This window comes from Cannabis sativa, chromosome 4 (assembly GCF_029168945.1).
Source record: "Cannabis sativa cultivar Pink pepper isolate KNU-18-1 chromosome 4, ASM2916894v1, whole genome shotgun sequence".
Lineage (NCBI taxonomy): Eukaryota > Viridiplantae > Streptophyta > Magnoliopsida > Rosales > Cannabaceae > Cannabis > Cannabis sativa.
The window spans coordinates 17613748-17685836 of record NC_083604.1 but is presented as its reverse complement, the minus strand read 5'-3'; the positions used below and the strand labels follow the sequence as shown (position 1 = coordinate 17685836).

General features: G+C 37.0%; 2 protein-coding genes across 2 annotated transcripts; one reads left to right on the top strand and one right to left on the bottom strand.

Annotated features, from left to right (window-relative positions):
- The first annotated feature begins 16087 nt into the window (after positions 1-16087).
- Positions 16088-24722, top strand: LOC115714155 (beta-amyrin synthase). The gene is made up of 15 exons (XM_030642724.2): positions 16088-16265; positions 17055-17309; positions 20309-20494; positions 20801-20890; positions 21006-21203; positions 21302-21386; positions 21480-21646; positions 21750-21941; positions 22053-22166; positions 22290-22532; positions 23197-23295; positions 23560-23616; positions 23704-23894; positions 23996-24173; positions 24311-24722. The coding sequence occupies exons 2-15, from the start codon at positions 17109-17111 to the stop codon at positions 24587-24589; spliced, it is 2280 nt and encodes a 759-aa protein (XP_030498584.1). The 5' UTR covers positions 16088-16265; positions 17055-17108; the 3' UTR covers positions 24590-24722.
- Positions 24723-25412: 690 nt separating this feature from the next.
- Positions 25413-31730, bottom strand: LOC115714154 (protein SLOW WALKER 2). The gene is made up of 16 exons (XM_061113380.1): positions 30953-31730; positions 30776-30851; positions 30381-30500; positions 30208-30283; positions 29965-30033; positions 29772-29852; positions 28932-29003; positions 28538-28630; positions 28166-28321; positions 27986-28069; positions 27751-27898; positions 27555-27640; positions 27242-27324; positions 26784-27167; positions 26471-26696; positions 25413-26367 (listed from the first exon to the last, which is right to left on the bottom strand). The coding sequence occupies exons 1-16, from the start codon at positions 31623-31625 to the stop codon at positions 25681-25683; spliced, it is 3114 nt and encodes a 1037-aa protein (XP_060969363.1). The 5' UTR covers positions 31626-31730; the 3' UTR covers positions 25413-25680.
- Between the last annotated feature and the right edge of the window lie 40359 nt (positions 31731-72089).

The window sequence follows — 72089 nt, the reverse complement described above, 5'->3', positions numbered from 1 at the left end:
AATTGGTTCTTTCTCCACTTTGTCTATTCAAATTAGTACGACATTCATATTTATAATGTCCGTACCTATGACATCTGTAGCATTCCACATTAGACTTGTCTGCTGACTTCAATTTATTTGGTTGGTGGCCTCCTCGTCCTCCTCCTCGTCCTCTTCCATGAGAGTCATGTGAATAATTATTTTGGTTTTGATATTGTTGTTGGGTTCCACGGTCATTTCCACCTTTGCCTCTGCCTCGACCTCTGCTTCCACCTCGTCCTCTATCTCCTCTTGGCTTTGAATTATTGTCTGCTGAGGCTTTTAAGGCTTGCTCCTCCTTGTCCTTCTCCTGCTGGTTGAGTTTGTGCTCATGAACTAATAAAGAACCATGCAATTCATCAACTGAAAGTTCATCAATATTATGAGCTTCTTCTATACAACAAACAACATAATTAAATTTTGGCGTCCTCGTTCGTAGTATTTTTTCAACTACGTTCACGTCCTCCATCTTGTCACCGTGGATCTGCATCTTGTTCACGATTGCCATTGTCCGAGTGAGATAATCTGACACTGATTCTCCCGTCTTCATTCGAAGTGTTTCGAACTCCGTATGAAGTGATTGAAGCTGCTGCCTCTTTGCTTTTGTAGAGCCTTGATATTTTCCCTTCATAGAATCCCAAATATGCTTGGAAGTGTCCTTGCAAAGAATAGTCTCCAAGATTGTGCGATCAATAGCTTGGAAAAGATAATTCTTTGCCTTGAGATCTTTCAACCGCTGTGCTTCTAGCTTCGCTCTTTGTCCATCTGTCACTACTGTGTCGGCTGCTGGTTCAGCAACTCCTTCAGAGACAACTTGCCAATACTCCTTTGATCTTAAAAAATTCTCCATCAACATGCTCCAATGATCATAGTGACCATCAAAGCGAGGAATCCCCGGTTGAACAAAGTTGTCAGCCATATTGCTGCTGCAAAACAAAAGTGAAAGTGAAATAGAAAATATAATTTTTACGTGTATATATATATATGTATTTTATCTCACACTCACACTCCCACTTTATTTTCTTTTTTTTTTTAAACTTCACTCTTTTTTTTTTCACTCACCAAACTCTTGATACCGCTGTTAATTCTGTATATATATATATATGCTTATATATATATATGATTGAAGCAGAAATAAAAATAAACTTGAAATAACTTTATTGCTCTACTCCACACAGATTCGTACAACTAGAACTCTTTATATAGAGCTTGACATACACCACTAACACTATAAAATAGGACCATAATTACATAATCATAACAAACCACTAATTAAAAGAAGTGTCCAACGTGTAACAACTCATTATCTTCCATGAAACTAATACCCCACTATAAACCTAAAGACTCGGCCCATATAACTGATAAACCCATTTTTTTTTATTCAACAAATTTTAAATTTGAACAAAACTAGTATATCAACTAATTTTGTGGGTTAATATAATAATTATTATAATATTTCATAATTAAAAATTTTCTAGAATCTAAATTTATTTTAAATAAGTAATCAATACATTTTATACAGCAAAGAAAAAATAAGTTTACAATAAATAAATAGGTATTTAGGTTGATGTTTAAAAAAAAGCTGAGTTTTTTTTTAATTAACTATATATGATAAAAGTTAATCAAAGAAAGAAAGAATGATGTAAGAAAATAGAAAGCAGATTCTGCACTAACGCTTGACGAAAAAGAATGTCGATTGCCGAGTATATGTAAACAATTTTGTTATTTAAATGAAGTCTGATTAGGATTTTTGCTCCTTGAACTTTGATATGTATCAAATATTGCCCCTGAACTTTTAAGGTCGTTAAAAATTTCTCCTGAACTATTGAGATTGTTGGATTTAAGGACTTTTGTCTAATTTCATTCAATTTTACTATTTCAGTGATTGTTTATGTACTAAATCATGCTCCCCAGACTTTGATATCTACCAAATCATGCCTATCGAACTTTGACATGTATTAAATTATGCCCCCTGAATTTTCATCCATGTTAGACTTTTTTACTAAAATTAGAAAAAAGTCCTTAAATCCAACAATCTCTACAGTTCAGGGGGCATTTTTAACGACCTTAAAAGTTCAGGGGGCATGATTTGGTACACGTCAAAGTTCAGGGGGCAAAAATCCTAATTAGTCTTAAATTAACAAAGGTATCCGTGTAAATAAAATATATTTTACATGTTTTAATATAATTTTTTCTATACTAAAATGAGTTTGTATTGGATATATTAATTAAAAAATAATGTTTTTTATTATTATTATTAGAGTAATTTGCGGCATAAATATATAAGTTTAACTCTCAGTTGTAAATAAATAATCAAGGTAATATACCAATAAGAAAATGACGCGTGGATAGTATCCTGACATTTAATAGTCAGGTACCTACGGAAGTTCTAAGAAATATAACTTAGGTATTATTACCGTAAAAAATTAAAATTAAGTATTTATCTGCAACCGATATTTAAACTTAAGTATTTACGTCGCAAGTTACTATTATTATTATTAGTTTGTTGAAGTTGTTTTTGATTACTATTCATAATATCGTACCACAACGACTGTTATACCCATATTTTGACCGAGTAATATGGTTACGACACGTGTAAGGAAGCTGAAAAATAAACCAACTTGAACTATAAAAAAATAATATCACCAAGATCTGAACCCGATTCAATTGGTATCAGAGCAATTGATGCGCACCTGCTGCTGCAATCACAAATAACCAGCCACAAATACCAGCAGAATGACAGTAATAAAACAGTAACAATGGAAGTTAGAAGAAATTGTGGGAGCTGTTATTGAATAAACTGAAAATGGAGATAATTCCACAAAAGGTAGAGAGCCAAGGAAGCTCTGTCCTGATGCCGAAGAGAATTATCTCTTTACAAAATGCATACCCAATCCAAACACTCACTCTCGATACAAAAGGCAGCTCACCACTACTAACAATTACCAAAATACCCCTTTCTATGCCAACTCATTGTTGGTTTTTACATTGCTTACCCCTTCTAGTATAAGTGAACCTAATTGGAGGTTTAGGATGTGCATCATTACCCCTCCCCCCCCCTCCCAAAATCACGAACCTTGTCCCCAAGGTTGAAGTCTGGAAACTGAGTAGAGATGGTGTCAAACTTCTCCCAAGTAGCTTCAAAAAGAGGCAAATCCTTCCATCGAATCAACACTTCAATATGAGCTCCCGTAGGCGTAGAGCGTTGTCGAACATTCAAAAGTTCAGCAGGCTCGACCAACAACTCCAAATCAGCAGTCAATGTAGGAGGGATGGTAGGGGATGAGTGAGTCGTACCAACCGCAGTGCGGAGTTGGGAAACATGGAAGACGGGGTGTACCGCGGAGGACGTAGGAAGATCCAATCGATAGGCTACTGCTCCAATCCGGTTAAGAACTGTAAAGGGGCCGTAGAAATGAGCAGCTAGCTTCTCATTCTTCCGGAGGGCTAAGGACTTCTGTCTGTAAGGGCGGAGCTTAAGGAAGACACGATCCCCGACCGCAAATTCCACATGATGCCGAGACGAATCAGCTGTTGTCTTAATCTTGTGTTGGGCACGTAACAAGTGCATTTTTAGGTCATCCAAAAACCCACCCCTCTCTTCCAAATACTGTTCAAGAGCAGGGACAGAAGTAGACCCTTCCGAGTAGCGAATTAAGGCTGGCGGATCGCGGCCATAGAGCACCTTGAAAGGGGTACATCCCAAAGAGGAGTGATAAGTAGTGTTGTACCAGTATTCTGCCCAAGATAACCATTTTTCGCATGCCTTGGGCCGATCAGAGGTCAAGCAACGGAGGTAAGTTTCAAGGCAGCGGTTGACCACCTCTGATTGGCCATCAGTTTGAGGGTGGTAAGCGGTGCTATGACGGAGTTCAGTACCCTGGAGGCGGAACAACTCGGCCCAAAAATGACTGAGAAACACCCGGTCTCGGTCAGAAACTATGGTACGGGGAACCCCATGCAACTTGACCACCTGCTTGAGGAAGGCTTCAGCAACTGTGCGGGCTGTAAAAGGGTGTTTGAGGGCAATAAAGTGACTATATTTGCTCAACCGATCCACTACAACTAAGATGGTGTCAACCCCTTCTGATCTCGGCAACCCCTCAATGAAATCCATTGTCAAATCCTCCCAAACTTGGGCAGGAAGGTCCAAAGGCTGCAATAGTCCCCCCGGAGACATGGCAAGATGCTTGTTCTGTTGGCACACCTCACAAGCTCGCACAAAGTTCCCCACTTGAGCTTTCATACCCACCCAGTAAACATCACCCCGAAGGCGAAGGTAAGTCTGATACTCTCCGGAATGACCTCCAATGGAAGAGCTATGGTATTCCCTTAAGAAATGCGGAATCAATGATGAAGTGGTAGCCAAGACAAGCCTTTTTCGATATAACAAACGTTGCTTCTCCAAAGTAAAACCCAAGACTTCCTTCCCTTGTTCCAAATCAGCCACCACTCAAGAAAGGAAGGGATCTTGCTTGATTTCTTGCTCAACCACCGCCCAATCCAACCATGTAGAAGTGGTAAGGACGGAGCACTCTAGTGGCTGCACTCGAGACAAGGCATCCGCAGCCTGGTTGCCCACCCCCGGGCGATAGTGGATATCAAAATCATACCCCAAAAGTTTGACCAACCATTTTTGATGTTCCGGAGTCACCAACCTCTGCTCCAGAAGGAATTTCAAGCTTTGTTGATCGGTGCGGACGATAAAACGGTGGCCTAGCAAGTACGGCCGCCACTTAAGGACAGCCAACACAATGGCCATTAACTCCTTCTCATAGATGGATTTAAGTTGAGCTCGAGGTTTCGAAACCTGGCTGTAATAAGCAATAGGACGCCCTTCTTGCATCAAAACCGCCCCTAGACCATATCCGGAGGCATCCGCTTCAACCACAAATGGCTTAGTAAAATCTAGAAGAGCTAACACGGGCACCGTAGTCATGGCTGTTTTTAAGGAAGTGAAGGCATCCGTGGCTGCCGGAGACCACGCAAAGCTGTCTTTTTTCAATTGATCGGTCAGAGGTCGAGCAATGGAACCATAATTCTTGACAAACTTACGGTAGTAACCCGTAAGGCCAAGGAACCCCCGTAACGCTTTAATCGAGGTGGGTAAAGGCCAATCTAGCATGGCTTTGATCTTCGTATCATCCACCACAACCCCTTGGCCACTCACAACATGTCCCAAGTATTCTATCCGCCGCTGCCCAAAAGAACACTTCTTCCTATTAGCAAAAAACTGATGCTTGAGGAGAGTTGGAAGCACGAGTTCAAGGTGCTGTAAGTGTGTAACTTCGTCGGGGCTATAAACTAGGATGTCATCAAAGAATACCAAGACACACTCTCACAGCCAAGGCTTGAAAAGCATGTTCATTTGAGATTGGAACGTGGCGGGAGCATTGGTAAGACCAAACGGCATGACCAAAAACTCGTAATGGCCCTCATGAGTGCGAAATGTTGTCTTATGGACATCTTCCGGTTGCACTCTGATTTGGTGATAGCCTGAGCGCAGATCAATTTTAGAGAACACTTGAGCACCATGTAATTCGTCCAATAGTTCATCAATGACTGGTATGGGAAACTTATCTGGAATAGTGGCTCGGTTAAGGGCGCGGTAGTCCACACAGAACCGCCAACTACCGTCCTTCTTTTTGACTAACAACACCGGACTCGAGAAGGGGTTGTTGCTATCTTTTATAATCTTTGCACCTTTCATTTGTTCAATCAACCGCTCAATCTCATTCTTAGTTATCTGGGGATAACGATACGGCCGAACACTAACTGGGGCTGCATCCAGTCGTAAGGTAATAGCATGATCATGCTGCCGAGGTGGTGGTAGAGACCGTGGTTCCTCAAACACTGCAGTATAACGCTGCAACAGAGCGGAGATAGCTTCGGATGGTTCCTCCTCTGCTGCCATGACAGCCGAATGTCCCAACTCCACCCAAACTCCAATTTTTTCAGATTGCAAGGTCGCCATCAAGGTCTTCAATGAAACCGGTGTTTTGTAAATAGTAGGATCTCCTTGTAGAACCACCTTTTTGTTACCGAGGTGAAACTCCATGGTGTGCTCTTGCCAATGGTGGGTGGTCTTCTGTAAAGTATTTAACCATTGTACTCCCAAAATCACATCCGTATTGCCCAAAGGAAGTGGAAGGAAATCATCCACAATATTAATGCTTTGCAATGTTAATGCAAGTCCACGACAAACCCCCGTACCTTTTATTGCTTGCCCACTGCCAAGCTGCACCCCGTAAGCCTCCGTACTAGTGATTGGAAGTGCCAATTTGGTGGCCAGATCCAAAGTAACAAAATTGTGAGTCGCCCCGCTATCAACTAGCACCACCACTTCGTGTACATGGATTGACCCCAACATCTTCATCGTCTTTGGAGGAGTTAAACCCACAACCGAATGTAAAGAGACTTCAACAGTTTGGGCCTCTGTCGCTGTACCCACCGGAGGAAGTTCGACCATTTCAGTGATGAAATCGTCCGGAGGTTCTTCTTGGGCCTCATCTTGGACAACAACCACCACTAGTTCGGCCTCCTTGCATTCATGTCCCCGAAACCAGCGACCATCGCACTTGAAACATACACCCCTTTCTTTTTTTCTCTCAGTTCAGCCTCTGTGAATCGTTTGAAACTCGTCGGGGAAGAAGATGATGAAGCTGAAGTCGACTTGCTGTTAACCGAAGTGGTTGAATACGTAGGAGAAGGAGTCACGTGTGGAACCCGTGACTCAGGAATGATTAAGGAGCTGGGCCGAGTTGTATTTGTGAAGGATCTATTGGGCCCGGTTCTATAATTCCTTACAAGGGCTTGGTTTGCTTCAATAGACTCAGATAATTCCATAGCCCTAATTAACCCATTGGGATGTAAAAGGCGTAGTGGGCCTTGTATCTCCATTTTAAGCCCATTAACAAATGCAGCCTGTAATCCTTGATCACCCATCGTCCCCATAGCAGTTGCAAGTGATTCGAACTTCCGACGATACTCTTGCACGGATTCAGTTTGACGGAGAGAGAAAAATCGATCGTAGATTGATCCCTCATGAGCTGATCGGAACTGGCGAATAATCATCACCTTCAATTCCTCCCACGACCCGATGGTGTGCCTAGAATTTTCCCAACGGAACCAGTTGAGAGCTGCTCCTTCCAAACACATCACAACAGCTTCTAATTGCTCCGCTGCCGTTAAATGCTGTAAACCGAAATACCGTTAAGCTCTATACGTCCATTCATCGAGGTCGTCACTGGAATACACCGGTAATTCAATTTTCCTTGCTCGGAACTCCGAACGCCTTCCCCATTCTGTTTATCTGCCGTTCGAACCCGCCACCGCAGGTGACGCTGGTCGCTCGTTCACCGATCGACGTCCTGAGCTCTGTGTTGGTCCTTGGCTCTCTCAGAGAGTACACAATTCATCAGCCATTCTCGCTTGTCCATTCAAGCACAATCGGATTTGCTCTGCCAAACCCGCAACTGTACGTTCTTGGGTTTCCTTGAACTCTCCAAGTATGGACTTAATGGTATGTATATCACTCTTCACGCTGTCCAATCCCTCTTCAATTACTTCAGCCTTTTTCTCCATTCTTGTCGACGACATCCACCAAGATCGACGACTCTGATACCAATTGATGCGCACCTGCTGCTGCAATCACAAATAACCAGCCACAAATACCAGCAGAATGACAGCAATAAAACAGTAACAATGGAAGTTAGAAGAAATTGTGGGAGCTGTTATTGAATAAACTGAAAATGGAGATAATTCCACAAAAGGTAGAGAGCCAAGGAAGCTCTCTTCTGATGCAGAAGAGAATTATCTCTTTACAAAATGCATACCCAATCCAAACACTCACTCTCGATACAAAAGGCAGGTCATCACTACTAACAATTACCAAAATACCCCTTTCTATGCCAACTCATTGTTGGCTTTTACATTGCTTACCCCTTCTAGTATAAGTGAACCTAATTGGAGGTTTAGGATGTGCATCAGAATTCTTCACAGTCTTATACACTATGATTGAGTACCAACTTGCTATGTGTGGTCATGTACTCTATCACTATAAGGTTCGAAATTGAAGAGAGGAAGAGAGAGAAGGATTCGAATATGAGAGAGAAGAGTGAAGGCTCAAATTTTGAGTGAAAGGCTTGAGTGCATCATCTTTCAATTTGAGACCATCACTATCTATTTATAGGAATCTATCTAGGTTTAGATTTGAATTATTTAGCATTAAAAATTAATAAATAAATAGTAAAATCATGCTTCAGTGGTCGACCATAGGATGTGGGCCCATCACTTCCAATTTTGATATTTTTCAACTATTTATCTTATTTTTCTCAAAAATCCATATTTTCCAATTCAATCACTTAAATGCCAAAACTATTTATTTAATAATTAAAATTAATTATCAAATAAAATTTCCATTTAACATATTTATTAATTAGACTTAATAAAGTCACTTAATTAATAAATAAACTCTAGAATCTCTTTTCTTCACAATTAAGCCCTACCTTAGTGAAAATTCATAAACTAGACATAGTCTAATTTTAGAATTATAATTGATTAATTAAAATCAATTAACTGAGTCTTACAAGCAGTATTGTCTCAACTAGTGTGGGGACCATCGGCCTATATAACCGAGGTTCCAATAAGCAGATCTAGAATTTACCAAGTAAATTCTCTAACTTATTAATTTCTCATTGCACCACTATAGAACATAGAATTGCACTCTCAGTCATATAGAATGCTCTATATGTTCCACGATATAGATACACTATAAATTTAACCATCGTTCTAATCCCAATAATCAAAGATCCTCTACAGATGATTTACACCGAGTAGGGACAAAATTACCGTTTTATACCTCAATGTATTTTATCCTTAAAACACTTAGCTTCCTATAAATGATATTTCAGTACACTAATATAATCACTGAAATAAGAGCTCTTCCATTTATCTCTATTAAGCCAAGCTCGAAGGAAATCATCATTTCACTTCTATGTCCAGATAGAAGTTATAGATTCTATATCTATGTTTAGCGCTCTCACTCAATTGTACTATCATGTTTCCAAAATGTACGTTCGACCCGGACCAAATGGTAGACTTTAACTAACAAATCAAAGAACACAAATAACACTCTTGAGATCGAACCTAACCATGTTAGGATTAAGATCTTTTGATCTAAGATCAACTAGTGATATTGACTTAGAAAGATACAACGGTAAGATTATAATATCTTTACCAAGATCAATATCGGTCCCAGTCCAATGTATACTCCATACATCCGAAACTAGCATACTTTGTCAATGTTTAGGAAAGAACATAACACTTACCTAGGGTGTAAGTATATTTTATTGCTGACTATCACATCAGTGTAAATCCAGTGCACTGATGAATCAAGGGACATTAACTTTTGAAGCATATAATCACAATTACCTTCTACTGTGTTGACATCACTGAAATTGTGAATAACTATATGTTCTGGATTTAACAGATTTTGTACACATTAAACCATATACATGAAAACTACATGTAAACATAAATGACTTATAATCTTCTATTGATAACAAATCAGATTATATTGAAGTAGGTTTTATTTAGGGCATAAAATTCCAACAATGTTCGAGGTTCGAGGTTTGGGGTTCGGGTCTGGGTCTAGGGTCCGGGTCCAAGTTTGGGTCTGAGTTTGAGGTCCGGGACCTGGTCTGAGTCTAGAGTTCGAGTTTGGGTCCAGGGTCTAGGGTCTGGGTCCGGTGTCTAGGTCTGGGTTTGGGTCCAGAATCTGGGTCCGGGTCCGGTCGGGGTCTAGGATCCGGCTCTGGGTCCGGGGTCTAGGGTTAGGCATCCAAGTTCTGGACCGGGCCCGGGTTCAAGGTCTGGGGTTCGAGTCAGGGTGCGGGTCGAGGTCGGGGTTAGGGTCCGGGGTTTAGGGTCCGGGGTCTTGGGTTTGGGGTCCTAGTTCGAGTTCGGTGTCTTGGTCTAGGGTCGAGATTTGGGTCGAGGTTCGAGTCCAAGTCCGAGTCTGAGTCTGGGGTCCGGGTTCGGGTCTAGTTTGAAGTCTAGGTTCTGAGTATGTGAGCATAAATATAAAATATAATATGTTAGACAAAAAAAAAAATATTTTTTTAAAATTGAAAACAACATTTTAATATTTTTTGTTTTCTAATTTTTTAAAACTGAGTTTTTAAAAAACTATTTTTAAAAAATTTGGCTAATAACGACCTCTATTAGTTTTTAAAAGCTGTGTTTTGTTTTTTAAAACTGAAAACAATTTTTAAGTTATGAAGCTTAATATTTCTTAAAACTCTATACGAAGTTTGGAAGGGCAAATCCTTTTAAAAATGAAAAGAAAAAAAATGTAAAATGAACTTTGAATCATGTTAAAATTATAATAAGTTGAACAAATGGAAGTGTTGGCAATGGAATTGTAACAGCAAAATTTGGTTCTAAAACAACTGAACAAATCAATGAATATTTAAGACGACACATATAATGTGAATGTAGGAGTTGGGTTGTTGAAATCTAGCAACTAATATAGTCAAGTTACTTGAAAATTTTGATTTAGGATTTCTAATTTCGTTAAAGTTCCATTTCTTCATTTCTTTTATTGAAGTGTGGAATTGGACCATGTTTACTAGCAATATTACTGATCGTAGGTGAATGTCATTTTCATCATTTCAGTTAAGTTTTCACCAAATTATGACTCATAGTCTTGTCTTCGTCAATTTTAATTTGTAATTTTTCCAAAGATGTTATGTGCTAGGTTCTTCTTTTTCTTAAATAAGAAAATCAAATCTCATGATTCTTATTATGCTTATCTCTTATTTATTTATTAATTATGATTTTTGGCCCTTGAACTTTGACATGTACCAATTCATGCCCCCTAAACTTTTAAAGTCGTTAAAAATACCCCATGAACTATTAAGATCGTTGGATTTAAGGATTTTTGTCTAATTTCATTCAATTTTACTATTTCAGTGATTGTTTATGTATTAAACTATGCTCCTTAGACTTTGATATCTATCAAATCGTGACCCCTGAACTTCAACATGTACTAAATTATGCCTTCTAAATTTTCATCCATGTTAGATTTTTTTACTAAAATTGAAAAAAGTCCTTAAATCCAACAATCTCAATAGTTCAGAGGACATTTTTAACGACCTTAAAAGTTCAGGGAGCATGATTTAGTACATGTCAAAATTCAAGGGGCAAAAATTCTAATTAGCCTTTATTTATTTATTTATGCATTTTCGCTTATCTTTTATTTATCTTTTTATCTGCTATTTCTTTAGCTACAAACTTTTAAGATAGTGAAAGAGACTAGGACATGCCATTATTATTTATATTTTTGTTTGTCTAATTTTTTATTTTATAAATAATTGTAACAAAAATTTATATAATTTCACTATAAGAAATATCACTTTTGAAAGTTAGTATTGCGCTGGTAAAATAGAATTTACTTGTTATGCGTTGACAAAATGGAGTTGGCAAATCAATGTTGGTATTAGAACTTTTGCCAACATAAAATGAAAAGCGTTGGTAAATATGGCTTTTCCCAGCACGTAAATGCGCTGGTAAAAGTTAGATTTTAGCCACTGCAAATGTACGCTGGTAAAACTTTGACCTCTTCGCCAGTGCAGTTTGCAAAATGCGCTGGTAAAAGTTACTTTTACTAGTGCAGTAGCGAACTGTACTGGTAAAATTGACATTTCTTGTAGCGTTTAATTCTCATCTTAATTAATTAAGTTAGAGAAAATCAAGTGAATTAGTTTTAGTTTTTTTAATTTTTATCAATAAAATTTTATAATGTTGTGGGCGTAAAAGTGGCATACCATTATTGCACTATTGCATCATCTTTAATAAATGGTGTAAAATTTATGTTAAATTTAATTTAAAAAAAATAATTGACTTTATAATTGATTTAATTTTTTTTTTTTTTTGATGAATAATTGATTTAAATTTTACTATTGTGTTCTAATGCATTAGGAGTAAAATTAATTAAAAAAATTAAAAAAAAAAGTGTAAGAAAATGAACAAAAGAATTAATTTTTTATTGAAATTATATAAAAAAATCTATTGAATGTATAAATAAAATATAAAAATTAATTGATTATAGTAATGAGTGACAAAATAGTAAATAAAAAAATAATACTTGGTGTATGCAGATTTAACTGCAAAATCACTTAAAATAATTAGTGTAATTATTATTATTATACTTATATATATATATATATATATATATGTGTTTAATTTATTACAAAAAATACTCATTAATCGTTAATGAAAATCTTCGTTAACAAGTGGGATAGCTAGAAGAGCAGAGTTCGGAAGGTAGAACGGAGAAGGAAGTGCGCAAGGGAATAAGAGGATAGAGCCATGTGGATCAATATGAAGATAAAATAGAGAATGTGCGACATCGATTCTCGCTTTAAATAGAGGACCTCTACATTCAAACGGGAGATGGATTCTTGACCATATCAACCCTGTGAAAATTTTGCCAAATTTCTCCTTCAAGAATACACTTATCTTGAATATGAGATTGTCGCCCGAAGAGAGAACCATCGTTGATTTAGGAAAAATTGAGCAATAAAGTATAGTTGTAATTTTTTATTGGGATAATCTTAATGTAAAGAATTCAAGTGCAATTATAATTTATTGTCGAGCTAATTTTAAGCATCAACAATATATAATAGATAAAAGATGTATATGTATTGATTTATTTGAGTAACTATGTTAGATAAGTTTAAATATCTATATATATCAATTAAAATAGTAATCATTTGATTGAAAAATTTAACTTGTAAAACTATAATTAACAACAAAATGAATTAGACATTTTTATCTAAATAGTGAATAACCTAAAGAAAAGAAAGAATTCTTTAAAAAAAAAAATAAGTAGAACAGTAAGAGAAAAGAATAATAATAATATATATATCTATTCTATATAAAATGTGTCTATATAACAGAATTTTTGGTTTATGAAAAATTATTGAGTGACTTAAAATTAAATATATAATTAATATTAAATAGTTTACTATTTGTAAGCTAATATATAAAGATAAATAATAATAAATATATATTAACCCCTTCTTGAACCATCAATTATCATTGATTGTCGAATGCACCAAGTCTCTCTCTCTCTCTCTCTCTCTCTCTCTCTCTCTCTCTCTCTCTCTCTCTCTCTCTCTCTCTCTCTCTCTCTCTCTCTCTCTCTCTCTCTCTCTCTCTCTCTCTCTCTCTCTCTCTTTGAAAACCCATCCCCGTAAGCCATCCTCGCCACCTTCGATCCGTACATGATGAGAAACCAAAACCCCGTAGCCACTGATGGCCCCTCAGTCTCCAAGTATAACTTATCATTTGGGCTGCCAGAGTAATTTGGCCATATGGATGAGTCGATTGAAGATGGAAGATCTGCGATCGGTAGTAGAATCGATTTGGGCATTGGAAGCTTTGTAAAAAAATTTCATGTACAATCTCTTCTCCATATATGATTGAGAAGTATGGTTAGTGAGAAATCTTCGTTGATGTTTTTTAATCGAATTGGGTTTTTCTCTGCTCTTTATTTATATGACTATATTCAATACCCCTAATGCATCACTAATTTTCAAGAACAAAATGTTACTCAATTCATTAGATTTGGAGTTTGCACTGCTCACTTTGAAATTTTATGTATATTCACTCATTGGAAAACAGGTACTGTACTTAGGGTTTTAAATTTTTAATCTACTAATGAGATTGGAAAACAGGAAACTCTTCTTTTTGTTTGGATAGAAATAATTGATCCAGAAGTCATTGATACCTTGTTTTGTTTTGACATATAGGACCAAGACTAGAAATCCACATCATCACTCTTCCTTTGTCTCTTATTATGTCTCCTTATTAGTATTACTTTCCTGAGGCTTTTGTGACCAAACTTTTCTTCTGTTCAATCAATTTTTGTCTTTTCAATAGAAACCCTCAAATATCAAAAGAATACTATATTATTAGTCAAACTCATACGGTTGGTTAGTAGCACTGTTAATCTGCATCTTCCCAGTTGTTTAATTTTCCTTTTAAACAAAAGTAATTAACTCCTTATTATTGGTTTCATTAATAATTATACAAGTCATTAACTTTTCACACTATAAAAAAAAAAAAAAAAAAGCACACTCATCATCAAGTTTCTACTTCCTCTATTTCTCTACCACATCCTGTTAGAGATTTTATTACAATGAAAGAAAATCAAGATATATTACAACTCTATTGTAAAATAATATAAGGACTAAAATAAAAGATTGATTAAATATATTACAATACACATATATACACTATATATATTGCATATATATAAAATGTAGAAGAAGAAGATTCAACACATGTAATATAATATATGTATATATATAACAAGATAATAATATATATATATATATATGTATACACTCACTCACAATCTTGAGTGTAGATTAGTGGGGATCACCATTACTTGAACAAGGTATTACACCTTTGTCCAAAAGCTTATTTCCCCTATCTCTAAGCACTAAGGAAACTCTCTAAGAAATAGCTTTGGGAATTATCAAGCCTTAGGATTTTCTAGCAATGTGCTTTCTTGATAGAAAACTTCATCTCTATATGAGCATCTTAGACCTCTTTATATAGTGTTTAGGATATCACTATTTGAAATTCAAACTCATACCTCCATAGATTTTATGGACTCAAATGTAACTCCTACATACACCATAACTCCTATGGCATTAAGAATTTCAAATTAAGATGTGTAACATCTTTTTACACTCTTAATGTTGGTGATAATGGTGAAGGTTACTCATAGTAACAACTCCCCAAATGTTACAAAAAGATGACAACTAATATAGTCATATGTTACATATTATTAGTTTATTACACATATTTAATCTATATATTGTGTTATTAATAAATAATATAACACATCCTTGTTTTAAAATAGTGGCTTTCCATTTAAACAAACTCAGTTTTTTATAAGATTTAAGTTTTGCAATGATTAAATAAGTCTAGGCCAAATATTAGATTACCCCAACAAGTTTTTCACTTATATATAGTTTTATCAAGAGCAAAAACAACATTTATTGTTAGAGTTTTGATTTGACCAGTCACTATTGCACAACAAGATAAGAACTCCACAAAGAATACAGTGTACACTAATATATTACATCCGGTATATACTTTTATAAGTTGTCAAAAATTATAAATTATAGTATTTAGATACATATAATAATAATTTCACCTAATAACTAATTATATTTTTTCTTTAATTTTTAATTGTATCACTTTTAAATAACGTAGAAAAAACCTAACATAGAATTTAGCATACGTGCCTCCCATCGCAATTTTTTGCTAGTATATATATAATGAAAATGTAAAAGACAAAAACAAAAGAAAAAACATTTATTTAATAGTTTAATTCTCTGCAATTTTAAAAAAAAAAATGAAAAAGTAAGCAAAAAAAAAAAAAAGCATTTAAAGTATTGTTCAAAAAATATGTAAAGTAAAAAAAGAAAATTGTAAAACTATATTTATAATAATAACAATTATTGCTTTCTTTTCACTAAAAGGACAAAATAAATTAACCAAAATTTAGATACACAAGTGCTTGTTCTATACGAGAAATGTTGGTGCCAAGCAGCACATGTCTATTAGTGCATTTTAATACACATTTTAATTTAATATGCTAACTAATTGGCAATTATAGAATGTCGGGCAATGCTCCTTTTATATATGTCATAGATATATAATGAGCAATTATAAAAGAAGTGTTACGTTTGCATATATCAATATCTTTTTCGTATTTCAAAAAGATATTAGCTTATTTCGATACCAAAAAAATAAAAATGAAAATAATTAAAATAATATTAAACATGTTTAAAAAGATTAAAGTACAAATACAACTAATTATTTTAAATCATGATGATGCAAGTGCCAAGTGGTGTCGCTGCTAATATAATTTTCTTTGTGCCCCTCAATTATATAAAAATGAAATCATGTTCAGACTACAAGTTCGTAACTAGGAATATGATAATAATAAATTGACTGCTGACTGAATATGGGAAAAACGTGAACACGAGGCTCTTTCTTTTCTAGTCTTTCTCTCTATTCCACCCACCGTGTTTTTTCATCATATATATAAAGGACATCAATCAAACACTTCTATAAATATATTCAATCACAGTCCTCATCTATATTATATAACTTCCAAGACCTGCCATTTCAAAAAAATAAACTTCCAAGAGCTGATAAAGGTATATATACTCATAACTCGATCACAAATTGCATGATCTTCTCATTAATTTATATCTGTAATAGTTTTTTATTTTTCTTTCTTTTCTTTTAACATTTTCATCTTCTTAACACAAAGATTTGAGAATATATAGAGAGTGTACTTGGAATGCATTGTAGTAATAAATTAAATACAACATCATACTTTTACTTTCTTTATAGAAAAATAATTTAGATAAAACTAAAAATTTAAATAATTGTATTATAGTGTTTGGTATGTTATTTTTAGTAATTTTATGATTTATTTATAGTTGATTTTTTATTATTTTTAATTTTTTCACTTCTTAATGATCAACAAATATATTTTTGTAATTAAAAATTTAAGATGCTACAAATATAAATATAAAAAAAAAAAGAATATTTTAAAAAATTATCCTTCATTAAATGCTTTCACAGAAATAGTTTTATTTTTGCTTGTCTCTATGTTTCAAGCAAATTATAACACTCCACTACTCACTTAAAGCCGAGTCCGTACGCTTTCAAAAAAAGAAAAAAACAGAGAGTTCGTATAAACTCATATATAAAGTCTGTAAAGTGAGTAGGTGTCATTTTAATCGAGGTTACTTTCAGACAGTGACACAGCTATTAAGTAAATAAGTGGGATCTATCGAAAATTACTTTCGGACCATAAATTTCAGTGAGCGAAAAACGTGAACACGCGCCATTTCTTTTAAGCAACCATATCTTTGCATGTCTACATATTTAATATAAATATATATATAACTGAAATTAGATTATTATATAATTAATAGGGTTTGTTGAAGAGAAGAAGATCGATATAGAACATATATATATAATATAAGAATATGTGGAAGCTGAAGATAGCTGATGGGGGAAAAGACCCATATATATTCAGCACAAACAATTTTGTGGGAAGGCAGACATGGGAATTTGACCCCAACGCCGGCACAGCGGAGGACCGAGCCGCCGTGGAAGACGCCCGCCGTAACTTCTTCAACAATCGCCATAAGGTCAAGCCTAGCAGTGATCTTCTATGGCGTGCCCAGGTATATATACCAATATCAATTATATTTTAGTAATAATTATAGTGTTAATTATAACCTTTTAATATTATTTTTTAGTTAATCTTTAACCACGAAATCACACATGTTAGAATATTATATAAATATATAAATATATTTATATATATATATATATTAAATCTTATTCATCTTTCTATTTTAGAATATAATTCGTTAGAGCAACTTTATTTTAATCTTTTCTATAATTTATTTACTATTATTTTTCTGATCATTTCACAATATTTGTTTTTCTTCCATAATTATTATTAGCTAGTATATAAATAATACGGATTTTTCACAAAATTATGGCTATTTAATTTTTTCTATCTGTTTTCAACTACTCATTATCAAAATATATATAATATGGAAAAAAAAAATAATAATTACATTAAATATATAAACAAAATGATTATATTGATTTTTAGTTGTTAAATTATTATTAAATAGTAATTAATTAATTTAAAAATTAAATAAAAATAATTTATAAATTACTTATAATATTATTTATAGTGTTGTAAATTAGTTTTTCAGTCAAATTTTATAATACGTAATTAAATTGAATTAAAATAAAATCAAATCTAATGCAATAAACTAATTTAAAATTAAAAAATTCAATAAAATAAGATGAAAAATATACAAATTCAATAAAAACAAATGAGTATAAAACCCATTATATACTATTGACGTTACTATCTAATAAGTTCTATCTATTATTAAATTTGAACTAATAACTTTGGTCGTATGAAAGCATAAAAAATGATGATACGAGTACTTAGCCAGTAACCACTTCATGTCATATTAATATCACATGTGTAATTAATTTGAAAAAATAATTTAAATTTTTTTAATTTAGTTTTATATAATTTTCTTAATTATTAATTGATTTTTAGTTTAATAATTATTTAAAAATATCTAATTTTTATTATTTTTAATATTAAATTATACATGTAGTATTAATGTGGTAAGTAACTAAACACTCATGCCATTTTTATTTATAAATGTAGTTTGAAAAATACAATAAATATATGTCATAGTTCTAAAAAAAAATCTTAAATAGACAATTTAAAGTTTCATTGACTGAAAAAGCTGCGATGACTTATAATAGTGCTTTTCGTTTGAACAAAAATAATGTTGGTTAATTTCCAAATTATACTAGAATTAAATTTTGAAATAAAATGTTTCTTTGAATTTATATATATTGGGATATGATTTTGTCCCGTTATTGTATTTTAACGGATTGTAATCCGTAATGTACGGCAACTGTCAGATGATAGAGTTATTTGATCTGACGGCTGAGATTGATCTAGGGGTAATTAGAGTTAGAAAGTAAAAACGTACTCTGACACTCATTTAATGTACCCGAGACTCATCTAATGTACCACAGAATACATTTCATAAAAATACATTACGGAATAAAATCATATTCATATTTAATGGTAGTTGTCATATTTATTTAAGCAGGAAACGAAAAAAGAATGAAAAATAATGTATGTGTGGGCCACGTGTAAAAAAGGTTATAATGCAAGTGAATAGAATTGGTGTTTTTCAATTGTAATGCAATTATGTCAGGAAAGATCATTTATAATATACCTCCACATATTAACGCCCTGTCTTGTCGATCGATAGCTTACACTCGTTCTTATCTTATCTTCATACATATTTATTAGATTGTTAGATTGTGTAAGTTGTGGCTAATGGCTATTTAGTTTAGGACATCACGCTTTTAATTTGATTTTGATTTTTGTTTTTATTTGGACGGAAATTTAAGATTAACCCTGCCGTCCACGCTTTTTTTGTGGGACCTTTTTGTTTCCATCCAACTTGATATTATGAGCTGGTTTGTGCTCTTTATTTTCTCCTTTTAATGAAATTTCCAGGTTAATAAAAAAATATACATTCAAAAAAAAATTTACGAGAAGCAATTATTATAAAATCTATCAGCATAGTTTCATTTTGATGGATTTTACTGTATATATATATTTTCTTTTTGAAAGGTTTTACTTATTATACCATTTACATTTAAAAGAAAAGAAAAAAGAAAGACTTCTTCTCAGTTTAAAAGCTATCCTCTAAGTCTTTTTCTCATAGTGGTGATTCATACTCTAGTTAATATTTGACTAGGAATTTTTCATTTCATACTTTATGGTTTTATATAATTATATAAAGTAAATATGAAGAAAATTTTTCTTTTATCGAGTATGTTTTAATATATTATATTCATGTATTTCTCTCTCCAATCTTTTTCTCTCATTCTCTTTTTTTATTATTATTAATTTTAAAAATAATTTCTGATCACTTATTGGATTGATGATAAAGAAAGAACTCTTTAATGTAAATATTTCAATATAGGGGAAGCTAGCATATATCTTTCCGATATTTCTAAAAAAAAAAAAAACTTTTTGATTCATAATAGTAATCAGTCACTTTTTTATAATTTTTTCAAATCTTAATTAACATTTATTTTATACTTTTGTTAAATGATTATATTATATTAAACGATTACTAATTAGCTTTTAAAATAACAAAATATATATAAAATAATTGAGTATATAAAAATAATAATTTATCATATTACATGATAACTGATTAGTTTTCAAAAAAATTTTAAAGTTACCTAAATCTATTTAATTACTAATATATATACAAATAAGTTTTTGAGATAACTAAAATATCTATTAAATTATATAATATAAAAATGAAATTTTTTATGTAAAGATAATTAATTAGTTTCTTATCAATACTATTAATAACTGAAAATTTATTTTAAAAAACACAGAAAAAAATAATAAAATAAACTTCAAAACTAGCTAACGTGAGACATCAATAAAAATAGTAATATTATTATTGTAAATTAAATAAAAAATATATATTATTATTATATACTTCCCATCAATTTATCCCCATTTAGTAAAAAATAACTTGTCTTTTTTTTCATTTTTTATATATATATATTTATGACATTGTGCCTTTTATAAAACTTATAGTTCTTGAAAGAGAAAGAGTTCAAGCAAACACTCCCTCAAATTAAGATAGAAGATGGGGAAGAAATTTCATATGAAAAGGCCACAACAGCATTGAAGAGGTCAGTCCATTTTCTCTCAGCTTTGCAGGCCAGTGATGGGCATTGGCCAGCTGAGAATGCAGGCCCCCTATTCTTCCTTCCTCCTCTGGTAATTTCATATTCATCACTTACTTTAGCTTTTCTTGACTACACAACCAATTTAGTATATCATAATTTTAAATTTTTTACTATTTCTACTACTTTGTATATTGTAATTTTTTTATAAGCATCGTATATCGTAAATTAATTCAAAAATTTTATGTGTTTTTTTGTTTGTAAATATAAATATATTTATATATATTTTTACAAATATATTTTATATTCATTCTCTCATTTTAAGTAACATTTTTAACTTCTCAATCAAATAGATGTCACAAACTAACAATTGACCAATTTTTGCTATTTATGTATGTAGGTCATTTGTTTATACATTACAGGACATCTTAACACCATATTCACATCTGAATACCGTAAAGAAATTCTTCGCTACATATACTATCATCAGGTATACTTCATAATATATATTTATGTTTAAATAATAGTGAAGAGATATTTGCTTTTGTATCAATATTATTGTACCATATTTATGCTCATATACTATACTATTTTGTACTATTTAGAACAAAGATGGCGGATGGGGATTACACATAGAAGGTCATAGCACCATGTTTTGCACAAGTCTCAATTATATTTGTATGCGAATATTAGGAGAAGGGCCAAATGGTGGTGAAGACAATGCTTGTGAAAGAGCAAGACAATGGATTCTTGACCATGGTGGTATAACATACATACCCTCTTGGGGAAAGACATGGCTTTCGGTATGAATCCAAATTACAATGCTTTTGTGTTATGTAAATACACAATAACTTAAATTTGTTGCATTATATCTTATATGATATTTTGGGGTTAATGGTAGATACTTGGTCTTTTTGACTGGGCTGGAAGTAATCCCATGCCCCCTGAATTTTGGATGTTGCCCTCCTTTCTTCCTATGTACCCAGGTATTAAAAATTTTATATTTTTTAGCTTGAAGAATATTATATGCATAGAAAAAGATGTAGAATATAAATCAATTTTTTATCTTTTTTATGCAGCCAAAATGTGGTGTTATTGTCGATTGGTGTATTTGCCCATGTCTTATTTATATGGAAAAAGATTTGTTGGTCCAATTACACCTCTCATTCTACAATTGAGAGAGGAACTTCATACTCAACCTTACGATGAAATCAATTGGAAACAAGTGCGGCATTTTTGTGCTAAGGTGAATATAATACAGCTTCCTATCAAAAAAATAGTGAAACTATATATCTATATATACATTGTTTTAAATATATAATTAACATTTGTATATTTTTTTCTTGTAGGAGGATTTATATTATCCTCATCCGTGGTTACAAGATCTACTTTGGGATAGTTTATATATATGTACTGAGCCTTTTCTTACTCGTTGGCCCTTAAACAAATTTATTAGAGACAAAGCTCTAAAAGTAACAATGGAGCATATTCATTATGAAGATGAGAATAGTCGATACATTACAATTGGATGCGTAGAAAAGGTTGTTTAAAATAATAATGAAAAAAAAAATTAAGAAATTATATATTTTCCTTACAATACAAAATATGTGTATTATTATATTGTTGTTTAATTATTATATGTGGATTAACAGGTGCTATGTATGCTTGCTTGTTGGGTTGAAGATTCAAATGGGGATTATTTTAAAAAACACCTTGCTAGAATCCCAGACTACTTGTGGGTTGCTGAAGATGGAATGAAGATGCAGGTATGTCCTTCGTTGATAAATTTTCACTTATGAATTTTTTTACAAGATACATTACTAAAATAAAATATTTTTCTAATTAAAAAAAATATTACATCGAAATGACACTTCAAATAATTTTGACAGAGTTTTGGTAGCCAAGAGTGGGATACTGGTTTTGCCATCCAAGCTTTACTTGCTTGTAATCTCACTGATGAAATTGGAGAAACTCTAGCAAGAGGCCACAAGTTCATAAAAGAATCTCAAGTTAAAGACAATCCTTCCGGGGACTTCAAAAGCATGCATCGCCACATTTCAAAAGGATCTTGGACATTTTCTGATCAAGATCATGGATGGCAAGTTTCTGATTGTACTGCTGAGGGGTTGAAGGTACTACTTTGGTTTTTTCTTTTTGTTTTCGTTTTTGTTTTCCTTTTCAAAATATATGGGTGCTTTTACAGTGCGCTCCTTAAAAATGGGTGTACTCCTTCTGTGTTTTCAATATCCGAAGTTATTATCTTAATTTTTATATGATGGTGTGTATAGTATTTATTAAGGACATCCTACAAAGTTTAATTTTGAAAAATTCATAATAATTTACAATATATAAAATATAAACGGACTATTTCAAATGTACATAAAATAAAAGAAGTACTCATACAACAGATTTTTTTTAACTTTATTTTTCGATTTATTCTTAATTTATATGTGTTCATCAATAGAATCAAGATTCCCTGTTAAAAATTGGTGTCCTATACTGTGTTAAACCAATTTAATTCTGATAAATCAATTAATATATATTAAATATGCTAAATACTTTTGTTGACTCAATTAAAGATTTAATTTTTTTAATAAATAAAAAATTAATTAACGTTTCAAATTTAAATTAGTTTAACTCAGGAACACCACTTTAAACAAGAAATCTTAATTCTCATCGGTATAATGTTTTGGATGCACTATAATTTTTTTCTAATTTATATATGTATATTTATTTATTTCAATTATACATATAGTATTTATCTAATTAGGCTTATTTATTTCCAAATGTATACAGTGCTGCCTATTATTCTCAATGATGCCACCAGAAATTGTAGGCCAAAGAATAGAACCTGAAAGATTTTATGACGCTGTTAATGTACTACTCTCTTTACAGGTAAGAGCAGCTATATATTTTCTTCTTCTTCTTTTTTTCTTTCTTTTTGTACTTATGTAATATATTAGACTTGTGTTGTGAGGGTATGTTTCAAACCAACAAGGAAAAAAGAACATAAAGTAGTAATCATGAAAGTTAATTTGGATCATTTTATTCATGTCTTATTCAATCAAAATCTTGATTTCATTTACATTTAACAATTGAGTGTATATTAGTAATACATAAGATTAATTCAATCATATAATTTTGATTTATTATTGGCAGAGTAAGAATGGTGGTTTAGCAGCTTGGGAGCCAGCAGGAGCACAAGATTGGTTGGAGGTAATTAAGGATGACTTTAATAAACTCCATGTAATATCTTTTATAATAAACTTTTTATTTCGAATCTAATATCAATTTTAAATTCAGATACTTAATCCCACCGAATTTTTTGCGGACATTGTGATCGAGCATGAATATGTAGAATGCACTTCATCAGCAATCCAAGCTCTGGTTTTATTCAAGAAACTGTATCCAGGACATAGGAAAAAGGAAATTGAAAAATTTATAATAAAAGCTACTCAATTCCTTGAAGACATACAGATGCCTGACGGTTCATGGTAATTTTACATACATATATATATATAATATTGTTAATTTACAGTTATATATGATATTGGGCAGCATAAGATACATCTTAGCTAATGATTTGATTTTATAGGTATGGGAATTGGGGAGTTTGCTTCACATATGGGACATGGTTTGCTCTAGGAGGATTATCAGCTGCTGGAAAGAGTTACGATAATAATGCAACTATACGTAAAGGTGTGGAATTTCTACTTAGAACACAGAGAGAGGATGGCGGTTGGGGTGAGAGTTATCTTTCATGCCCAAATAAGGTAAAAAAACTAATTCTTTTGAAAGGTCTAAATAATCCATGTAGTAAAATTTGTAATGGTCTTTTTTCTGTCTTGGTTCTTTAGACATATAATAAATAATAAAGTAATTATGTTCATTTATGGTGATAATTATGTAGGCATATGTAGCTCTCGAAGGAAATCGATCAAATTTGGTGCATACTGCATGGGCCATGATGGGTCTAATTCATGCTGGCCAACAAGAACGAGATCCAACTCCTCTTCACAAGGCAGCAAAATTAATAATAAATTCTCAAATGGAAACTGGTGATTTTCCACAACAAGAAATAACTGGAGTCTTCATGAAAAATTGTATGCTACATTATGCAGCATACAGAAACATTTACCCATTGTGGGCTCTAGCAGAATATCGTAGGCGAGTTTCATTATTATCATGATGTAAAAATACCTTGCAATCTATATACCTAAATTATATGGTCATAGTTTTCAGATATACCTTGCAATATATACCTAAATTAAATGTACCATGATGTCTCAATATTATCACAGATGTAATAAGTCATTTATTAAGGTGGCGTTTGGTAACACTTTTTTAATCAGTTTTCTGTTTTTAAAAGTAAAAAAGTAAAAATATTTTTCAAAAACATGTTCTATAAAACTGTTTTTACTTTTCAATTTTATAATTAGAAATCAAAATTTTAAAAACAACAAAATTCACTTTCAATATTTTTTTAAACAATTTTTTTTTCTTAATCAATCTTTTGGATTACGACCAGACCTGGACCCAAATTCCCTCCCCACGGCCCTGGCGCTGAACCCGGCTTTTGACTTGAGCCCGAATTCGACCCCGGACCTAGACCCGACTTTAATAAAATCAAAAAATAAAAATAAAAATGAACTTTACAAAACACACTTTTATTTTCTGTTTTTAAAATTGAAAAACTAAATTAGTTACAGAACGCATTTTTGTTTTTCAAAAATAAATTTTTTAAAAACAAAAATTTTACTTTCATTTTGTGATTAAAAAATTAAAAAACAAAAGTGTTACCAAACGGCACCTAAGCTTTTTTTTTTTTTTTTGAAACAGGGTCGTTTATGAAGCTTGTAAAGTAGTTAGTTCTCTGTTTACATTCAACAAATTGAGCAGACTAAAAATGTGTACCCCTTTCCTATTTGCGCCTTCGTTTTAATGTTGCCAATGTTATCGACACAATTTAAAACTGTTAAATTGGAACATCCAAACCCCATAACAAAACAGACTTTGTGTTGGAATTTGATAGTGTGTTATTCCATTACTGGCCAAATTGTACACTTTTGACTAATAAACCTTAAAATTCAGTAGCTGCTGTATCTTTCTATCTGGACCCATGGCTTAGGATTTACGATGAATAAATAGAAATTGGTATACCTTCAGGCTTATATCATTCATTAGTGTACATATCAAATGCTTAAATAAACAATCTTTAATGCTACAGTACAAAATTGAGGGGAAATCATAAGATTTCCAAGCAAAATGAGTCATCCGAGTTTACTCTGATGATGATTTTCTCTTCTTTCGCGACTTGGAAGACTTCTTTGCCTTCTTTTTTAAAGGTCCCTTGTCCTCGAGAGACGTACCATCCTCATTCAGTAGATGCTCGTACTCTTCATAACTAGCAAAAGGTGATGCTCCAGATTTGCCAGGCTTTCGTTTTCCCTTAGTTTTGATTCTTTGATCAAAACCATCATCATCATTCTCACTATCATCTACATCACCAATTTCAATAATATCATCGTCATCTTCATCATCATCACTTCCATTCTCCATAGCAGCATCGTCAATATCAAAATCCTCTCCCTCAGCAACGTCTGAGAGCATGTCTGGATCCTCATCGCTGACATTACCAACCAAGTCTTCATCATCTTCTTTAGCAATTTGGTCAAGATCGTCATAGTCATAATCGCCCACGTTCAAATCTCCAGAAAGATCAGTAGAGTCCAACATGTTGTCAATCTCTTCATTATCACTTTCGTCATTGCCTCCGCCACCATCAACATCAAACAACGCTTCTGCATCATCGTCATCTGCTCCTCTTTTCTTCTTCTTCTTTTTTGGCCTCTTTGAAGAACTCATTTTGTTCATGTAAAACTTGTGGAAGACAAGATCTTCTGGTGGAACATCATCTTCAGCCAACGATAGAATATCTGACCCAATCAAATGGTCGTTCATTTCAAGCTGGAAAACGAAGACATTATTTAAGAATAACATATTTACGAGCTCGGCAACAAGGAAATGTAATAAAGTAAGAAATAAGCAAAATCTTCTTTGTACAGCTAACCTTCTTGGCAGGTTCAATCTGTGAACCACCATGCCATGTACTTGACTTGGGTTTCTTTTCCATGAACTTGTCCAGAAAAGCAGTGAGTGAGAGATCATTAAGTGGATTTCCATTGTACACAATGTTAGTCCCTGAGAAAAGAAGGGTTGTCGCCATTTTAGAAACTGATGGGTGCACATGTGAAGCAAGTGCTGTCAGCTCCCACCAGCTTACATGGTCTGCATTGCTGTTGTTAAACAAAAACAAAACATTTAGCTGTCCGGATTAATATGAGCATTTTTATATATGAAAATGATAATAAGAGACAACTGACCAATAAGATGGTTCCCTGTGCCTTGGATTGTATCCTCCAGGTAGCCGAGCTTTCTGAGTCTCAGGGGGTGGTACTTGAGATTGCTGTCCACCAGACACAGACACTGTTTCAATGTGGTCTTCTGGGAGTGCATCGTCTCTTACCAGAAACTCTTCTGCTTCGTCTGAATCTTCATCTTCAGAAGAGAGTGGAGCTTCCTTTTCATCTTCTGAAGAATTACTGTCAGAATCAGCAAAGGAAGTATCAGTACTCTTCACATTGTCAGCTTTCTTCTCTTGAGTTTCCGAGGGAGGGGTTGGTTTCTTATCAGGCTCTTCTTCTACGATATCCTTAAAATGTTCTACTTCTTCTTCCTCGGTTGACTCATTCTGAAGCACCAAGTTCCTGCAAATGGAAGCTCGACGATGATGACACGAAATCAAAATCCATTTAAAAGGAACTTGCATGAGAAGACTTACCACAACGGCGGCCTTGCCTTTAATACTTCTGAGAGCAAGAAAAGGCATCCGCACGCATATTGAGGTGGCTGCTGAAGGGCAACCTGTCCCAGTTCAAGTAAAAGAGTAAAAAAATAAGGTATTGAAAAACAAGGGAGGACAACATATTTCCATGTATAATTCATTTCTTACATTCGATAGGAATTGTAAGGGTAAAATGGCTTTCTTTTTTCTTCTTGTTTTGACTTTTAAAAAATTGATGTGTTGAAAGAAGAAATATACGAGAGGGACTAGTGAAGAATAAATAAAAATGCAAAATCAAAAGTCATTAAACCTGCATCACACGCTTTGCAAAGGCAGCCACCCGCTTCAAATTCACATCACTTTTCATCGCTCTGAGAAGAAGTCCAATAAACATTTCTGCCTGAAATTTGCATGTTTTCACATTATCCATAAGATGTTTCATCTTCACCTTATTAAAGCATGACAAAACACCATTAAAATTAGAGCAGTGCTAAAACACATTGAACTTGCCTTCGAAGAATTCATGGCTGCAGGAAGAAGTAACTTTGCGTACAACGCCCGGTAAAACCTGTCACTAACAATTTGATTCTTAGATGAGATCTTATCAAGAAGCATTAACGCTTGAACTCCCACATTAAAATTGTTGGAATGAACCTGCATCATAATATCTACACTTAGTATACATGCAAATGCTCTTGCCTGAAATACAAACTACAGAACTGGACAAAGGTTTTCAGTTACCAGTTGGAAGAGCATTGGCGTTTGGGTCTCTATAATGTCATCAGCTTCTGTGCTTGAGACATATGGAAATGCTCTATTGACTCCCTGTGTAGCCCACGATGGATTAGCAACAACAAACTCCAAAGTAAAAAAAAAAAAAGCATATATCCAGTTAGCAAATAAAGTGATAATTATACTGACTGTTAGAAGTGCTGATAGTAGACGTGAGTCCAATTCAACCGGGGATTCTAACAAATCCTTTGCTTTGCCATGCTTATCAGATTTGGAAGCTTTTCCATGGCATTTTTTGTCACTTTTATCCTTTCCATGACCAATCCCTGCCTCTGTAATAAGAACCTGAAAATTTTTATTTGTAAGGCCTCGTCATTTCTTTTCTATTTTTTCTCTAATACACTTGTTCAAAAGAAAAATCAAACTCATAATTTGAATTATGTTGGTCTCTTCAAAAACCATTCCACTTAACACCAACTTATTTTCTTTTGCAACCAATATAGAGAGCCCACAAATGTCTGATAAGGGACATAAAAGAATACAAATAGAGACCATATATACCTTGAAAAGTGCAAAATATACATCTATCAAACGCTTTGCCACATTTGGTCCTTCTCCTTTATGAGTGAGACGAATTTGGCTCAAAAAGTTAACCTGCATATGCATACATGTAATTTTAGGTTTAAAGGATTACAAACTACTGCAGGCAACATGTAGTCACAGAAGTTTTGAAATTTATTCATGACTAAAAAGGATTAATAATTTGTTAAATTCCAAAATCTATCATTTGTAGTATATTTACTTAAGTAAGCAAGTACCAGCACTAATGCTACATTATGATTTCATTATCATATGAATACCAGAAATATAGATGCTGAAAACAAGAAAAGTGGGACAAGCTTACTCCAAATTAACTAGAAAAGATTCAATTATGTGTGTAAATTATACAACTTACAGCGTGGTACTTGGCTCGTAATACCAAATGAGGCCGAAAAAGAAAAGAGTCCACCTCATCAATCACTACAACCTGTGAAAAGGAGTTGTAAATAAATAAGATACAAAGCCTCAACAAGAGTATCTAACATCTTCACATGGTCTTATCATTCCCTCATCATCATGGTATCATATAGAGCAAAGGCACATCAAAGAACTAAGGTGGCGTTTGGTTGGAGGTAATGAAATGGAATGGAAAGGAAATAATTTTCATTCCATTCCTTTGTTTGGTTGCATTTTAAAGTATTGGAATGACATTCCAATGGAATGCTCTTTCCACCATTTTGGTGGAATAGCTATTCCATTTTAAAAAGGAAGGAATGACCATTCCAATGTAACAAGAAAAAAAATTTAATTATTTTTTTATCAATTTTTTTTTATCAATTTTAAATTTTATTCCATTCCATTCCTATTCTCATTCCCATTCCCATTCCTATTCCTATATTTTTATTCCTCCCAACCAAACGCCTTATAAGTTCACATGGTCTTATCATTCCCTCATCATCATGGTATCATATAGAGCAATGGCACATCAAAGAACTAAGTACTAGATAATGACATGATCTATCTGTAAAAACCAGCTAACAAAATGGCTTTAAATATAATAAAATACAAGTGTAACTACAAATATAATATACATGTACATCTACAAAAACAGTATTCAAAAAAGCTAGAATCATGCTCCATTCCAACTTCCCCGAGATCTTACTCTCCCCATTGATAACTGAAGTGAGGCAGTTGAACGAATACGCACATATAACATATTAAAAAAAAAAAAACTTGAAGGATATAGTGATCAGACCGTCATATTTGGGTGGTCAGACAAGATTTTTGACAAGTGATAATCAGCATTGGAAGCACCCTTATTTTCTGGATCCCCTAACTGTAAAAAAAAGACAAGTGAATATTGAATCAGATATAATCCAGGATGATAATAAAGTAGAAACAAGAGTTTTTGTAACTTGGTTGTGTAAAAGTTCATGGTGAAAACTTACTTTGTTAACTAATGCAGAGAGTAATCTCCGCTCTTGTTCTGATTTACTCTTTAGCAATGTATAAATAATCTGAATGCAATCAAAAAATATGTGAGTATAGATGAAACGTTTCACATAGTCAAGACAAAGCCCGGGGCAGGAATAAGTGAAAATTTTAAAATTTGTTATGTTAGGAAAAGAAGTCATGGTGATTAGGGATTAGGATGGAAGAAAAGGAAGCAAAGAGTATACGTCACAGCTAACCTTTAATGCCTTGTCTTTTAATATAGGTAACATATCTCTTGATGCTTCTTCTAGGGCAAAAACAAAACGTTCATACCTGAAACATTACATAATATCATTAAATATCAAGATCAAAAGACCATTTTTTGTTCAAAATCTGAACAACCTAGGACGTGTAAATCAATTACAATTACCTTTGTTTCAAACATTCTTCCCAATACCAAAATAGTAAGAGGGAGTTACCATCTTTAGTCTCAGGTACATGATTCAATGGCCGCTGTAACAGATTCTTAAGCTTTCGATCAGGCAATAAACTGAAACAAGAAGCATGCATGGAATATCAGTGAAAACGCATTACATCATCAAGTCTATATGACGTCATCCCTAAAAAACTAACATCTTCGGATAGGTTTGTTGGGTTGTTTTCTTTTCTGTATTGATTTGGATAAGCGGTTGGTGAATTTTCATTTTGTGATTCAAATTATTCAATTGAACTAGTTTCATTTTCACACTTCTTCATCCTCGAAAACCAAAGCCTATAATAGCTCATAAATAAAAAGTGAATAGAGAGCGAGAGATGATTATTGACCTTGAAACAAATAATTCTTTCAGTGCTTCGAACCCTGTTATTGCGTGCCGTTTCCCCACTTTTGATGTTACCATTCCTGCAAGAAACAACTTGTTAAAGCATTAAGTAAAACTTAAAAAAAAAAAAAAAAAAAAAAAAAAAAGCAATATTTGGATAAACGCAAGTGAGAAAAATTACCCAGAAGAGCATCAATGGACCTCAAATTCGCCATGGGGTTGTCCCCAACCAGAACTGAGAATGCGGAAACCTTATCAGTCGCAGTCCCTGACCTCTGCGTGGCAATTAGCATCTTAATATCCCCACTCTGCCCTCTTGAAGACTCGTAATCTTTAACGTATTGGGCCATCAATCTCTCTGCAAGCTCTCTCTTTTTCTCAACTACTTTCTTCCAGTCCTCCACGTTCCTCACTTCCACTTTCGTCCCCTTCCCGATCACTTTCAATTCCAATTCCTCCGCATCCATATACCATACTCCAAGCCCACTAGCTTTCATCAATGGCAGCTTAGGCATGTTCTTGAATCTCTCAAATCCCAAAGGCTTGACATTGCTGTCCTCCTCAAGTGAGAGAACAGGGGGTTTAGGCTTGGGCTTTTCATTAGGTTTTAAATTCTGGTGCGGTGGCTTCTGGGTGTTCGTCGATTTCGCAGTAGGAGCTTGTTTCTCCTTCTTATGAAGCTTATTAGTCTGGAGACGACCAGTTTTGCGAAAATCGGCATCGTTGAAGCCCGACTGGGAAGAAGGAACTGAGGACGAGAGACCGAGTGAGGAAGCGAAAGAAGCTATATCAGACTTGAGAAGGTCCAAATCTTCGGGTTTGTTCGACTGATTCGTTGAATCTGAGAGCGCCATTGTGCATGGGAGAAGCTCCGGCTCCGAACAGGAAAGGAAAGAGTTACGCGCGGGCTGTTGAAGGAGGTTCTGGCCAAAACCCTCCTGAGTCCTGACTACGTTCTTCTCTTTGAATGCGTAGGGTTTAAAGCACTTAATTGGGCCGGACTCCACCCATTGCAACCCACGGCCCACTTTTTTCAAGGATAAGTTGATAATTACATCTTTTTATTACACATTCACCGAAAATAATTGCATACTAAAATTTTCAATTTTTTTACTTTTATACTATGGGGCGGAATTTTTTTTTAGTTATACTGTGTACTGTGTTAAGTTTTTAGCGTTGTTCTATTGTTGTTTTTTTAGTTGTTCCATTGTTGTTTTTAGTTGTTTTATTTTGTGTTCTACTGTTGTTTTATAAAAACACAGTATTTTGAAAAAAAATTCGTGTGAGTGACAGTATTTTGGTAAAAGTTAACCAAAATTCAAGTTTCCAAATATAACTTATTTTATAATTGATCTGCCCAATATACCCTTATATTATAAGTTCTGGCTTTGATTAATTGAGTTGCAGGGGACTCCTATTCCTCCATAGCAACCGAATGTACGCAAGCTCCACCGCAAGTCCTCCATTGCCAGCGTCCCTCCGATTACTCCACCACCGACATCAATGCTATACTTTTGCAATTACAACCGCAACCGCCACCATCCTTCAATATTCAAATGTACGTAACTTTCTTTTTTCTTTCAGTTTTAATTTCTCTCTCTAAATCTTTGTTTCTCCCTCGTCCAATCCTCTATTTATTCTGGTTTGTATTGTCTATGTATATGTGTATAAGTTTATGTGTGCTTTTATAGTCATTCTTTGCATGACAATATAATGTCTTCCAAGTGTTTGGTGAAATAACTCATAAAAACTCTTCTTTTATTTCTTCCTATAACTAAGTGCATTCAAATTGTAAAAAGATTATCTTGTTCTAGCGTGATTGATATCTCATTTTCACAGTGAAGATTAGCATAGCACAATATAATATATATACATATATGTTATACAAAAATGACTGAGATGGCATACTCTTTCCATGCTGAGTATGAGCTTGTTTATACATAATTGGAATAAGGTCTCTTTCTATTGGAATGTCAAAGAAATATACTACAAACTTTCTGCCAAGAATTTTATTGGATTGGAACTTATTTTTTTGCTTACCTGTACTTGTACATGCTCTTAGTCTAGATTTCTTTAGTACTTGTCCATGCTCTTGGTCTAGATGGTGTAAATGTACCTTATAAATCTATTTGCAGTTCCTTTGGACTAAAATGTAAACCACAAATTTTGATGAATTTTATGAAATTGTACTGAAGTAAAGTTTTTAAGCTGAATTTGGTGAGATTAGTTGCATTAGGAAAAGTTACAAAAAAAATTTACGATTAGAAAAAAAAAAAAATCTCTAGTTGCTTTTGCTTAAAATGTATGTTTGCAGAAAAAATTTGTCTTGTTAACTTCTATTCTCTTGAATAAAAATTTGATTTTGGAGTCTTTTGAGAAGAGACAATAATTATAAGTACAAAAAGTTGTGTTTTTATTTTTATTTATTGTAGAAACTAAATTAAAATGATACATTGAGGACTAGAATCCCCGTGTTATCATGAATGAATATGAAAAACATAATAAAAATTAAAATAAGTAAAAGTTGGTAACCACCTAATTTTCTCATGAAAAATTTAGAAATATCTCTTTTACTTTTTAAATCAATTAACCAAATCTATTTTCATATTAGATTTAATTGAAACATAATTGTATGTATGTATAGTTTGGTACCAAGCTGCAAAATAAAATTCTATTACTTTAAAAAGTTTTTTTCTACAAAATTGATCTCTTATAGTACATATATATGACACATTAAATTTGTATATATCTTTTATTATTCAATTAAAATTATGTCAGTGTATAAAAAGTCTCATTCTCATTTAATAGTATAGAATAGTAACACATTGTAATCTCTTTTTTGCTACTTTGGGATTGCAGACAGATGGTGAACGAGCAATGCAAATATTTTCTTAAGTACATGGAAAATGAAGCTAGAGAGAGATTTGTTAGTGTAAAGATGATTGAGAAACATTCAACTGAAGTGCATTAATTTTAAGAGATTATTAGTATTTTACTGTGGTTCACTTTGCTTTGATGATTGACAAGTGGTTTCTATATCTCCCATGTAAACTTGTATATCGGGTAGCAATTATATCAATATTGGGAAATTAATACTTAATAGTTATAAATATTTTTTTTTCTTTAAATTTGAGCTTCGTTGGAATATTGAGAAACTAACTTTAATCTCTAAAAAAGATAAATTATTTTACTTTAAATTTAATACTTTATTTTTTGCCTTATATTAAGGTAGTAGTTTACATTTTACTGATAAATCTGTTTTGGTGTACATTATTTGAGGTACTGTATTTACTTAAATAAAGCAAGTCGTTTATCTTATTTAAGGCAAAAAATTTGCCTAATAAAGCAAGTTGTTTATCTTATTTTAAGGTAATAACTTTCATATTTAATAATTATTTTGTTTACCTTATTTAAGACACGTAGTTTACTTAAATAAGACATGTCGTTTACTTTATTCTACGTTAATGATTTACCTTTTTAATGATAACTTATATTTTAACTTATCTTATTTGAGGCACAGTGTTTATCTACATAAGACATGTCGTTTATTTTATTTTAAAATAATAGTTTATCTTTTTAATGATAAATTATATTTTTATTTACATTATTTGAGGCACGGTGTTTGTACAATATGGTGGGTCGTTTATCTTATTTAAGGCATGGAGTTTTTCTAAATAAGACATGTTAGATATATGGTCGGTTATTCTATTAAGTCTTACCCTTGACAATTAAGTTTGTTAACTGTCTGTTTTGACACCAAATGACAAAGCTATAAATAGCTTTGTCTAACTCAGTTGTAACTAGTTCATTAGTTAAGACACATATTGTAAATACAATAGAATTGATTCAATAAAGGAGCATTACTGCTCAAGGTTTTCTAAGTGTTCGAAACTGGTTTGTGATTGTTCCTGGATCAGTGTGTTTGATTGCATAGGAATCGACTCATTCCTTACAAACTGGTATCAGAGCTGGACGGGTTCTTGAGCTTTGAAGAGACAAGCTCAGCGTGGTAGTACGTGAAGAACATCCAGGGCAACAATGGGGAATGCAAAGTTCAATTTGGAGAAGTTTACAGGCAAGAATGATTTCAGATTGTGGAGGGTGAAGATGAGAGCTTTGTTAGTGCAGCAAGGGATTTAGGAGGCTTTACTTGGTGAAGAAAATATCAAGGAAAGAACAGAGAAGGAGAAGACTGAGATTCTTGAGAAGGCACACTGTAATGACCGCTCTAGTAATGTGGATTAGAAAAGGCAATTAGCACTAATTTTTATTATTTTATTATTTTATTAATATTTGTGAATTAATTTTGATTATGGACCCCAATATTTAGAAATAAATATTAGAGTTATAATTTCTCAATTCTGGAGATTTTATTAAACTCTAGGGGTATTATTTAGCTTATATGTGAAATATGTTAATTTTGTAATTTTTGCTCGGCGACAACGGAAAATGCGATGGATGGCTAGATAATCACATGAGTAAGTTTAGAACCCTATTTTATAGTGGGGAATATTTTAGAGAAAATAAATTATCGGGTTTGAGCGGGGTTATGGAAATTGACCATTTTACCCCTAGTTTCAAAGAAATACCTTAGTTTAAGTCTAAGGGTATTTTTGTCATTTGAAAGGGATAGGAGATAGGTGGCTCTTTTGTTGATTGACACCTAGGAAGGTTACTTTCAGCCAAGATTAGTTAATTCTTTCCCAATTTGGAAAATCAAAGAAAAAGGAATTAGAAAAAGCCATTTTCTCTTGGACTCTTCTCTCTTTCTTTCGGCTGGGACAACCTAGGGCAAGCATCAATTTTCTTTTCCATTTCTCTGAGTTTTCAGCAAGAATTCAAGGGGGGAAATCAACCTAAGGTAAGCCCTAATGGTCCTCTTCTCTAATTTTCAAGTTTTGAATTAGTTGAAGTAGTGAAATTGTGTTATAGGAGCTGTTAGGGTTTGTTATTTGTTTGGTTTGAATTCTAGGGTTAGTATGAGTTGAGTTTAGCCCATAGCAACTGGTTTTGAGGTTTATGGTTGGTTTTATGCAACTTTGAACATTGAGTTCAAAGCTTTAAAGCTTTAATGGCAAGTTGATATTTATTGTGTTTTTCTGTGAAATACTGGCTGGGTTTTATTGTGTATGCATTGTTTAGGTATACTGGAAAGTTTGGTAAAGTTTGGAATTGATTTGAATCAAGGGGGACAAATTTTTGGGTTCTGCAGATGAACCGGAATTCCGGTTCGGGTGGTCCGTACCAACCGGTCCGACCGGTTGGTGACCTAGAACCGGATACCGGTTGGATCCGGTCCCGTGCCCGTGTTGGGATTTGTCCGGAACCCTAGTTTTAGCCAATTTTGGGTTATATAGGGTTTTGCCATGAGGTTTATTGATAGAGAAACATTTAGTTTCGGGTTTTAAGTCCCGGAAAGTGATTTGGCGAGTCACTCATCTGTGTTATCATTCTTGTGATTAGGGCATCCATCTAGCACGTAAATTCCGTTCGTGCCTGGCCAAAGACACTTGAATTCGGAAAACGAGTAAGAACCGTGTATAATGTATGATGTGATTATCCGAATGTGTGTATATGTGTTTATATATGCATGCTTGAGTTATGTTAAAAACTACCAACACTTGTATGATTAAGGTTATAGAGTTGTATTGGCACAAAGGGGTTGCTGTTGATTTGAGTACGCATACGGTTGATACCAACACAAGCATAGGAAAATGCTAAGGTGTGTGGTACATCACTCAGTGTTACTCACTGATTGGAATGAACCCTACCAACACTCGTACAGCTAGGTACGTTGTGTATGTGGTATAGTGGTTGTACCCTGGTATTGAACGTTCATGCTCATCTGTTAAGCTCTGTAAATAGGTGTATGGGCGCCTATTTACAGGTCGGAAATTATATGGTATGTTATATGCATTTCTTACTGAGTCCGGTGACTCACGGTTTCTGCTTTCATGTGTAGGTAAAGGAAAGGCGAAGGCTGAACAGGAGTGAACCTGAGCTCGGGTGAGATTGTACATGTCAAGCAGCGCGACCTGGAGTGTTCGGTCTCGGGACATCTGGGTGTTATATTTTGAAAGTCGCTGTGCGACCCAGAACTTGTATATTTTGAATGTAAAGTTTAAACAGTAAATTTTCAAAAGTTTGAAATCGGGATCCCGGGATTTGTAAATATTATATTATTTTATAAAAGTTTAATGTTTAAAGCATAAATTTTAATTTGACACGTTTTTCAAGAAATTACTTTGATTAGCAAAGTTTGCACAATAATTGAAAAAGCACTGTAGCGTGCCTTAGCATTAGGGCGTTACAATTTTGGTATCAGAGCCGCCAGGTTTGTCTACCGAAGCTTGCTATGACATGTACAATCTTCATCAGAGAAAGCTCGGTTCACGGTTCAGTAAGCCCGTACTTGTTTAGTGTTTTAAATAAGTGTGATGTAAAAGCATGTTAGGAAGCATATTAGATTTAAATTAAATATATTTCTTTAAAAAGAAAAGAAAGTGCGTTGCCTTTTTGCTATTAAGAGCGGAGTTAATTTTGATCGCCGTCTAACCTGCCTACCTTATGGATTCGCAGGCTAAGTCCTATTAAATGGACGCCCCGCGAAATACAAGAAGCCAGGGTGGCATGGTTGAGGCCGGAGGCGGTCAGGGGAATCCTCAAAATCCCCGTGGTCGCGGCCGTGGCCGTGGCAGAGTTCAGGGTGGTCGCCCTGTAAATCCACCTCAAGCTCCTCCTGATTGGGAGCAAAGATTTGCTGAAATGCAAGAGAGAATTCGTCAGCAAGATGAAGAGATCCAAAGATTGAGGCAGCAGGGTCCTCCTGCCGTGCCTCCTCAACAAGTTCAGGCCGTTGCAGTTCCAGCGGTGCCAGCAGAACAACCTGTTGTTGGCAACCGTATGGAACCGTTGTACGAAAGATTTCGAAAACAGGCACCTCCAGTGTTTCTGGGAGGCCCTGATGTGATGAAGGCCGAGCAATGGCTTTCGATGATTGAGCGCATTCTCAACTTTATGGGAGTGGTTGGAAATGATCGAGTAACCTGCGCCACTTTCCAGCTTCAGGAAGATGCCCTCGTGTGGTGGGAATTGATAACCCTCACACGGGACGTCACGCTGATGACCTGGGAAGAATTTAGGGAGTTATTCAACTCCAAGTATTACAATGAAGCGGTCCGCAGTGCACACGGAAAGAGTTCACCGATCTAGTTCGACCGAGGGTATGTCACCACCGAGTATACAACAAAATTTGATCGGTTGGCTAAGTTGGCGGTAGGAATTGTACCCACGGACTTCGCAAGAAAGAAAAATATTTAGCGGGTTTGAGTGCAAAGATCCGGCATGATCTGGTTATTACCACTACCGAAGCAACCACGTATGCAGATATGGTTGAGAAGGCTTTGAGAGCCGAGGGTGCAGTAAAATTTCTTCAGGAGCCCCGGGTGACTCCGAGTGTTGGTGGAACCCCCACTGTTCCTACTCCTGTTTATGGTAGGGATGGTGGTGACTCCACCATTGAGCAGAAAAGAAAAGTTGTTCCAGTTTCTGGTGGCTCGGGGCAAAGCAAGCGGTTCCGTGGGAACCAAGGTAGAGGAGGACGACAGGGTTATTCTTATCCTGAGTGTCCAAGGTGCAAGAAACATCATCCGGGAGAGTGTAACCGGAAGACATGCTTTCTATGTGGCATGGTGGGGCATTTCAAGAAAGATTGCCCCCAGGCAAAGAAAGAGGAGCCAAAAGCCGAGATGAGACCGGTTCCTGCTCGTGTGTTTGCCATTACCCAAGCTGATGCTGCAGCCAGTCCTTCTGTTGTGACAGGTCAGCTTCCCGTCAACAACTTGTTATTTACAGTATTATTTGACTCGGGAGCTACACGTTCATATGTGGCTACAAGGGTGATTGATCTTTTGGGTAGGCCTTGTGACATTTTAGAAAGAGGGTTTGGAACCCTAATGCCTAGCGGGGAATTGGTTATCTCTAATAGGCGCATTAGGTCTATGCCGATTAGGATCGAAGATAGGGAATTGAGTACTGATCTCATAGAATTGAAACTAACTGAGTTTGATATTATACTGGGAATGGATTTCTTATCCAAGTATTCGGCCAGTATAGATTGTAGGCGTAAAATGGTGACTTTTCAGCCGGAAGGTGAAGATCCATTTGTTTATGTTGGATCGGTTCAGGGGTCTCGAATCCCGGTTATTTCTGTGTTGAGAGCTAGGGATTTACTATGCAATGGTTGTGTAGGATTTCTAGCAGTAGTTTTTGACTCCAGCAGACCTGAAACATTTGGGCCTGAGGTAGTCAGGGTGGTGAAAGATTTTCTTGATGTGTTTCCCGAGGAATTGCCGGGATTGCCGCCACAGCGAGAGATTGATTTCGTAATTGATTTGGCACCTGGAGTCGATCCTGTTTCTAAAGCTCCATATAGGATGGCTCCAGCAGAACTCAAGGAGCTTAAGTTACAACTTCAGGGGATGCTTGATATTGGGTTTATTCGACCTAGTGTATCGCCCTGGGGAGCTCCGGTTCTTTTTGTGAAAAAGAAAGATGGTTCTCTCAGAATGTGTATTGATTATCGGGAACTGAACAAGCTGACGATTAAGAACAAGTACCCGTTGCCTAGGATCGATGATCTGTTCGATCAGCTTCAGGGAAAGACAGTGTTTTCGAAGATTGATTTACGGTCTGGTTATCATCAACTCAGAATTCGGGAGGAGGACATACCAAAGACTGCTTTTAGAACCAGATATGGGCACTATGAGTTTCTGGTAATGTCGTTCGGATTGACCAATGCTCCTGCAGCCTTTATGGATCTCATGAATAGGGTGTTCAAGGATTTCCTCGATAACTGCGTTATAGTGTTTATCGATGACATTCTTGTATACTCTCAGTCAGAAGAGGAGCACGAGCATCATCTTCGAATGGTGTTACAGCGACTTAGGGATCACAAGCTGTATGCCAAGTTCAAAAAGTGCGAATTCTGGTTGTCTGAGGTGTCCTTTTTGGGTCATATTATTGGGAAAAATGGAATTATGGTTGATCCAAACAAGATAGAATCAGTGAAGAATTGGCCGAGGCCCAAGTCTGTGACAGAAATTCGAAGTTTTCTCGGGTTAGCAGGGTATTATCGACGTTTCGTCGAAGGATTTTCTAAACTTTCTATGCCCCTAACTGAATTGACCAAGAAAAATCAGAGATTTGTGTGGTCAGATAAGTGTGAATCAAGTTTTCAGGAGTTGAAGCAGCGATTGATAACAGCTCCGGTGTTAGCCTTGCCATCGAATCAAGAGAAATTTGTTGTTTATTGTGATGCATCCAGACAGGGTCTGGGATGCGTTTTGATGCAAGCTGACAGAGTCATAGCCTATGCCTCTCGTCAACTGAAGGATTATGAGCAGCGTTACCCAACTCATGATTTAGAGCTCGCCGCTGTGGTTTTTGCTTTAAAGATTTGGCGACATTATCTTTACGGTGAAAAGTGTGAAATTTATACTGATCATAAAAGTCTTAAATACTTTTTCACCCAAAAAGATTTGAATATGAGGCAGAGAAGGTGGTTGGAGTTAGTTAAGGACTACGATTGCGAAATATTGTATCACCCCGGGAAAGCCAATGTGGTGGCCGATGCTCTAAGCGTAAAGTGGTCCCGGCAAGTGTGTACTACAATTATGATAGCTCCTCAACTAGCCTCAGAAATGGTTAGTGCGGGAATTGAGTTCGTGGTCGGGAAATTACATAATTTAACACTCCAATCTGATCTGTTGGAGAGAATCAGAAAGGCACAACTGGAAGATCCCGAGCTAGTTAAAGTTCGAGATGAGGTGGTGGCTGGTCGGCCTAGAGGTTTTTCAATCTCGAGCAGTGGAATGTTGTTATATAAGGCTCGAGTCTGTGTTCCTTGTGTGAATGAGCTTAAGAAAGAAATACTGGATGAAGCTCACACCACTCCATATTCGTTGCATCCGGGAACCACCAAGATGTATCAGGATTTGAAACCCTACTTCTGGTGGTATGGGATGAAAAGAGATGTGGTGGACTATGTGTCTAAATGTTTAACCTGCCAGCAGATTAAGGCTGAACATCAGAGGCCGGCAGGGTTATTGCAACCCTTAATCCTTCCAGAATGGAAGTGGGAGGACATCGCAATGGACTTTGTAACTGGGTTACCTAGAACTACAGGGATGTATGATTCCGTATGGGTCATTGTGGACAGATTCACAAAGTCGGCTCACTTTCTACCGTTGAAAGTTACCTATTCAAAAGGATCAAGATGCCGAATTGTATGTGAAGGAGATAGTTCGTCTCCATGGAGCCCCTAAATCTATTGTATCAGACAGGGATCCAAAGTTCACATCGAAGTTTTGGGTGAGTCTCCAGAAGGCTATGGGTACCAAGTTAAAAGTTTAGTACAGCCTTTCACCTCAGACTGATGGTCAGTCAGAAAGAACTATCCAGATTTTAGAAGACCTATTGCGAGCCTGTGTCATGGACTTTGAGGGTTCATGGGTTAAGTACTTGCCTCTAATTGAATTCTCCTACAACAACAGCTACCAAAGTACAATAGGGATGGCTCCCTATGAGATGTTATATGGTAGAAAATGTCGTTCTCCTATTCATTGGGACGAGACAGGAGAAAGGAAGTACCTGGGTCCTGAGTTAGTGCAGAGGACCAATGAAGCTATTGATAAGATCAAGGCTCGGATGCTTGCTTCTCAAAGCAGGCAGAAAAGTTATGCTGATCCGAAGCGCAGAGATGTCACATTTCAGGCAGGGGAACATGTTTTCCTGCGAGTTTCACCCATGAAGGGTGTTCGACGCTTCGGGAAGAAGGGTAAGTTAAGCCCTAGGTTCATTGGGCCATTTCGTATACTCGAGAAGGTCGGGCAGTGTAGCGTATCGGCTAGCCTTACCACCAAAGCATTATCACTCGTTCATGACGTATTTCACATCTCTATGTTAAGGAAATACGTGTCAGACCCGACTCATGTCTTGAGTTATGAAACCCTTGAACTACAACCGGACTTATCCTATGAAGAGCAACCCGTTCGTATTCCGGATAGAAAAGAAAAGTTCTTCGCAACAAGACTATTGCACTAGTTAAGGTGCTGCGGAGGAACAAGAAGGTGGAAGAAGCCACACTCGGGAATTAGAGTCGGATATGAGGACTCAACATCCGTAGATATTCGGTGTTAGATTTCGGGGACGAAATCCTATTAACGGGGGATAATTGTAATGACCGCTCTAGTAATGTGGATTAGAAAAGGCAATTAGCACTAATTTTTATTATTTTATTATTTTATTAATATTTGTGAATTAATTTTGATTATGGACCCCAATATTTAGAAATAAATATTAGAGTTATAATTTCTCAATTCTGGAGATTTTATTAAACTCTAGGGGTATTATTTAGCTTATATGTGAAATATGTTAATTTTGTAATTTTTGCTCGGCGACAACGGAAAATGCGATGGATGGCTAGATAATCACATGAGTAAGTTTAGAACCCTATTTTATAGTGGGGAATATTTTAGAGAAAATAAATTATCGGGTTTGAGCGGGGTTATGGAAATTGACCATTTTACCCCTAGTTTCAAAGAAATACCTTAGTTTAAGTCTAAGGGTATTTTTGTCATTTGAAAGGGATAGGAGATAGGTGGCTCTTTTGTTGATTGACACCTAGGAAGGTTACTTTCAGCCAAGATTAGTTAATTCTTTCCCAATTTGGAAAATCAAAGAAAAAGGAATTAGAAAAAGCCATTTTCTCTTGGACTCCTCTCTCTTTCTTTCGGCTGGGACAACCTAGGGCAAGCATCAATTTTCTTTTCCATTTCTCTGAGTTTTCAGCAAGAATTCAAGGGGGGAAATCAACCTAAGGTAAGCCCTAATGGTCCTCTTCTCTAATTTTCAAGTTTTGAATTAGTTGAAGTAGTGAAATTGTGTTATAGGAGCTGTTAGGGTTTGTTATTTGTTTGGTTTGAATTCTAGGGTTAGTATGAGTTGAGTTTAGCCCATAGCAGCTGGTTTTGAGGTTTATGGTTGGTTTTATGCAACTTTGAACATTGAGTTCAAAGCTTTAAAGCTTTAATGGCAAGTTGATATTTATTGTGTTTTTCTGTGAAATACTGGCTGGGTTTTATTGTGTATGCATTGTTTAGGTATACTGGAAAGTTTGGTAAAGTTTGGAATTGATTTGAATCAAGGGGGACAAATTTTTGGGTTTCTGCAGATGAACCGGAATTCCGGTTCTGGGTGGTCTGTACCAACCGGTCGACCGGTTGGTGACCCAGAACCGGGATACCGGTTGGATCCGGTCTGCCTGTTGGGGATTTGTCCAGAACCCTAGTTTTAGCCAATTTTGGGTTATATAGGGTTTTGCCATGAGGTTTATTGATAGAGAAACATTTAGTTTCGGGTTTTAAGTCCCGGAAAGTGATTTGGCGAGTCACTCATCTGTGTTATCATTCTTGTGATTAGGGCATCCATCTAGCACGTAAATTCCGTTCAGGTCGGCCAGCACACTTGAATTCGGAAAACAGGTAAGAACTGTGTATAATGTATGATGTGATTATCTGAATGTGTGTATATGTGTTTATATATGCATGCTTGAGTTATGTTAAACACTACCAACACTTGTATGATTAAGTTATAGAGTGTATTGGTACAGTGGTTGTTGTTGATTTGAGTACGATACAGTGATACCAACACAAGCATAGGAAAATGCTAAGGTGTGTGGTACATCACTCAGTGTTACTCACTGATTGGAATGAACCCTACCAACACTCGTACAGCTAGGTACGTTGTGTATGTGGTATAGTGGTTGTACCCTGGTATTGAACGTTCATGCTCATCTGTTAAGCTCTGTAAATAGGTGTATGGGCGCCTATTTACAGGTCGGAAATTATATGGTATGTTATATGCATTTCTTACTGAGTCTGTTGACTCACAGTTTCTGCTTTCATGTGTAGGTAAAGGAAAGGCGAAGGGCCGAACGGAGTGAACTGAGCTCGGGTGAGATTGTACATGTCGAGCGGGGGCCGCGACCTGGAGTGTTCGGTCTCGGGACATCTGGGTGTTATATTTTGAAAGTCGCTGTGCGACCCAGAACTTGTATATTTTGAATGTAAAGTTTAAACAGTAAATTTTCAAAAGTTTGAAATCGGGATCCCGGGATTTGTAAATATTATATTATTTTATAAAAGTTTAATGTTTAAAGCATAAATTTTAATTTGACACGTTTTTCAAGAAATTACTTTGATTAGCAAAGTTTGCACAATAATTGAAAAAGCACTGTAGCGTGCCTTAGCATTAGGGCGTTACACACACAGTGCCATTATACTCTGTTTGGGTGATAAAGTCCTGAGAGAAGTGTCGAAGGAGACAACTGCTGCTGGCCTATGGAAAAAGCTGGAAAGTTTGTATATGACAAAGTCCCTAGCTAATTGACTGTTCTTGAAACAGAAGCTGTACACGTTTAAGATGCAATCTGGAAAATCAGTTGAAGATCATATGGATGATTTCAACAAGATAATCCTTGATTCTGAAAACATAGGCATCAAGATTGAAAATGAGGATCAGGCCATAATTGTCTTGAATTCTTTACCTTCAGATAATTATGAACATTTCGTTGATACGATGATGTTTGGGAGGGACTCTCTGACATTGGAAGAAGTGCAGAGTGCTTTGGTGTCCAAAGAGTTGAAAAAGAAACAAGAACTGAAGGAAGAGAATTCTGTAGATGGTTTACTGGTGTCTCGAGGAAGATTTGATCAAAGAGAGAACAAGAACCATGGAAACATGAACAAGGGAAAGACTCAGTCAAAATTCAAGAAAAGATGTTACATATGTCACAAAACTTCTCATCTAAAGAAAGACTGTCCAGAATTGAAAAAGGGAGATCACAGAAGGTATGGAAATGCAGATGTGGCTTCAGATGAAGGGTATGAAAGTGCTGATGTAATGGTAGTAACTAATGGTTCTGTGAAGTCAAATTGGGTGATCGATTCTGGATGCTCTTTTCATATATGTCCAGATAAAGAACACTTCCTTAATTACAAGGAAATTGATGGAGGAACTGTAAGGCTTGGGGATAATAGATCATGCTCAATAGTTGGGATTGGATCTGTACAATTGCAATTATCAGGGGGAGCCACTATGAAAATTCATCAAGTTAGACATGTGCCAGACATTAAGAGAAATCTGAATTCTGTGGCAATGTTAGACAAAGAAGGGTGTTCTATAAGGGTTGAAGGTGGAATTCTCAAGGTACTAAAAGGATCAATGGTAATGATGAAGGGTTCCATGATCAATGGAGTTTATGTACTACAAGGAGTCACCTCAAGCAACCTGGCTTCAGTTGCTTCAAAAGAAATAACCAATTCAATTTCTCCATGGCATAGAAGACTAGGACATGTCAGCTTGAAGGGATTGGAATGTTAACTCAAACTTTTCGATCTCCTTGTTTTGATGATTAACATTATTATTTGTTACTAATGATTTATTGATTTTGTAGCAAATTTAAAAGAGAAAATAAATATTTTGGTATTTTTACCAAACTTTTGAAAGCAACACTAAATGGATTCAACAAGCATATCAAGAGCAAAAGATTCATCAAGGGATCAACAACTCAAGACCCTATTCAAAAGAGGTCTTCAAAAGCCCAAAGTCAAAAAGTCAACCCGAAAGTCAAAGTCAAAGTCAAGGTCAACTCTCGGGAAAAGTCAACTTGGGATCAAAAACATGCAAATCAAGCTAGGAGGCTCATCTACATCAAGACTACTCAAAATTAAATGGTATAAATCTACTTTAGTCTTGTTAAAGTGATTTGCATAGCACACTAAGTTTTTATAAATTTGAATTTTGGCCCATTCACTAACTTGTGCAACAAGTTTTCTCACACGATAGTTCAAAAAAAATTTTGATTGAATTTCTAAATCACATTTTGTTTAACTAAGAGAACAAAGTTTGAATTTTTGAAATCGGATAATCGAGTAGAGAGTTATGGCCGTTTTAGTGCGAAAAATCGAACTTTTTCCCACTGCCTGGATTTAGGTTAACCGGTTTCAAAGAGGTAAACCGGTTCTCCATGAACCGGTTACCCTATTGTAAACCGGTGAACCGGTTTTCCCAGAGGGAGTCTCGTTTTTCGTGCCCAACGGCTATTTTTCACTCAAACACTATATAAACTCGATTTTCACTCAAAAAATTAAGTTGGTTGAGCATTTATTACATATATCTAACCTATCTAAGTGAGATTAAGGAGCTTCTAAGTTTGAAATCCAAACCAACACTTTTCACACACTTTGAGCCAAAATTTGATTTTATTCATCTTAAGTGTGCTTGCTTTTCACTCTAGGTTTCCATTGTATCATCATATTTCTAGAGTGATTTTAGCTTGTATATCAAACACATTTCCATATTGTGATTGAGGTGAGGTTGGCACCGGTTTTGTAAACAACCCGGTAATAGTGAGATTGGCACTTCAACAATCCGAGAAAGAGGTTAATAGTCCTCGGGGGTGCGAAACTATTGTAAGAGGTTTGGAAATACCTTGGTGAAAATTTCCCGGTTGTAAGGGTTAGTCAAGCCCGTTAACTTGGCTCGATATTGGAACTCAAAGCTAGGTCCATAGCTTTGAAGACCAAGGACGTAGGTGGCATAGTTCTACCGAACCTTGTAAAAATCGAGAGTTTGCATTTTCTAATCCTTAAACTCTTTACTTTACAAGTTTAATTATTTGTCTTAATATATTGCTTGCCATACTACTTGCTTTTACTTGATTAATTGACTAACTGCATATTTTTGTGTTAAAAGTTTTAATTTTCCGAAATTAGTTTAAATTTCCAATTCACCCCCCTCTTGGAAACATATCTTGGGCTAACAATTGGTATCAGAGCAAGGGCTCAAATTATTTGATTAGATTTCACAATCTAGAGCATGGCGTTTCCAAGTAATTCACAAAATAACATGTTAGAAGGTTTTAGCACAAATAGAGCACCATACTTCAATGGAGTAGATTTTCCTTATTGGAAAATTAGAATGGAAACTTACCTTCAATCTATTGACTATGATTTGTGGCATATTGTGTCTAGTGGTCCTTATGTTGCTAAACATGTCATAAATGGTGTTGAAGTAATTAAGACTTATGAAGCATATGATGAAAATGATAAGAAAATGCTTTCTAAAAATGCTAAAGTTAAATATGCTCTTATATGTGGTTTGGATAGAGATATTTTTAAAAATATTGAACAAGCCTCTACCGCTTATGATATGTGGAAAATGCTTGAAGTTACTCATCAAGGAACTAGTGCTATGAAGGAAACTAAAATTCAAATTTATTCCACTCAATATGAGAACTTTAAGATGAAATCGGATGAAACCATTGCTAATATGTATACTCGCTTCACTACAATTACTAATGGTTTGAACTCTCTTGGCAGGGTACTTACTCAAAAGGATATGGTGACCAAGATTTTGAGAAGTCTCACCAAGGCTTATCAAGGAAAGGTGGTTGCCATTCAAGAAGCCAAGGATCTCTCAACACTTCCCTTGGAAGAACTAATTGGCTCACTCATGAACCATGAAATTTTCATGAGTGCTCAAGAAGAAGAGGAAGTTGAGAAGAAAAAGAAGACTATTGCATTCAAGTCTTCCTCCTCCCATGCCATTAGTGAAGAAGATGAGGAAAGCTTATGTAGTGACATGGAGGACTTGGCACTCTTCTCTAAGAAATACAAAAAGTTCATGAAATTCAAAAAGAACTTTGGGAAGAGGCCACAAAGAGGGAGTGACTCAAAAGAAAGAAAAAGCAAAGATGATCCACCAATTTGCTTTGAGTGCAAGAAGCCCGGACATATGAAGATGGATTGTCCAATGAGAAAGAAGAACAAATACAAAGGAAGGGAAATGTTGGCGGATTGGCTCAATAGTGACGAAGAGGACTCCGAAGAAGAAGGAAAGAATGAAGTGGCAAACATGTGCATGATGGCACTTGATGATGGGGTAAGCATTTCTAACCAAAATGATTGTGATAGCGAAAATGATGATGATAACTTAGATATGTCATATGATGAGTTGTCTAATTCATTTAAGGAACTATTTGATGATTTTGGTAAATTGCTTATTAAAAACCAAACCCTTAGAGAGAAGACCAACATGCTTTTAAAAGAAATTGAGATTTTGAAAATAAATGAAAAAGAACTTATAGCTAAATCTCAATGTGCTACATGTGCTTCACATAAGAAAGAAATTATTGATTTGAAAGCCCATGTGAGAAGCCTAAAAAATGACATATATACCTTCACTAGAGGTAAGGAAGGCTATGATCTCATGGTGGGAAACCAATCATGTGGTTTTTCAAAAAATGGTATTGGTTATGATCCTAGTAAGAAACAAAAATTTTTGAGAAACTTTTTTGTGAAATCATCTAGTCTAACTCACTTTACATGCACATATTGTAACCGAGATGGTCATACTATTTCCTATTGTCATGTAAAGAAATTTTCATATCTAGGCAAGACTAAATGGGTACCAAAGGGTTCTAGAACTAACATAAATGGACCCAAAGTTATATGGGTACCAAAAGCCAACAAATGAACTTGTTTTTGTAGGAATCAACAAGAAAGAGCCAAAGCTTATGGTTCTTGGATAGTGGATGTTCAAAGCATATGACCGGTGATCCATCAAGATTTTCAAGCTTTAAAAGCAAGGAAAGTGGCTTTGTCACTTTTGGAGACAATTCAAAAGGAAAAATCTTGGGCATTGGTGATATCGGTAACATATACTCTCCATGTATTAAAAATGTGCTTCTTGTTGATAATCTTAAACATAACTTGCTTAGTATTAGTCAATTATGTGATATAGGTTTTCGTGTTGTGTTTGAATCCTCAAAATGCTCCATTGAAAATGTTTCAACCAATGAAGTTATTTTCCTTGGAGTAAGGAAGGACAATGTGTATGTTATTGATGTTGATTCTTTTGATAGTAAAAATAAATGTTTAACCGTTATGAATGATAATTCTTGGTTGTGGCATAGAAGATTAGGACATGCTAGTATGGATTCTATTTCAAAATTGGTTAGAAAAGATCTTGTTATTGGTTTGCCATCTATTCCGTTTGTTAAAGATAAACTTTGTGATGCATGCCAATTTGGAAAACAAATTAAAACATCTTTTCATTCCAAGAAAGAAATTTCAACTACTAGACCTTTGCAATTGCTTCATATTGATTTATTTGGTCCTTCTAGAATTGCTAGTCTTGGTGGTAAATACTATGCATTTGTAATTGTTGATGATTTTTCAAGATTTACTTGGGTTATTTTCTTGACTCTTAAGAGTGATGTTTCGGAAAACTTTGTCAAATTTTGTAAAAATGTGCAAAATGAAAAAGGATATTCTATTACCTCCGTTAGGAGTGACCATGGTGGTGAGTTTGACAATGATGCCTTAGAATTGTTTTGTGATGAACATGGTTTTAACCATAACTTTTCGGCACCAAGAACTCCACAACAAAATGGAGTTGTCGAAAGGAAGAATAGAACAATTCAAGAAATGGCTAGGTCAATGCTAAATGAAATTTCATTACCAAAATATTTTTGGGTCGAGGCCGTCAATACTTCTTGTTATATTTTGAATCGTGTTTTCATTAGGCCCAACATGAATAAAACCCCTTATGAGCTTTGGAAAGGAAGAAAACCCAACATTGGCTATTTTAAAGTTTTTGGATGCAAATGTTACATTTTAAACACCAAGGACAACCTTGGAAAATTTGATGCGAAATCCGATGTTGGAATTTTTATAGGGTATTCAACACATAGTAAAGCTTATAGAATTTATAACAAAAGAACTAATGTTGTTGAAGAATCTATTCATGTTGCTTTTGATGAGACTAACCCGCCTACAAGCAAAAGTTTAGATGATGATGTTGTAGGTTTGGGAGATGAGGTTCAAAATCTCGAAATTGGAGAGACTTCCAATGCTCCTTCACAAACTCCCAAAGAGGAACCACCCGTGGAAAAGGTAAATGAAAGCCAAGGTATGAACTCTAACCTTCCACATGAGTGGAAATTCAAAAGTGCTCACCCTATAGACCAAATTCTAGGTGATCCTTCTCAAGGTGTCACTACTAGAAACTCCCTTAGAAACTTGTGTGATTTCATTGCTTTTATTTCTCAAATTGAACCAAAGAATTTTAAAGAGGCCGAAGTTGATGAATTTTGGCTTCTAGCAATGCAAGAAGAAATAAATCAATTTATAAGAAATAATGTTTGGGAGTTAGTTCCAAGACCGTCACATCAATCGGTGATTGGAACAAAATGGGTCTATAGAAATAAGGTAGATGAGCATGGGGTCATTGTGCGTAACAAGGCTAGATTAGTGGCCCAAGGTTACAATCAAGAAGAAGGAATTGATTATGAGAAAACCTTTGCCCCGGTAGCAAGACTTGAGTCCATTAGAATGTTGTTAGCTTTTGCATGCCACAAGAATTTTATCTTGTATCAAATGGATGTAAAAAGTGCATTCTTAAATGGGTACATTATGGAAGAGGTTTATGTCTCTCAACCACCCGGTTTTCAAAATCATAAATACCCTAACCATGTTTACAAATTGAAAAAGGCCTTATATGGTTTAAAGCAAGCTCCTAGAGCTTGGTATGAAAGATTAAGCACTTTTCTTATTTCAAATGGTTTTTCAATGGGTAAAGCGGATAATACACTTTTTATAAAAAGAAAATCTAAAGACATTATTATAGTACAAATTTATGTTGATGATATTATTTTTGGTGCTACTAATGATGCTCTTTGTGAAGAATTTTCTAAGTGTATGCATAGTGAGTTTGAGATGAGCATGAAGGGAGAACTCAATTTTTTTCTTGGACTTCAAATCAAGCAACAAAAGGATGGCATATTCATAGGTCAAACTAAGTACATTAAGGATCTTCTTCAAAAGTTTGACTTGGCAAATGCAAAGTCCATGAATACACCCATGAGCACATCCATAAAGATGGACAAAGATGAAAGCGGTAAGAATGTAGACATCACCAAGTATCGAGGTATGATTGGCTCTTTATTATATTTAACCGCTAGTAGACCGGATATTTTGTTTAGTGTTGGTCTTTGTGCTAGGTACCAATCTTGTCCTAAAGAATCCCACTTGAGTGCCGTTAAGAGAATATTTAGATACTTGATAGGCACAATGAATCTAGGACTTTGGTACCCCAAGAACTCAAACTTTGAAATAGTTAGCTACTCGGATGCGGGACTTTTGCCTAAGGTTGTAAGACGGATAGAAAAAGTACTAGTGGAACTTGTCACTTTCTAGGAAATTCCTTAGTGTCATGGTTTAGCAAGAAACAAAACTCGGTAGCTCTATCCACAACCGAAGCCGAATATATAGCCGCGGGTAGTTGTTGTGCACAAATACTTTGGATGAAACAAACTCTTAAGGATTTTGATATTGATTTTGAATGTACACCCATAAAATGTGATAACACTAGTGCCATTAACCTCTCTAAGAATCCAATATTGCATTCTAGAGCCAAGCATATTGACATAAGGCACCACTTCCTTAGAGATCATATCCAAAGAGGTGATATTATGCTAGACTTTGTAAGCACCGAATTCCAATTAGCGGATATATTCACCAAGCCTCTTAGTGATGAGAGATTTAGTTTCATTAGAAGAGAGCTAGGCATGACCAACTTAAATGAAATATAAGGTTGGTTAGCTATAAAAAATTTCATATCTCTTTACTTACTTATTTATGCATAATTGTTCCAAATATGATATTAATGAGATTTATATGCATATATGAGAAAGTTTATTGATACTTGACCTATATGAACCATACTTGTTGAAAACTCAAGATTATAGGTCATAATGTGGATTTTTGGTGAACTTTGGACTTGTCTTTAAACAAGTGAACATGTGAATTTTTGCATATTTGATTTTCTTATGTGTCTATATGCTTGAATATGTGAAATTGAATGTATTTAGTATGCCTATAGGTTTATCTTGATTGAAATATGCATGAAACAAATGTTTGGTACCTCACTTGTTGAATTTTTAGATTTTTAGGCCTAAAAGAGTGTTTTTCGCCAAACTTTCTCCATTTTCAACATTTTTCGATTCCGTAAGTTTGTACACCTCATATTTTATTTTATAAAACTGCTGGAAAAAGAATTTTTCAATTTCGTTGCATAAAACTCATTTTTGGTACGGTTCTAGTTTTCTTGGCAATTTTCGAAAAGCTTACCGTAAATCGTCATTTTTCATCATTTTTGAGTTTTTCTTGTTTGAGCAATTTTGTTTTATCATATTTGAGGTGCTAAAAAAATTTGGGGTCAAACGGTTGGACAAAACGGGTTTTCAAGCAATTTTCGGGAAATCGGCCTGCTGCAGAAACCGGTTTACCGGTTCTGCATATACCTGATAAACCGGTAAACCGGTTTTTCGCTGGGCCCGATTCCAAGGCTGTTTCAGTCTTTTCAAAAATGATTTTTTTGCTATAAAAACCCTATTAACGACTTCCTCACCCCCCATTCAGATACCTTAACCCTAAATAGAGCCTCAAACCCTTTTTCTCTCAAATTCTCACTCTCTAAACCTAATCTCCTTATTCTCTTCAACCTCCTACCACCATGGCCTCTTCTTCAAGACCAAAGAGGCAAAAAGTGTCAATGCAACAAAAGGAGCAAAGGACTAAGGCAAAGCATGATCTCTTCTCACATGGAAAAATTGCAAGGAAGTTCAAGGAAGATTACTCTCAAAGGGATGTCATCAATGGTAAGCAATGTGATCTCCAAGCCCTTGAGTATGTCAACTTTAATTTTCTTATTGAGCGTATGGGATGGGAAAAATTGTTAGAAATTCAAACAAATATATATCCTAGGTTAGTTAGAGCCTTCTATGCTTGCGTTGAGTTTCAATGTGATCCATATAGCGTAGGGGAGATCTCAAAGGAGTACATTTTGAGTTAACTATTGACTCGCTTAATGATTTTCTTAATGCACCTAAAGATGGCCTCTTGCTTGACCATAGACCTCGCCTTAAAAATAATGCATTTTTCAATTTTAACCTCTTTAATAATCATGTGTGTGTAGGTAACTCCTTTAGGTTAAAACAAAAAAGAACCTACCTCACCCTTCAAGGGAAAATAGTCCATGCCTTTATATGCTCTAATCTTATTCCTAGGAAAGGCCATCAAGATGAGGTAAGTGCCATTGATCAAGTTCTCCTATACAATCTTATAATGGGCGAAAACAAAATTAACCTAGGCTATCTCATCCTTAAAACCATGCATGAAGTGTTTAAACCTTCCCTAAAAAGGGCATTACCCTATGGTTATCTCCTTAGCTATTTATTCCCACTTCTAGGAATCCCAATAGAAGATGAAATTGATGTTTATGAACCCAAGGATTCCGACACTCTTGGTGAGATCACATTCAAATTCATGCGCTACAAATTCGATGAAGAGGAAAAGAAGTGGATTCCCACCTCTTCAATGTCCCATGTCCATGAGGATGAACACTTGGTCCCAAGTGAAGATGAAGGGGAAGAGCAAGATGTCCAAGCTCAAAATGAAGAGGAAGGCGAAGAGGAAGTGCCTCCAATACCCCAAGCTCCTCACTTTAACCTTGAAGAAGCTTTTGCCAACCTTACCACTTCCATGACTTCCAATTTCACCACCTTGAGAGGTGAAATGAACAACCAATTTTCAACTCTTCAACATGAGATGACAACCATACGGAGTGATATTACCACATTGAGAGTAGACATGGAGCAAGGGTTTGACAACATGCAAGAGGAAATGACACAATGGAGGGCATACATGGACCGCTTTGGCCCCCCACCAAACTAGTTTTTGCATATTTTTTTTTCTTTTTGCATCTTTATTTTATTTTATTTTTTTTGTTTTTGGTTGTGTGCAAAGGCTTCATGCCTCTTGACTTTGTGTTAGTTGGTCTTTTTCTTTGTTTTATTTTTTTTGTTGTGTTGAATGTTATTTTGGATATTATGTTTTTTTAATGCATTGGATTGTTGCTTTGTTTTTATTTTTATTATTAATTTTTTTTTTCTCTTTTCTTTTATATTTTGTGAATTCCTTGCCACCCTTTTTGATGAATCAAAAGGGGGAGAACAACTATTGATTAATTTTTGGCATCACCTCAAATTTTTTTTTGGTATCTAATTCATTTATCATAAGTAAAAATTGAGGGGGAGTTTACAAATTCATGCAAGGTAAAATTAAAAGGTAAATTTTTTTTTTCTTGCACACATTAAGGGGGAGCTAATCCAATTTACTTTGCTTAAATTTTTCTTTCCCTTTCAAAATAATCAAATATTTGATATCATCAAAAAGAGGGAGATTGTTAACTCAAACTTTTCGATCTCCTTGTTTTGATGATTAACAAATATTTGATTATTATTTGTTACTAATGATTTATTGATTTTGTAGCAAATTTAAAAGAGAAAATAAATATTTTGGTATTTTTACCAAACTTTTGAAAGCAACACTAAATGGATTCAACAAGCATATCAAGAGCAAAAGATTCATCAAGGGATCAACAACTCAAGATCCTATTCAAAAGAGGTCTTCAAAAGCCCAAAGTCAAAAAGTGAACCCGAAAGTCAAAGTCAAAGTCAAAGTCAAGGTCAACTCTCGGGAAAAGTCAACTTGGGATCAAAAACATGCAAATCAAGCTAGGAGGCTCATCTACATCAAGACTACTCAAAATTAAATGGTATAAATCTACTTTAGTCTTGTTAAAGTGATTTGCATAGCACACTAAGTTTTTATAAATTTGAATTTTGGCCCATTCACTAACTTGTGCAACAAGTTTTCTCACACGATAGTTCAAAATTTTTTTTGATTGAATTTCTAAATCACATTTTGTTTAACTAAGAGAACAAAGTTTGAATTTTTGAAATCGGATAATCGAGTAGAGAGTTATGGCCGTTTTAGTGCGAAAAATCGAACTTTTTCCCATCGCCCGGATTCTAAAGTTAACCTAGGCTTTCAAAGAGGTAAACCGGTTCTCCATGAACCGGTTACCCTATTGTAAACCGGTGAACCGGTTTTCCCAGAGGGAGTCTCGTTTTTCGTGCCCAACGGCTATTTTTCACTCAAACACTATATAAACTCGATTTTCACTCAAAAAATTAAGTTGGTTGAGCATTTATTACATATATCTAACCTATCTAAGTGAGATTAAGGAGCTTCTAAGTTTGAAATCCAAACCAACACTTTTCACACACTTTGAGCCAAAATTTGATTTTATTCATCTTAAGTGTGCTTGCTTTTCACTCTAGGTTTCCATTGTATCATCATATTTCTAGAGTGATTTTAGCCTGTATATCAAACACATTTCCATATTGTGATTGAGGTGAGGTTGGCACCGGTTTTGTAAACAACCCGGTAATAGTGAGATTGGCACTTCAACAATCCGAGAAAGAGGTTAATAGTCCTCGGGGGTGCGAAACTATTGTAAGAGGTTTGGAAATACCTTGGTGAAAATTTCCCGGTTGTAAGGGTTAGTCAAGCCCGTTAACTTGGCTCGATATTGGAACTCAAAGCTAGGTCCATAGCTTTGAAGACCAAGGACGTAGGTGGCATAGTTCTACCGAACCTTGTAAAAATCGAGAGTTTGCATTTTCTAATCCTTAAACTCTTTACTTTACAAGTTTAATTATTTGTCTTAATATATTGCTTGCCATACTACTTTCTTTTACTTGATTAGTTGACTAAGTGCATATTTTTGTGTTAAAAGTTTTAATTTTCCGAAATTAGTTTAAATTTCCAATTCACCCCCCCTCTTGGAAACATATCTTGGGCTAACATGGAAGTGTTGAACAAGAAAGGACTGTTGGGAAAAGATGCTCTACAAGATCTGGACTTCAGTGAGCAGTGCATTTTGGGTAAGTCTACCAAGGTCAAGTTTGGGACAGGGAGACATACAACAAAGGGCACTCTGGACTATGTTCATTCAGATCTCTGGGGAGCTTCCAGGATTGTGTCTCGAGGTGGAGCAAGGTACTTTCTAACCATAATTGATGACTATTTTAGATATGTCTGGGTATCAATTTTGAAACATAAACATGAAGCCTTGAGTAAATTTAAGGAATGGAAGACACTGGTAGAGACTCAAACAGGGAAGAAAGTTAAAAGGCTCAGGACTGATAATGGACTTGAATACTGTTCTGAGTTGTTTAGTTCATTCTGCAAACAAAATGGGATTGCTAGACACAAAACTGTGCCAAGAAATCCACAGTAGAATGGTCTAGCTGAAAGACTAAACAGGACCATCTTGGAAAGAGTAAGATGCATGATAATCTACTCTGGTGTGCCTAAAAGTTTTTGGGCTGAAGCTGTTGTGACTGCCTGTTACTTGCTTAACAGGTGTCCTTCAGCTGCAATCCAAGCCAACACACCAATAGAATTATGGTCTGGACACCCTGCAAACTATGGGAATCTAAAGACATTTGGTTGCATAGCCTATGCACATGTCAAACAAGGAAAACTAGATCCCAGGGCAAAGAAATGTATTTTTTTGGGTTATCCTGAGGGTGTAAAAGGGTACAAACTGTGGTGTATTGAAGTTGGAAATTTGGACAGGTACATCATAAGCAGGGATGTGGTGTTTGAGGAGGACAAGGTGTATAGAGATGTCATGAAAACTCAACCAAAACCTACCAGTGATGAACCTGAGGATGAATTGGAGTTTGAGGTGGAGCCTGCTGGGGAAACTCACAGAGAGAATCAGGCACCAGTGACTCAAGAGGGCATTTTTAATGAAGAAGATGAAGAAGAACAACAAGAATTGACTGAAGAAATAACTGCAGAATCTCAGGGATATCAACTGACAAGAGATAGACAGAAAAGGCAAACTAAACCTCCTGTGAGATTTGGTTTAGCAGACATTATACATTATGCTCTTAACATCGAGCAGTGTAACAATGAACCAAAGCAATGAAGTCAGTTGATAGAGAGAAGTGCAATGCTGCAATGGATGATGAGATTTTATCTCTTAAAAAGAATAAGACCTGGATTTTGATTAAGAAGCTGCTAGGACAAAGAATAATCGGGTGCAAATGGGTATACAAACACAAAGATGGCAGGTACAAGGCTAGGCTAGTGGCAAAGGGGTATACACAGAGAGAAGGGGTTGATTACACTGAAATATTCTCTCCTGTGGTGAAGCATACCTCAATTAGATTGATCTTGGCCATGACAGCAATGCTTGACTTAGAACTTGAACAGATGGATGTCAAGACTGCATTTTTACATGGAGAATTAGAGGAACAAATTCTGATGCAACAACCAGAGGGATATGTCGAAAAGGGAATGGAAGATAGAGTGTGCTTGCTTAAGAGGTCACTCTATGGCCTCAAGCAATCACCTAGACAATGGTACAAGCGTTTTGATGATTTCATACACAAAACAGGGTTCAAAAGGAGTGTGTATGATAGTTGTGTCTATGTAAGATCATCAAAAACCAAGGCTACTGTTTATCTACTTTTGTATGTAGATGATATGCTAATTGCTAGCAAAGATATTCAGGAGATTAGTCAGGTCAAGAGAATGCTTAGTGGGGAGTTTGAAATGAAGGATCTAGGACCTGCTCGAAAGATCCTTGGCATGGAAATTCTCAGAGACAGGAAATCAAAGACGTTGAAGCTATCTCAAGCTGAATACATCCACAAAGTATTGAGCAACTTTGGTTTTTCTGATGTCAAACCAGTAAGCACACCTATTGCTCAACACTTTAAATTATCTAGCAATTTGTCTCCATCGAATGAACAAGAAGCCAAAGCAATGGAGAACATTCCCTACACAAACCTTGTTGGAAGCATTATGTATATTATGGTTTGCACCAGGCCCGATTTAAGTCATGCAGTTAGTATTGTTAGCAGGTACATGGGGAACCCAGGCATGGAGCATTGGAAAGCTGTTAAATGGTTAATGAGGTATCTAAGAGGCACTACTGATATTGGGTTAATGTATAGCCCTGATGGAAATGAACTTACTGTGAATGGCTTTGTAGACTCTGACTATGCACGTGACATCGATACCAGAAGATCTCAGTCAGGCTGGGTTTTCAGAGTAAACAACTGCACTATAAGCTAGAAATCTCCAATTCATAGTGGCACTCTCAACTACAGAAGCAGAGTATATCTCTTGTACAGAAGCTGTAAAAGAAGCCATTTGGCTTAAGGGAATCACTAGAGAACTGGGGATAAATCAAGGAGCCATTACTATACTGTGTGACAGTCAAAGTGCACTGCACTTGAGCAAAAACCAGATGTATCACGAGAGGACTAAAAACATTGATGTAAGACTACATTTCATCAGAGATGTTCTAGCTGAAAGAAAGGTTAAATTGGCAAAAGTGCCAACTGAAGAGAATGCCTCAGATATGTTAACCAAGGCTCTTCCAACTACAAAATTCAGACATTGTCTGAATCTTCTCAGGATTACAAACTAGAACAGTGATCCTTGATAAGTGTCTGTAACCTAGTTTAAAGTTCTATTTTTGTGTCTATTGCTTGTAATTAGAGTTAGTCTTACCAGAATTCCAACCAAGGTGGAGATTGTTAGATATATGGCCGGTTATTCTGTTAAGTCTTACCCTTGACAGTTAAGTTTGTTAACTATCTGTTTTGACACCAAATGACAAAGCTATAAATAGCTTTGTCTAACTCAGTTGTAACTAGTTCATTAGTTAAGACACATATTGTAAATACAATAGAATTGATTCAATAAAGGAGCATTACTGCTCAAGGTTTTTCTAAGTGTTCGAAACTGGTTTGTGATTGTTCTTGGATCAGTGTGTTTGATTGCATAGGAATCGACTCATTCCTTACAAGACATGTTATTTATCTTATTTTAAGGTAGCGACTTACCTTTCTAAAGATAAATTATGTGTTATTTTACCTTATTTGAGACATGGTACTTACAAAATAAGGCAAGTCATTTACTTTATTTAAAGCTGAAAGTTTGTCTCATAAGGTGTGTCATTTACCTTATTTTAAGTAAGGTATTTACCTTAATAAGATATGTTGTTTATCTTATTTTAAGACAAGTTATTTTCCTTAATAAGAAATATTGTTTACCTTATTTTAAGGTAGTGGTTTATCTTTTACTGATAATTTTTTTTATGTACCTTATTTAAGGCACTGTGTTTACCTAAATAAAGCCCATTATTTACCTTATTTAAGGTAAAAAGCTTGCCTAATAAAACGAGTTGTTCACTTTATTTTAAGGTAGTGATTTTCATATTTAATGATTATTTTAGTTTACCTTATTTAAGACATGTAAGTTACCTGAATAAGACATGTCGTTTACATTATTTTACGCTAATATTTTTACCTTTTTAATAATAAATATATTTTAATTTATCTTATTTGAGGCACGGTGTTTATCTAAATAAAACATGTCGTTTACCTTATTTTAAAATAATAGTTTATCTTTTTAATGATAAATTATATTTTTGTTTACCTTATTTGAGACATGGTATTTATACAATAAGGTAGGTCGTTTACCTTATTTAAGACATGGAGTTTACCTAAATAAAACATGTTATTTATCTTATTTTAAGATAGTAGTTTATCTTTTTAATGATAAATTATATTTTATTTTACTTTATTTTGAGGCACAGTACTTACTAAAATAAGGCGAGTCATTTACCTTATTTAAGACAAAGTGTTTACTTTAATAAGATATGTTGTTCATCTTATTTTAATGTAGTGATTTACCTTTAACTGATAAATTTGTTTTTGTGTACCTTATTCGAGGCACCAGTGGCGGACCCAGGATTTAAGTTGAGGTGGGGCGACACTTTTTTTTTTTATAAGTGAGGGGTGCATTTTTTTTTTCTACATTGCATAACATGTTAAAAATTAATGTAAATTTATATTTTAGTATTAAATATAGTATAAAGTAAAAAAAAATAACAATAAACTATATTTGGTTCAATAATTAAGACATTAAATATTAATGTAAACATGCTTTTATTGGGATTAGAACTCATGACCTTCTTTAGATGTATGAAATGACTATACCATTATACTAAAACTTATTTTATGTGTAGATATCATTTTTATTTATAAATATATGTTGTAACTAACTAAAATGCATATATAGTTTTTTCCCGATTTTTTTTTTCAGGGTGGGCGACTGCCCCACCTCGCCTCTATGTGGGTCCGCCCTTGCGAGGCACGATGTTTACTTAAATAAGGCGTGTCGTTTACCTTATTTAAGGTAAAAAGTGTGGGTAATAAAGCGAGTCATGTACCTTATTTTAAGGTAGTATTTTTCATATTTAATGATTATTTTGATTTACTTTCTTAAGACGCGTAATTTACTTAAATAAAACATGTTGTTTATCTTATTTTAAGGTAATGGTTTGTTATTTTAAAGATAAATTATATTTTAGTTTATCGTATTTGAGGCACAGTGTTTAATTAAACAAGACATGTGTGTTACCTTATTTTAAAGTAATAGTTTACCTTTTTAAAGATAAATTATATTTTTGTTTATTTTATTTGAGGCAAGGTGTTTATACAATAAGGTGGACGTTTACCTTATTTAAGACAAGGAGTTTACTTATATAGGGCATGTTATTTATTTTATTTTAAAGTAGAAATTTACTTTTCAAATGATAAATTATATTTTATTTTATCTTATCTGAGACACGGTACTTACTAAAATAAGGCGAATCATTTACCTTATTTAAGACAAAAAATTTAACTTATTTAAGTGAATCCACTAAAATAAATAAATAATTATGAAAAAAAGTTAAGATGATGATTAGATTAAATTGATTAATTTTTTTTTATATTTTTCATTCCCAATTGATTAACTAATACCTTAATTAAGGGTAGAGGTTAAGTAAAAATTAATTTATAAACCAAGTCTTTCTAAACAATCTTTTTATCTTACTAGGAATTTTTGTAAATTCTTGTTTGGGGTTGACTTATTAATGATTCTTTTTAAGATAAATGAAGACATGATCTGAAATTTCTTGAAACAATAAAGCCATTAACTCTATTACAACTAACAATTCTTAAAACACTATATACTCTTATTAATATAGATGTATGAAACGAAAAATAATCAAGACAAACACCATATGCATGCAGTTATTCTCAAAACAACATTGATATTTTTTTTTGACGCGGTGATCAAAATCACACAAGATTATCAAAGCAGCAATCCACAATCGGCGACAGCACCTCCTCGAACCAGGATAGCTCATTGTCTAACCGAAGAGCATGCTTTGCCAAACCATGCGCTACAGAATTCTCATCCCGAGCCACATGGGACAAAACTGCTCCCGAAAATTTAGACAATAAAGCTATAACGTCTTCAAACAGCACCACATCACATTGAAAAAACACCTTCCCATTATTAACTAGTTGTCTTTAGAGCAAAGCGAAACTGAAAAATTGCAACACCACAATAAAAAGTACACTTATATTAGAATGATAATCTTCAAAATAAAATAATATATAAATTTAGAAATTAACACACACTTTATAACTCTAGCTATCAACAAATTCTAAAAAACTAAAAAATCAACAAATTTCTAAGACTAACTAGCCAAAGGTATTACCCTTTGGCTAGTAACAACAAACTAGCACCCTAATATAAAAATATTGAAAAACAATATCAAACAAATTAAGGTTAGAATTAGAATTATCAGAAATTCTCTGTAATTGTAGGCGCCCTCCACAAAATAACCTACAAAATAGCAAAAATAAAACTATATTACCACACTATATAATGAAATAGATAATGTGAAATAACGATAGTAAACTAATCCATATTTAATATAATGGACTTTGTTGCCCCTGATTTCGCCCAATATACGTGGACCAACCGGACAGGGACACGTGGATCAGATAATTCATAAGTATTTACTAAGTCTTTGTATGCCACCAGGAAACATCCTGGACATAGGTCCCGGAGGAGGCACCCGGAGTGCAAGGTGCTCCCGAAAGCTCGCATAGCATAAAGCCTCTATGTGAGGTGTCAGGCTTCTCCTGAGCAATCAAGTCGCATTAAATGCTGTATGGGAGGAAGCGTGTTGGGACTGCAACACGCAATAAAGTCTGACGGCACAACCTCCAACCAGCAGCGCCACAGTAATGATCATTTAAGTCTAGCGACGGCTACACTGTGAAGAGTCACATCAATCACAAGGCAAAAAGGACATTCCTCATAAAAACCCTACAGCGCCTAGGGATTTGACCATGCATTACTCATGGTATATTCATTGGGAATACCCAACTTTATGGATACTTACAGATACACTTGTAAGAGTAATTCTAGGGATTACCCCACCAAAACACTATAAATACCCCCTCAAAGCTCATTAAATAGGATCGAGAATCTTGGACTGCATATGAGCAAGAAGAGTAAATACTCACCAAGAACATTCTCTGTATTTATAAGGGTGACATTCTCCCAAGTATAAAATCTGTATTAAATACATCCATTAATAAAAAAGACTCGTGGACTAAGGCTCATTAACGCCCCAACCACGTAAAAATCCTTCTCTCACTTTCTTACAGCTCAATAGTATAATCATATTTTATTAGTTGCCGAAAACCTCGGTCAACATTTTGGTGCTTTCATTGAGAGCTGAAGGAAGCTGCTACAAAACAAGCATTTGACTTCACAAATATGGTGGAGACAAGAAGTACTCGTCAGCCTCGCCCTCTGGAAGACGCTCAGGACCCAAACGAGGAAGATGTAGCCTCAAGAGCAGCAGAGGAGTCCGAGGAAGAAGAAATAGTCCCCGATGATGACTACGAGGGAAACCTCGACGAGTATGCCTATGACGAAGGTAGTTACTCAGAACTGGTGCTTCTTAGACAAAAAGCTATCGATCATGAAGCCGAGATCGAAGCTCAGAAAGCGCAAAACTAGAAAATGCAGGAAGTGATGCTGGCCATGCAAAAAGCCATGGAAGCAGCTGGCATTCACGTGCACCCCAAGGCAATGACCGCTGGACTCAACAAGGAGCCAGAGACATCTTCGCCTAATTCCCAGCAGCAGAAATCTAGGGAGCCTAGCCCTATAAGATATCCTGCTGAGGGGAATCAAACAAAAAACCCTACTTCTACCCCTGGGCGAAAGAAAAAGGTGCAGGATCCGCAAAAGGTCCGCTCAGATTTCCCTAAAGGGAAAGGTCCGCAGAGGGGCAAGCCCCAAAAAGGGAGTCTTGGCCCTCAGGATCGAGGGGACCAAAAAAGCGTTTCTGTACACCAGGAACCCGGGGGTAGAGGAAGAAGAGGACAGAGATGTCCTCCAGTTGATCTGAGAAACCAAATCAATGGGAACCAAGGTGACCTTCGGGATCACCTTGACCGAAAAAGATACGGGCCCGTGGTTTCCTCGGGTACGTTGAATGAAGGAATTATGGCGGAACTCGCCATACTCCGAAAAGACATTGCCCGAGTCTCCCGGAGGTAGAAGGGAGATGACTCTGATTCGGACAGCGAGGATCGAGAGCCATGTGCCGAGCACATCCTAGAGGCGGAGCTCCCTAAAAACTTTAAGATGCCCGAAATGGCAGCATATACCGGGAACTCCTATCCCAGCGACCACCTGTCACGGTTCAACTGTGTCATGACGGTCATGAGGGTTAGCAATGACCCCAAGTGTCTATGCTTCCCACTCACTCTGAGTGGGTCTGCGGAGGAATGGTTCAAAAAGCTGGAACCAGGATCCGTGGGCTGTTGGAACAAGCTTCAGACCAACTTCTGGAGACAGTTTGTCGCCGCAAGAAAGGTCAACCTGGAGGTCAGTGCCTTGACTAATATCAAGCAACTGCCCACCGAGACCTTGAAGAATTACATCAAGAGGTTCCGAGAGGAAGCCTCGAAGACCAAGAAGGTTGATGACGGACAACAGCTTGCACTTCTCCAAGCAGGAATCCGTACTGGGACTCCTTTCTGGAATGAGTTGCAACAAGAAGGGGCTGCTAGCCTCCAGGACTTCCAGAAGAGAGTCCAAAAATATATCAACCTCGAAGAAGCCCAAATCGTGGCTTATGGGGGCTACTACCCCACCGGAATAGCAGGGTTTACGCCCGGAGTATCGCCCTCGGGCACTGCCCCGACTGCGACCCCACAAACAAGTGGTATACAGTTCTCTGCTACCCCCGGGTATAGCCAGGGCCAAGCTCTGGCACCAGCATCTTCTCATTTTGGCAATCCGCCCGGAGTAAATGGGCAAGCTCCTTCACATTCTGCTCCGGCTGCTAGCTTAACGGGCCCTTCCCCGGGATCAAGGAGTAAAAGGTCCTCCAAAGGTAGCACCCAGACGGGAGAGAAGCGCCAGAAAAAGGGGTACACCCCCCAATATACTCAATACACGGAGCTATCAGACTCCCAAGAACGTGTGTACTTCGCCACTAGGCAAAATACACACTACCGGAGACCACAGCCGTTGTACAATGATAGCTCCCGGAGAGATCCGAGCAAAAGATGCGAGTACCACAACGACATTGGTCATAACACCAATGAATGTAAGAATCTCAAGGACGAGATCGAAAATCTAATCCGATTGGGCCACCTCTATGAGTGGATCAAGAATAGGTTGCCCCACCTCAATCTGGGTCAGGTGGCCGGGGGTATGCCTCCGGGAACACCAGGGGGTACAGTAGGAGTATTGGCTCCAGCTGCTCCCGCAGGTGACACCCAGCATATCCCCGGACTGCCGCCCCGGCCTAATGGACGGGTAGCCATGATCTCCGGAGGTCCCCAGATCGGAGGGAATACTCGCAAGGAGCGAAAGCGGTACGCCGGGGCCGCAAAACACAATGAGATATGGGAAGTTACTCAACTCCCAGCTCAAAGGCCTCGGCTGATGGACCAACCCATCACATTCACGGAAGAAGACGCCAAGACGGTGCGCTTCCCTCATCACGACCCGTTGGTCATAGAGATCCCCATCGCGAATAAAGTGGTGGCCAGAGTCTTAATTGACAATGGGAGTTCCGTGAACTTGCTTTTCAAAGAAGCCTTCACCGCGATAGGCTTGACAGATCGTGACCTCTCGCCTAGTGGATCCCAGCTCACAGGGTTTAACGGGACGACACTTATCCCAATGGGAAAAGTGAGGCTCCCGGTCACGCTGTGCCCGGACACTCCCCAGAGCACATTCAAATACTGCACCTTCGTGGTGGTGGACTGTTCGACAGCCTACAACGCGATCCTCGGCCGACCGGCCCTAGTAGACTTTGGTGCAGTCACTTCAATCTGACATCTGTGCCTAAAGTTCCCTACCCAGGAGGCTGGAGTCGGGACTGTGAGGGGAAACCAGGGGGAAGCAAGGTAATGTTATAATGTCGCAACCCACCTGCCCGTACTTATGGTCCGGGAGTCCGCTGAGCCAAAAATGGCTGAAGAGGATAAGTTGGATGCTCGTGTAGGGTCCGAAAGAATCGTGGAACCAATGGAGGACGTCGAAGAAATACCAGTGTGCGACGTCGACTCCACCAAAGTACTCCGGTTAGGGAAGAACCTAGACCCGGAGGAAAAGGACAAAATAATAAAAACACTGAAGGGCGCCATCGACATCTTTGCATGGCGCCAAGAAGACATGACTGGCATAAGCCCTCATGTCATCACACATGTACTCAATGTCAATCCGGACATGCCTCCTGTCCAACAAAAGAGACGCCCGCTCGATTCGGTGAAAGCCGAAGCTCTAGAGAAAGAGGTGGACAAACTTTTGACTAACGACATGATCCGCGACGTGTACTATCCGGAGTGGCTGGCCAATCCGGTCCTGGTGCCCAAGCCGAACGGAACTTGGCGAGTTTGTATAGACTTCACCGATCTAAACAAAGCTTGTCCAAAGGACTGTTTCCCGCTGCCCAGGATCGACCAAATGGTAGATGCCACTTTCAGATTCAAGCTGTTATCCTTCATGGATGCCTATGCTGGGTACAATCAAATAAAAATGCATACGGCAGACCAGGAGTGCACTAGCTTCAGGACCGATAAGGGGGTATACTGCTACCTAGTCATGCCTTTCGGACTGAAAAACGCCGGAGCAACCTATCAAAGAATGGTTAACCAGATGTTTAAAGGCCTCCTGGGGCGAAACATGGAGGTGTACGTGGACGACATGCTCGTCAAATCCAAAGCATGCAGCAGCCATGCAAGCGACTTAGAAGAATGCTTTGAAGTTGTCCGGAGATACGGCATGAAACTCAACCCAAAGAAATGCACCTTCGGGGTCAAATCAGGAAAGTTCCTGGGTTTCATAGTCAGCCAAAGGGGGATTGAAGCAAATCCGGAAAAAATCCAGGCTCTCCTGAATATGCCATCCCCCAAGAAACATAAATATGTGCAGAGCCTGACCCAAAAGGTAGCGGCATTGAGCCGTTTTATCTCACGGTCCACGGACAAGTGCATACCTTTCTTCAACGTGCTAAAGAAATGCCAAAAGTTTGAATGGTCAGACGAGTGCGAGGAGACATTCAGAAAGCTAAAAGACCACATGGCCAAGCCTCCTATCCTATCAAAACCCGTCCTTGGAGAAGACTTATTTCTTTATTTGGCCGTCTCCGAACACGCGGTCAGCGCTGCCCTGGTCCGGGAAGAAGAAAAAACTCAGCATCCCGTGTACTATGTCAGTAAGCGCATGATAGGGGCCGAAACGAGATACCCGGTCATTGAAAAACTGGTATTTTGCCTCCTGATGGCGTCAAGGAAGTTAAGGCCATATTTCCAAGCCCATCCGATCAAGATTCTGACCAATCACCCGCTCCGGCAAGTTCTCCAAAAGCCTGAAGCGTCCGGAAGGCTCCTCAAGTGGGCAATGGAACTAAGTCAATTCGACTTGCACTACGTCCCCCGGATTTCTATAAAGGCCAAGCCTTGGCAGACTTCATTACTGAATGCAACGAAGTCGAGGCAACAGCAAACATGCCGGTACCGCCAATCCCCACGTGGAGGGTATTTGTGGACAGAGCTTCTAATGAGAACGGTTCTGGAGCCGGAGTGGCTATGATATCACCAACTGGACTGCGACTCCAGGCGGCCCTCCGATTCGACTTCGCAGCTTCAAACAATGAGGCCAAATATGAAGCCTTGATAGCAGGGCTGAAATTAGCAAAAGCTGTAGGAGCCAAAAGAGTGGAAGTCTACAGTGACTCCCAACTGGTCGTAAACCAGGTATCCGGAGAATACCAAACTTGCGGCGAGCGGATGGCCGCATACGTAACAATAGTCCGAGAGCTGCTCCACGAGTTCGCGGACTACAAAATAGAAAGAATCCCCTGAGAAACGAACGCTCACACGGACTGTCTGGCTAAGTTAGCCTCGGATAGCGAAATCGAAGAGCTGGGGGTAGTACCAGTGGAACGCTTGGCAGAACCAAGCATCAAAATAAAAGAGACCACACTAACGGTTGGGCAAGAACCCAGCTGGATGGTCCCCATCATAAAATACATAACAACAGGTGAGTTGCCCCAAGAAAGGGCACTGTCTCGGAAGATTCAGTATCAGGCTCACCGTTATGTGATGATGGATCAAATTCTCTACCGGAGAGGACTCAGCATGCCTTATTTAAGGTGTGTATCGGACCCTGAAGCTAGACAAATCATGCTAGAGGTCCACGAAGGGTTCTGTGGAGATCATACGGGAGGACCCAGCCTCTCAAAGAAAATATTGAGGCAAGGGTACTTCTGGCCAACAATGAAAAAAGATTGTATAGACTATGTCCAAAAGTGTGACTCGTGCCAAAGGTACGCGAACATACCGAGAGCTCCTCCAAATGAAATCACCCTGATGACTAGTCCTTGGCCCTTCGCGGTTTGGGGAATAGATCTCATCGGGTCCCTACCAACATGAAAAGGAGGGGTAAAGTATGCAATAGTAGCAGTAGACTACTTCACTAAATGGACAGAGGCTGAGCCTATGAAGACAATAACTGCCAAGAAAGCATTGGACTTTGTTATCAAAAACATAGTGTGTCGATATGGCTTGCCTCACAAAATAGTCTCTGACAATGGAAAGCAATTTGATTGCGAGGAATTTACTGACTTCTGTAACCAACACGGAGTAGTGAAAAGCTTCTCCGCGGTAGCCAGGCCTCAAACAAACGGCCAGGCGGAAGCAGTCAATAAAATCCTGAAGGTCACCTTGAAGAAGAAGCTGCTGGCCTGCAAAAACAACTGGCCTGAAGAATTGCCAAGGGTATTATGGGCCTACCGAACGACCCCCAGAACCACGACCGGCCACTCGCATTTTTCAATGGCGTACGGTTGTGAAGCGATGGTCCCGGTAGAAACATTATTCCCATCCCACAGGAGGACGACTTACGATCCTGCCACGAATCAAGCTCTGCTTCAAGAGGCTTTGGATCAAGTCGAAGAACTCCGGGATGAGTCTCAAATACGGATGGCTGCTTATCAAAAGAAGGTGACCAAGTATTTTAACTCTAAGGTTAAAAACAGAAAATTTGCTATTGGGGATATGGTCCTAAGAAGGGTCTTCCCAGCCACCCAGGAACCCGGAGTGGGGGTACTTGTGCCAAATTGGGAAGGACCATATGAGATCGAGGACGAAATCGGCTCCGGCACTTATAAATTGAAAAGAATGGATGGAACCATCGTGCCAAGAGCCTGGAATGCCGATCACCTCAGAAGATATTACCAGTAGCGAAATAAAACTTAGACTTTGTTCAAAGAGTTTGTACCGTCCAAATGTATACCTCCTGTACATGTTAAATAAAACTGAGTGCCTTAAAAACAAAGTTTCTATGCCACTCAGGGGGGTACTAGGGTATACCGCACGGATAGACAGAAAAACAAACTAAGTAAAATATCCTGACCCAAAGGGCAGGTCAAAAAGTATGCACAAAAATAGAAAGCATAAGTATAAAAATCCTGATCCAAAGGACAGGTTAAAAAGAGAAATATGTGGCAAAAGAAAGATCACATATAAATATCCTGACCCAAAGGGCAGGTCATATACATACAAACGGCCCGGGGATAGGCCTTAAAAAAAAATTGTCTCCCCTTCGAATAAAAACTGCTACCTAAATATATTGTTCCAAGGCAGCAGAAAATATGTACAAAAGAAAAAGATAAAAGAAGTGGGTGGAATCTTGGTTGTACTGGGTCAATCTCAAAATAGCTCAGTCAATGCGCGGAGGAAGGCGAGGTCCAATACGCGCCTCTACCATGGCATCAAGCTTCTTCTTCTTCTCCCAAAATTTGGCAATCATCTTCTCAGGTTTGGGATAGAAGGTAAGCTTGATATTTTGGTCGTTGGTAGACCAAGCCATGTAGACCCCATCGTCGAAGCGCTTTGGACATCGGGCGCAGGAAACAGGAGAAAGGAGCTCGGCTCTTTTTGCCTTCTTGATGGTTTGCTCCTTGAAGTCCCTGAGCTCCTTCAACTCCGCGGCTAGAGCGGCCTTGGACTCTAAGTTCGCCTGGTGAGTTTCCTCTAAGGATCTCACCTTGGCAACCATTTCGTCCAAAGCTTCCCTGGCCTCCCGGAGCTCCCGCTTGGCCTTATTAGCAGCCTCGCTTTGTGCCCTCAGCTCCTCCTGATGCTGGGCCTCCAGCCTGTCCCTCCGTTGGGCCTCGTCCCGGATCATGGCCTCCTCTTGGGCCTCCCTCCGTTTGGCCTCCTCCTCATTGGCCTTGGCAGCCGCCTCCCGGCGCTCAGCAGCCTCATGGTAGAGCTGCCTCTCCGCAGTGAGGTCCTGAAGGACCTTCCTGACGTCGTTCATGTCCCCAAAATCAGACAGAACGAAGCCATGATTAATGATGTTCTTGGAGAGGCGGCCAGCCTCAGCAGCAAGCTGAACAATAACACAAGTGTAAGAAAGAATTCCCAAGAAGAAAAATGAAGGGAAAAGCAAAATTGTAAAGCACTTACCACGGTGAGGGAATGGCTGAGGTCTTGGACCTGGAAGATAGAGTTTAAGGAGGCGCAAGTTGCGAACCGCTTAGGCGCGCACCGGGTAAGCTGAGAAGCGAACTCGCCAGTCATCTCCGCGGTGAAGGGAGCCAAGGTGCGCCCAAGGAAGCGACGGAACCAATCCGACAGGGGGTCCAAGTTAAGGTCCCACAGATCCTGGTACTCCGGGTTGTTGATACTTTCCTGTACCTCAACCCGCAAAACCCTCCTAAGGGCTTCCACCTCGGCATACCCCCGGGAGTATTCGTCCATGGCATAGTTATGCTTGGCTATCCGGAGCTCTTGCCTCACCTCGTCCCCAGGAACTGGAGTCAGCACAATGTTGGGAGGAGCAGGATGTTCTTCCATGGGGGAGACCCCACCGTCGAGACCATGGGCAGGAGTGTCAGCTCTCCGAGGCTGCTTGGGCTCGTCCTGGGCAACCATCTTGCCCTTGCGCTTGCGAATCAGAGCAATCTCAGGCTCTTCTTCACCTTCTTCAACTTCCTCAGGAAGAGCCCGGAGCTCTCCCGCACCTTCTTCGACTTCCTTAGAAAAGCCCCATTGCTTTTCTTGACCTTCTCCCGGTAGCACCTCCTCGTCATCCACTAAGTCAATAGTGTCAGGAGGAGCGCTGGAAGAGACCTTTAGGGCAGGGGCTATTGGGGAAGAAGTAAAGGCCGGAGGAGCCTCGAGAGTGTGAACTCCAGCAAGCTGGTCCAAGATGGCGTCCATGGAGATACCTGTTTTACAAAAATAGGCAAGTGTTAGACATCCGTGGGAAACCACTTACACAAGATATGGCAAATAAGCTACTCCTACCCGGACTTCCTAATTCGGCCCTAGCAAAGTCCTGAACTTTAATGCTGGCAGCATCATCTCCGAGATAGCTGTCCGAAGGCCGGAACCAGCTGGATGTGATGTAAGCTGAAGGACCTAAGGGAACAGGTTCCGGAGGGGCAGAACCCATCCGGGACCGACCTAGAAAATCTCCTAAGTTTGAAAAGTAAAACTCCTTCAAACGATCCCCCCACCGGGTCGAGGGATCCTAAACCTATATAGACGCTCCTCGAACCCTACGGGCCTACGACTGGCATATTCGCCAACGGAAGGAACATAATGAATTATCAAAGGAGACTTACCACCGGCACCGGAAGTGCTGGCACCAGGAGCCCCTGAGTTTGGCTCTGGAACCGAAGGCTGTGGCCTGGGAGCCCTTCTCTCCGAAGAATCCTCAATGCGAAGGGGCCTCCCGGTGGGATGATCTCCAATCTCTTCTTGAAGAATCTTGTCAAAAAATTTAGCCTCGGACTTCCCGGCAATCGCCTGGCTTCTTCTTACCACCGGAATCCCCACACAAAGTCCCCTCCCGGAGGCCGCCTGGGCCTGAGAGTATGCCTTCTCCTGGGCCTTCTGGTAGAGATAGTCCTGGTATTTCTTCTCTGCCGTGGCGATAATCTCGTCCCGGAAGGTCTTCTCCGCGACCGGCGCCCTTACATTGGGACAGATGACCCGGGAGAGGTTAGAGTCCTCCACGGATTGATGCGGAAGGATAAGTTTGGCCTTCCTGCAGTTTTCCGTAGTGACCAAACCCCCGACGTCAAGATCGGCTCGGTCATAGGAGGCAAAGGCCTGGGCCCTCCGGAGGAAGGTCTGTGTAGGGGCCGTCCGCTGATAGGGAGGGATCCTCACCCACTCGGTAAGGAGCTCCAGGTGGTCCATTGCCCTGAACCCAGAGGAAAAGAAAAAGCGATGGCGATACTCTTTGACGTGAGTGTGCCTATTATACGGAACCACCCCTTCGTTAGCAGGATGGATCCGGAACCCATAAAAACCGTCCTTAAGTTTGTACCCCTTCTTGGGGACGGATACAAGTTCATAAAAATACAAAATTTCCGCCGGGCGGGGAGATCCCCATCCGCGGGCGGCATAAAAAATAAATAAGCCTGAGAGCAGGCGATAAGCTTGGGGAATGAGTTGGTATGGCGCAAGGCCGACAAAAACAAGAAAATTAACAAAGTAGTCCTGAAGAGGAAGCATGGCACCAGCCATCAAGTGCGTCTGGCTCCAGGCTCCGAAGCCGCCATAATTATGGTTGGGCGTCTCGGCATCGCGAGGTGGCCGATGATAGGTTCCTGAGGTGGAAGGCTTGATCCCAGCAACTTCCACAATATTCTCCAGTTGATGGGGACAAGTTAAGGTGGAATGAAGCTCAGCCGCTTCCCATCCAGTTGCCCGGGACTTATACCCCTCCTGGGCAACGGGTCCCAGGGAGACCTCCTCTAAAGTAGCCATGCGTTTCCCGCTTTTCTTCGAAGACTTCGAACCAGAGGCAGACATTTTCTCTTCTGTGAAAAAAAAAGAAGAAAGAGAAAATTCCAGCAGT

Coding starts and splice junctions, on each gene's coding strand:
- LOC115714155 (XM_030642724.2), top strand. CDS start 17,109: ATGTGGAAGCTGAAGATAGCTGATGGGGGAAAAGACCCATATATATTC. Junction 20,495..20,800: donor TATTCTTCCTTCCTCCTCTG/GTAATTTCATAT, acceptor TTATGTATGTAG/GTCATTTGTTTATACATTAC. Junction 22,167..22,289: donor AAGATGGAATGAAGATGCAG/GTATGTCCTTCG, acceptor TAATTTTGACAG/AGTTTTGGTAGCCAAGAGTG.
- LOC115714154 (XM_061113380.1), bottom strand. CDS start 31,625: ATGGCGCTCTCAGATTCAACGAATCAGTCGAACAAACCCGAAGATTTG. Junction 29,853..29,964: donor TCTCTGCATTAGTTAACAAA/GTAAGTTTTCAC, acceptor TTTTTTTTACAG/TTAGGGGATCCAGAAAATAA. Junction 26,697..26,783: donor CACAGGGAACCATCTTATTG/GTCAGTTGTCTC, acceptor GTTTAACAACAG/CAATGCAGACCATGTAAGCT.